The sequence below is a fragment of the Rhamphochromis longiceps genome, linkage group LG15, assembly GCF_057381845.1.
Source record: "Rhamphochromis longiceps isolate RC_006_pf linkage group LG15, R_longiceps_female_GT1.1, whole genome shotgun sequence".
NCBI lineage: Eukaryota > Metazoa > Chordata > Actinopteri > Cichliformes > Cichlidae > Rhamphochromis > Rhamphochromis longiceps.
Window position 1 is genome coordinate 6,800,722 of NC_140571.1, and position 52,314 is coordinate 6,853,035.

At 39.8% G+C, this 52,314-nt stretch overlaps 3 protein-coding genes across 5 annotated transcripts; 1 reads left to right on the forward strand and 2 right to left on the reverse strand.

Moving 5' to 3' along the window:
- Nucleotides 1–322: 322 nt before the first annotated feature.
- Nucleotides 323–19,725, reverse strand: ehd3 (EH-domain containing 3). 2 transcript variants are annotated; one of them, XM_085381260.1, is made up of 9 exons: nucleotides 18,510–19,725; nucleotides 12,946–13,122; nucleotides 12,330–12,427; nucleotides 9,685–9,732; nucleotides 6,234–6,375; nucleotides 5,990–6,089; nucleotides 5,142–5,312; nucleotides 3,615–3,779; nucleotides 323–2,431 (listed from the first exon to the last, which is right to left on the reverse strand). In XM_085381260.1, exons 1-9 carry the CDS (start codon nucleotides 18,734–18,736, stop codon nucleotides 1,904–1,906), a joined length of 1,656 nt encoding a protein of 551 aa, XP_085237386.1. In that variant the 5' UTR covers nucleotides 18,737–19,725; the 3' UTR covers nucleotides 323–1,903. The 2 variants fall into 2 exon arrangements, with proteins under 2 accessions (XP_085237386.1, XP_085237387.1); XM_085381261.1 differs by lacking the exon at nucleotides 9,685–9,732 and having other exon boundaries at nucleotides 18,510–19,724.
- A 6,551-nt stretch (nucleotides 19,726–26,276) lies between these two features.
- On the reverse strand, nucleotides 26,277–32,398 carry il20ra (interleukin 20 receptor, alpha). Of its 2 annotated transcripts, XM_085381259.1 has the most exons (8): nucleotides 31,554–32,398; nucleotides 30,775–30,901; nucleotides 30,299–30,522; nucleotides 30,043–30,218; nucleotides 29,291–29,435; nucleotides 28,887–29,023; nucleotides 28,122–28,592; nucleotides 26,277–27,956 (listed from the first exon to the last, which is right to left on the reverse strand). In XM_085381259.1, the coding sequence occupies exons 1-8, from the start codon at nucleotides 31,600–31,602 to the stop codon at nucleotides 27,756–27,758; spliced, it is 1,530 nt and encodes a 509-aa protein (XP_085237385.1). In that variant the 5' UTR covers nucleotides 31,603–32,398; the 3' UTR covers nucleotides 26,277–27,755. The 2 variants fall into 2 exon arrangements, with proteins under 2 accessions (XP_085237385.1, XP_085237384.1); XM_085381258.1 differs by having other exon boundaries at nucleotides 26,277–28,592; nucleotides 31,554–32,392.
- Nucleotides 32,399–32,740: 342 nt separating this feature from the next.
- On the forward strand, nucleotides 32,741–51,258 carry med23 (mediator complex subunit 23). Its single transcript, XM_085381600.1, has 30 exons — nucleotides 32,741–32,920; nucleotides 33,165–33,196; nucleotides 34,175–34,262; nucleotides 34,345–34,469; nucleotides 34,670–34,781; nucleotides 35,030–35,128; nucleotides 35,224–35,325; nucleotides 35,421–35,490; nucleotides 35,688–35,800; nucleotides 35,883–35,978; nucleotides 40,940–41,146; nucleotides 41,481–41,624; nucleotides 41,795–41,940; nucleotides 42,108–42,353; nucleotides 42,434–42,576; nucleotides 43,238–43,412; nucleotides 43,850–44,013; nucleotides 44,183–44,307; nucleotides 44,430–44,635; nucleotides 45,012–45,192; nucleotides 45,307–45,477; nucleotides 45,599–45,815; nucleotides 46,062–46,171; nucleotides 46,259–46,385; nucleotides 46,749–46,914; nucleotides 47,062–47,134; nucleotides 47,221–47,435; nucleotides 47,514–47,634; nucleotides 47,737–47,868; nucleotides 50,448–51,258. Exons 1-30 carry the CDS (start codon nucleotides 32,870–32,872, stop codon nucleotides 50,673–50,675), a joined length of 4,185 nt encoding a protein of 1,394 aa, XP_085237726.1. The 5' UTR covers nucleotides 32,741–32,869; the 3' UTR covers nucleotides 50,676–51,258.
- Nucleotides 51,259–52,314: the final 1,056 nt, after the last annotated feature.

Consider the following 52,314-nt stretch of genomic DNA (forward strand, 5'->3'; position numbering starts at 1 on the left):
TTTGAAAACAGAGTCAACACTTAGATAGTTGTTACACATGAGTTTTATTACACTGTCGGCCTGTTTACATTGACAGAAAAGCAGTGAAGGACAGACTTAAGTACTGCATCACCAGCATAAAAACAGCCAAAATACCGTAACGCTAGTGTTTCCACTTAATGTGTTTACACAGGGTCTGAAAACAACTTGTGAATTTGACGAGAATCCACATCCAAGTCTTTTTTTTTTTCCCAGTCCAATCTTGCACACCTCCGAAACTTGAGCCGTAACAGGATAACGCCTGTGCGATTTCCCAACTCGAGTTAATGGAATGCAGTAAGTCTTCTTATGTGCATTTGATTCACAGTAAAGCACGAGGGTCAGAAAACGGCCATGAGCTGGAAACATTTCGATGAAGACATGCTTAAGATTTTTGTTGCCATGTGGGAATCCAGTTTTACTTATTTGAGTTGGGTTATCTAATGATACACCCAATAAAACCTCTGTTAACAAACATGAACATGGTCCTAACATGCTATATTTAAGGAGACACACTCACACACACACAGGTACTGGTGTGTCAATAGAGTGATGGATTGGAAACATGGCAAAGAAGAATTACATTTATTACATGTATACAATTTCAATGTGTGACATGGAAAGTTTCCAGCAAAAACACATAGAACAATGTTAAATGTGTCAATTAGTGTCATCACAATAAAAACAAACGGTGCTTTCAGACTATTACTTTTGGTTATACTACATTATTTAGGAAGGTGAAGAATAACTGATCAGTTTTCAGTTGATAACCCACTAACATACTCCACCCTCAGTAGTTTTAATAATGTTTCTCTTATGAATATATACTGTATATACTACAAATAATAACACTGATAACATGTGGTCAGATACCATTGTACATACATACAATAACCAGGATGTGTCCACACAGAACAATAGATGCGTGTCCATTCAAAATTCAAAGTCCGACCAAAGCGGTTATTCAGAGCATGCTGTCGCGCTAGTTTCCAAACAACACCCATAATATGGTCTGTTATTATAATCTCAGTATCAGCACGTGTTAATGAGAATCATACAGGTTCCTTCGTCCAAAGCAAAAGGTCGAGCAGCACGTCACATTTAATACGAAACGCAGGCCTGTTCCTCTTTAGGATGTCGTTTTCATTCTGTTGTCTGTATGTGCGCATTATCTCAAAGTACAAGGAATGTAAAATCTTCTGGTTTACATTTAAAAACACATAATTTAATTTGGATTTACTTCTTAGAGTAAACTGAATACTAATAATCATCATAATAATAAATCGGTTTGACCAAAGGTAAAGTTTTAACAGAAAAAGACTTTATTTTTGTCTTCACATTGTTGCAATATTTCTCCTTTTTCCAGTAGTTTAGTTGAACGTACATATATGTCTTTATATTCCAGTGTTTCTTCTTTTGCACATGTCTAACACCTGTCCTACTCCAACAAGTATTCTGCTTTAATTCTGTAAAGCTGAGAGCCATGGTTTGCATTCTTGAAACACTAATAAAAGCTATTTAATTTTATAAAATTAATCTTATCTGGTTTAATCCTAATGAAGAGGTAAACGCACTTTGTTTTTTATTTTTTTGTTACTCAAAGCTTGCAGCCAGTATGCTAACAGTCTCAGTCGCGTGAAGATACATTTGAATGCATTGGCAGCTTAAATTAGGAAATTAAGACTACAGATCAGACGATAACAGCAACAGAACAGGAAGAAGACTTGAAATGAGCTCTACTTGTGTTAAGTTTTTTGTCTTTGTTCTTGTTGTTGCTACAGGATGACTCCTTTTCTATTAAAGAACATTTTCTCTGGGGAAGGGGGAGGGGGCTACCTATGGGTTCTAGGGCTGAGTAGGTCATTATGGGTAATCTGAATTACATTTATTCAGCTATTTTCCTCTTGGAAGGAGGCACCAGGTGTCCAGGCAGCTCTGATGGTAGTTCATGTCCCTCAAGTTTCACCTTTATCAGATGATTGGCTAAAGCAAACTCCTCATCGTCGAGCATGCCGTCCTTATCGATATCTGCCAGCTTCCAGATCTTGCCCAGCACTGTATTGGGCAGTTTTGACTTGACCATCTCCTTCTTGGCGTTGGCTCCGGTCACCTTCCCATTGACAGGAGATAACGTGTAGAAAATCTCGTCGTAAGCAGGTTTGTCGCGAGCGACGACCCACTCCGCTTCGTCGATGCCTTCGCCGGCTCCTTCGCCGTACCCGTGACCGAATGGGCCGTCCAACGTGCCGTCAAACGCGCCGCCCTTCACTACTGCGTTGGGCCGCTGGGTTTCCTCTTGTCGGACCAGGACCATTAAGCCGGCGATGTCATTGGCTAACATGTCATCGACCGCCTCCAAGAGTTTAGGTTTTAGAGGCTGGAATTTGTTGAGATCCTGAGCTTGGAGTTGGTCCTGGAAAAAACACAAGTTTGTCTCAAGTTAGGTTATAATTTATATATAAACTATACCCTCAGCACAGATAAAGATCATTTTAAAATACACATCTGTAAAGAATGCTGATGTAGTCAATCAAATGTTCCAGAAGTATTCTATAAAATTACTTAAGTCACTGAAGTAACAATAAAATATGCTTCAATAAAAGTTTCACTTTAGTAATATTTACAATTAGGTAAGCATTACACAGTTCAAGTAAACAGCCTGGTACTTATATCACTATAGCACTCAAAGTGCTTTCTACTACAAGCCTCACTCACACAGATTAAACTATACATTTTTGTTTTCTACACTTTTACTTCCTTACTTCCTCCTTCTTCTTTTCAAACATAAAATGGTCAACATTTTATGTTTTTTCCATGTGAATTTGATGGATTTCAATGATTTTGTGTTTATTTATTTTTAGTGCATTGATACTTGTTATTTATGTGTTCAAAACAAAGATTGGATTGACAAACTGATTGATTACATTCAAAAATACTCTGATGGATGTAATATCTTGCCCAAGGATACTTCAGGAGGAGCTGGTGATCAATCTACCGACATACTGCTTGATAGCTGCACAAGTGATGTACATGAGTTAAAGTACTCAGTTAGCACTCTACTTTCAATGGAACTCTGTTTCATCCCATTTGTAGCCACAAAATATCTTAAAGTACACAAAGGAAAATCGAGTATTGTTCCAAAGATCAAAAAAAGAAAATAGAGAAACACAAAATACAGAGTGGTATACAACGTTATGAGAAGCTTATTGAAATGTACAAAATGGCCCACAACATCAGAGGCTGACAGTTCTCTGTGCAGTAAGGATTAAGATCAATCTTATATGACAATAATAATAACAACAACAACAAGTTAATAAAGACCAATTATCAACATTTCCCTCATCAGTTAAAGTCTCTGCTGAGTGTGTTGTACTTCAGTGGTTAGCTCAGGAAACAGTAAAACTCTGTGACTCTCTGACTGTTACTACTCTCTCTATTTCACTTCCTTGTTAGATTTTTAAAAAAACAAGACATCAGCTAAAATTGCAATTAACTAACGCTACTCGTGTAACTTAAAATCAGTGAAGCCCCTGCATTCATTCCAATCATGTCAAAACCTCATTTACTAAACCTTAATCCTTTGCTTCACTGCTTACCTGCATCTTTTTCAGATTCGGAAAATCTCCAGGTGATATCTGGTGTTCTCTTTCGATGCGTTTGTAGATATCTCCAAGGCTGGCGATGAGCTCTTTCTTCTTGTTCTCCTTCCCAAACACAGCGGGCATCTCTTTTTTAAGTGAGCTGATGATATAAGCGTGGACCTGCAGATTAAGAGAGTTATCGATGACTTCACATGGAAAGTATAAGCAACTGTGTTTGAATTCATTAAGCTTTTATTTGTTATTCTTGTTATAGGTGCTAATTGATGTTTATTAATTGATGAGCAGGTACTAGGAGACTAAATTCTTTATAAATTTCAGTTAAAATGATTCAAATGATTCCACTTCAAAATCGTGTCTGTTATAATATTCCACATTATGCTATAAAGCAACATCTAAGTATGCAGAAGTAAAGAGCTATATAAAAAAAAAGAAACTGTGGAAAAACTGAGCTTGGAGTAGGTAAAAACAGGATCAAGTGCAGCAAAGGTAGTTAATTGTTAACTTTTTATGAGTGGGGAAAAAAGTCACCTATTAAATGTCATGAGATTGACTTGTTCTTTTTGTTTGTTCTTCCAAGGGCCACAAGAGACACAAAGAAAAACTGATGCAAAAATGTGTGGAAGGAAAAGAAAAACATCTCTATCTGTGATATTTAACCAGACACACAACTGAAGCACTCTAATAAATCTATGAGCTCATACAAAGTAGATAATCAGATTACTTTAAAATAAAGATTATGTGTTTTATTGTCTCAGGTTCTCCTTGTAATGATTGAATTATATTTGAGCTTCTGACAAGTGGGTAAACTGTAACACAAGCCACTGTGACAACATTAAGCTTGAGGACACTTAATATTGCATAAACCAGATTAGTCATCCACTTTACTGTTACCTTTGTGGGCATTTCTTTTAATAATTAACAAATTCTAATTCACATTTGGAGTTCACTTTTCATTACAAAAAGGGTTTTCCTGGAAAAAGTGTTTAAACAATATTCAGCAGAAACTAAACGTGCAAAAAAAAAAAGAAAAGAAAATTTGTTCAGTCACTGCGGCGATACACGCATCTGGGTCTACCTCATGTCCTTGAAACTCATCACAAAACACACCAACACCCATCAGCTGTCTAACAGGAAAACTGTGCTCGACTCTCAGTGTGATAAACCTGTGCGTGTTTGACTGTGTGCACTTGTGCGTTTCCTCTGCTGTGTTTCCTCGAACTACAACAGGCAGCAGACTGTCGCCTACCTAACTTCCTGTCCATTGAGGAAATGGGAAACAATTCATTGTCATTTATCTAACTCTATTAGTTCTGCGAAACATCTCTTTCTGTCAAGGTTAACAGCTGAACAACACAGCTGAGCACAATAAATAGGAAGCACACAGATAAATCGGTGATACTGACAACTTAAACATGTCAGCATGGTGTAACAGCTCAGCACTAAATGTAGGAAATGTTGCGTAACATCTGCGTTATTTGACGTCAACTGTTTCGAACATCCTGTGTCGCAGGTGCTCCTCACCTTGGCTAGTCTTGCCCTCTTTATCAGATCATTGAGTTTTCTAAGTGCTGCATTTCTCGGTAAGGACTGGATGTCCTTAAATAAGTCCTGTTCCTCGGCCTCGAACAGCTTCCTGTTGTCAGGAATCAACAGCGGGTGGGACCAAAATGAACCGATATAGACGCGAATCACCTGTCAGTAAGGGAGACAGAACAAAAAATAAGTAAATAAAGTCAGAGGCAAACTGGACCATTCTTCACATAATATGCCATTAACAGTCCTTCAAATGGCCACCATTATGGATCATAGCTCCCCAGATATTATTTAAAAACATTAAATATAAAGTCTTTAAATACTCCTACAACCAGTTAACAATTCTGCAACCTGTGAGCCCACAGGCTAGTCTGCAAACTTTGTCTGTGGGAGCCAGCTTACGTGGATATCAGATGACAAATATCTGGTTCAAAGCTCCCAGTTGCATCTGATGGTCTTTATTTTAAGAATCCAGATCAATAAAAAATACATGTACAATTGCCAGTGGTTTTAAAAATTCAATTTTGGCTAACGCAGCCCCTCTTTTAGTCTCCGTATTGATCTGCACCAACTCAACTCAGACTAGAAAAGGAAGTCTATAATCTTGTACCTCAGCCACAGATTTCACACATTTATGTGCAGATATCTATGTGGTTGCAAATATTAACAATCAAGTGCCTAATTTCATTATTTCACTCTAAAATTATTATTTCTTCAAAGCAATCTTTAAAAAAAAAAAAATCATTACAATTCTGTGATTTTGACATAGGTGAAAGGATCAATTACAGGCTTAAAACCGTATGAACGCCATCACAGAAACCCCCAGTTTAGCGTACCTCAGGCGTGTTGACTATTTTCCCCAGTGACCACATCAGAGCACCATACACTCTCATCAGCTGCTGAGTCTCTATCTGGTCGGCCTTGTTAAGCACAACTCTGGAGAAAAAGACAGAAGAGAGCGGTGATGATTCTTATTACAAGCTACTCACATTAATATTGCATGGATGCCCAGGTACCAATGATATGGTATTTTAAAAAAGAAAGAAAATATTTGGTGTGAATTTAAGAATCCCACAGTACCTGATCTTGTCCTCATGGTTCTTTAGGGCCTTTATCACCTCTGAGAACTCATCAGAGATGTCCAGTTTATGAGCATCAAACAGTAAAATGATCCTGTCCACTCGCTCTGCAAACCACTCCAGGACAGCTGCAAAGTCATAGCCTAGAAGCGGGGAGGGGACATCAGAAGGATATCAGATAATTCGATGGGGCACTGAGTGAAGCAGATACCGTAATTGTCGGGCTATAAGCCGCTACTTTTCCCACAAGCTTTGAACCCTGCGGCTTTTAGTCAGGTGCGGCTTTTCTATGGATTGTCCATGATTTTTGTCATATCGTAAGACGATTTGTTTTGTTTGTTCCGCTGTTGTACGGCACTACGTTGCCTGGCGGAAGGGCATGTGATCAGACACACAGTATCGGGGTTCAAGAGTGGTGTGTTGGTCACGTGTCCATCCGCCAGACAACATAGTGCCGTACAAGTAGCGCGAAAAACAATGCGAAAAGCAAGTTATGCTCAACTCCAACGGTGGAATCTGACAGCGTGGAAAAGTGTGAAAACATCAATGATCACCAACGGATTTTGAAGGGCTGAATGCTGCATGATGGAGAGGAGGACACCGCCACGGCCCTTCTGAGGGTGTTCGACTCTGACACTGACAACGAGGATTTCTTTGGTTTTGAAAGTGACAACGAAGGAAAGAAGCTGAGAGTGGATGACGAAGCCATCCTGAGCCTGTTTGTATCCGACACTGGAGAAGAGGACTTTGGTGGTTTTAGTGCGCAGGAAGATGGTGGTGAATGACTGACTTTTCTTCTTGTTAAAGCCGTGTCGCTGCACCTGAGCCTAAAAGGTAGTCCGAATCTATTTTTCTGGTGTGCTGTAGGTTATTGTTATGTACTACATTTGTTACTCATTTATGAAGCACAGTACATGTTTCCTACTTGTAATTACCGCTACTTGTACATATACCTAAAAGGTTATGCAAATATGTACCCATAACTTGTTTTTCAAAATATTAATAAAAGGGGTGTGTCTCCAAACAGCCATCTCTTTCCTGACAATTCCCTTTGTGCATATTCTCTTACATATGATAAGTCAACATTGAAACACCTGCGGCCTTTAGTCAGGTGCGGCTAATGTATGTACAAAACAGGATTTTCCCCTGATTTTAGCTTGTGCGGCTAATATTCGGGTGCGCTTTGTAGTCCGGGAAATACGGTAATTGAACACACATATTTTTACCTCTCAATCCTTTACCCACATCCAGTACCCACATCAAAACCACTTTAGTTATTGGTTATACTGGTAGTCAACACAACTGAAGTTACAGACTGAGAACATGCATGCAACTTTAGAGGTAAAAGTCAGCAGAACAAGTTATGATAGGAACATCATTATGGCCTAAAAATACTCCCAAGACAAATCCAATGGCTGCAGGTCAAAGAGGAGGCATTAAAACTTATGCCCATATTGTAGCATGTTGAGAGAAAAGAATGTCTGTTTCCTGATGAAAACAGTGCTGCCAATGTTCAAACAAGGTGGCTTTTTAAAGTTGAACAATAGGGGGAGAGCCCTCAAACTACAGACTGTTACTTCCATCTGTCATAAGATTGATAATGAATAGTTTACACTAAACAAGTGCATTGTACTCGTGGCATTCTGCAAGAAAGCTATGAATAATGCTTCCTCTGTAAAACATGTAAACATGAATTAATGAATGAGTCCAACAGCAGGTGTACGCCACTGACTTCTTTGACTTTCTACCTCAGTCAAGGACGAAACGCTAGCTTACCTGAAGGAATTCCACAGGATATGAGAGGGAAACAAAGAACAAAGGGTAGATCGAAGGATTAGTAAGCTCTAGTGTTCAAACAACACTGAAGGACACACAACAGACGCAGAGTCAGTCCAGCGCTGCAGTATTTAATTATGAGCGATAACACCCAGGAGAAATCCTACGAGTAAGCAATAGTTTTAGGTTAATTCAGGGATTATCAGATGGATTTTCTTTGTAAAGCTATGCACGTAAAATATGCCTTTACATATTTAAACCTACATTCAGAGGCTGTTTGCTCTGAACATAGCAACATTTGATCTTCTGTACATAGCTGTGATAAGAAGCCCCCATTTCACATACTTGCTGCCCAGTAGTGGAACAGTTTACACTCCACGGTGGCTCTGAGTGTTTAACAAAACGTCCAAATATCTGAGTTCTTGTGTTAATGTTTACATGATGCTTCAATTGTTAACAAAAATGGGTATTTTAAGGAATAAATTAATCTCACTTGGCTAAAATGCATTCCCCAGTAGGACGTGAGAAAAACTTTAGCAGCAGCAAGTATGTAAAGCATTTGTTTCGGACTGCATCTGTATGAACAGAGCCGAGACGAGAAAGAGGTGTTAAAAGAGATATGGATACCTTGATATTTTTAAATTCTACTGGAATATTCTTCACCCAGTGCACTTCTCACGTGTTATGGGATTAAAGCAACACTTCAATTTTAAGCTGTGAAGGGGACGGTGCTCCTAAGCGAAAAGTCAAAGTGAAATAACCTGCCTACAGTGGAGGTAAGATGCTCATGAGGTCTGACAGTGATGCTAGTGTTATGCTCCTGGACTATTAAAATGTGGAGACCAAAAGTGCCCAGGAGATTATCAAAATTACAGGAATTCATAAGAAGGACACAGACTGTACATAAAGGATGGGTGTAGCCAGTGTGGCTTGAGCCCTGGCTATTGTCATAGGGCAGCAGTAATGTTTTTATTTGTTTCCATACGTGTGTGTGTGTGTGTGTGTGTGTGTGTGTGTGTGTGTGTGTGTGTGTGTGTGTGTGTGTGTGTGTGTGTGTGTGTGTGTGTCAAATCATAAAAAGCCCAGTTTTGAAGCTTCACACGTTAGCTGTGGATTTGAGAAACCCATCACCACTTTTACTGTCTGACCCGAATTTAAACAAATAAAAATCATCATATAAAATATGTCTGTGTAGGTTCTCAGTCATCCAGGTCATGGTAGTGTAAGGAGTTTGAGAAGAAAGCAACTGGACTTCTTTAAATGAACTTAAAGTTAGTCAAAGAAGTCCAGTCGCTTTCTTTTTAAGCTCCTCTGACAATTTTGTATTAACAAAAGACTTAAAAGTGTTCTATTTGTAAACAGAGAAGTCGCCCCCTGCTGACCATTACAGAGAAAGCAGATTCAACTCGACATTTTCTTTATTTTCAGACCTGCTGGCTATGTCTATCTTTTATATACAGTTTATGAGTGGCCAAAATAATTGCCATTATAATTTATAAGTCAGCTAACTGCACAGATAATATTAATAATAATTTTATGAAACAAGGTGAACTTTTCCCAAAGCCACGTGACAAGGCTGGTGAAGAATATGTAAAAGCCCACAAATTCTTCAGAGTCAAGGTATCATTTGAAGCCTTCTGCAGCTGGTTGTTGCCAAGATTTATTATCTACAATACCTCCATAAAGACATCTGCGCAGGCTGCTATAGCCTGACAACTCCTCCTCTGGAGACAGACACGCACACACAGTTGAGCACACACAAACACAAACACTCTTAAAAACACTGAAACAGAGTAAAAGAAAAGTGACTAAGAGAAAGAATGTGACACAGAACATGTAAATGAAACATGATGATGATGATGATGATGATGGGGAACTAAATGAAAAGTTAATGAACACACAATAACAAAAAAATTGCACACAGAGTCCCCAGAGAAAACACAGCTGTGCTCACTCAGCAGAGGTTAAGTTTAACTTGTATTTGTTCTTTTGTGTTGGCCACAGAGTATCCGTGTTTCACCTCACTGTGCTGTTTATTTGGTTTAACACCACGTTTTTTGGACACTTGGGCCAAAAAGGAAAAACAAGGTGAAACAGAGCTGGTGCTTGTCTGGTTCCTTTTAACAACTTCCAAACATAAATTTCATATTTGGTTAATGTTGATGAAACACTGATTTACTTCATTTCTTAACAGTAAAGCTGGAGACAACAAAAACCCTCATGACAAGCATTAAAGTTATGAATAATATCCATGCAGACCCAACCTTGGTATGAAGTAATGTCCTGAACTGCGTGACCAGAACTTTTTCGCTTTTAATCAAAAGCTGAATAAGCCTCCTGATACGTCATCTTATAACAGGACTCCAAATGTCACAGTACTGGTCGTGCACAAGAACACAATAAATACTCTCTGGAGCGGGAACGTAGAAAATTATTATATTAAAACACCATTACTACTTTTATTTTTCAAGTATTCATATAATCAGTGATTTGCTATGGTGACAGACAATACTGGATATGCCAAAAGTCAATTAGTTCAGGCTTTACTTGGGATAGCAAACCAAAACAGTGCCTGGGGGAGAAACAGGAAAATAGACAAAAGATGGAAGAAAAGAAAGCATTCGCCTTTGAAAGAAACTCAGAGAGGTGAGTGCAGGACAGAATAAATTAAGACTTACTTTAACAAAAGAACTGGAATGGTTAATGTTAGCGGTTGGTATAGCGATGCCACCATTTAGCTTTGGGAATGCCAGCCATGCCAGACACACATCCTCCTGTGAGACAGCTCGGGAACATTCTTGAAAACTTTCCACGCAAAGTTTCTCTTCACATCATCAGCTTTTTGCATTTTAGCACACATCATAATGGAGATCTGACAACTACCAGTTCGCTCTTTGTTGTAAGGGCAACATTATGGGCGTGAACGAGGTGGTAATTTGGGGCGTTTAATGTTTTCTTTGAACTGTTCCTTTTTCCACAGTGGAATGAATGTGCAGTATATATGTCTAATGACTTTAAAAAACAAGAACTGAGCACAAAGGTTTGTATTTATTTTGGATTTTCTCTCATTTATGGACTACACTGTTACAGCAGCGCTTGAATCCAGGGCTATAGTGCACTGTGATTCCTCCGTTATCTCTTCCTATGCTTCATCCTTCGTGGCGCAATCCTGATAACAGCTGGAGGACAGCTGTTGAAACCCCGTATTCATCTTCACATATTTTTGTTTTCTGTTTATGTTTTTCTTTCCACTCACACACATACACACACAAACGCCAGTGTTGTACTGACCGGCGCATCTTTTCATTGCGAGGTTAGCAGACACAAGTCGCGGAAGCGAACACACTCTGAGATGGTAATCACACACTTCTGACATGTCACAATTTTGTTCCGTCTATCTTTGGTGGGACAGTTATGAAGCTTTCAATATTGCAAGTATGAAATGTAAGACCATGGTTTTAAAGCCATGAATATGTACTGAAGTCTTTAACACTCGTCGTCCTTTATCAGGAATAACTCAAAATTACACACACCTGCTTTACTGTATATGATATTAGATTAGAACAATAGTGTCTTTGTCTAGATTTGACACAGAGGTCAGACGGTTGGGGTTTTGTTTATGTCAATCTTCCCAGAGAAAAGGTATCAAAGCACATTGTACTCTCACCACTGCAAGACTCATACAGTGGTACCTTAAATAGTTTTACACTTCTTTGGCTGCATGCCCTTCCTACTTAGCAAACAGTTCAAGATTGAAATTCCCAATCTAGCATGTCTTGTACAATACCTACAGATGATAAATATTCATAAGCATCCTCAAAATCCAATCAAATGTTTAAAAAGTTTAACCTAAAATGTATTTTATGGCATACTGTGCAACCATTTGGTTACCCACGAGTCCTCTTAAATCTGCACCTTTTTGTTTACACTATATTAAAGTTGATCCAAATGAACCTCATATAATTTTGTTTTTCTCTTTTTCATTTCCATGCGAGACTTAAGAAAACCACAAAGTTAAAAAGTGTTAAAATTCAGGCAGTGTGCACTTATGTGTGCATGTTGGAGAACAAATTCAAAGCTCATCTTTTTGTAACAGCTTCCTGTTCTTTGAAATGAATGAAGCATAATCCTCCTGATAGCAAAAGCTAAAACAAACACACGGGTCCAAAGGAAATGCTGACATTGTAGTTCAGAGTTCAGTGGGACTGGGGGGGGGCTGCAGCTCAATGGATGCAGAGGATAAACACACATGCGCGCGCACATACACACACACACACCATAAACAGAAGAGAATAGAAGTTTGAGCAAATGTGTTTCTTACCTCGACTGATTCTCTGCTTTTCTCCAGACAAAATCCCTGGCGTGTCGATCACGCTGATGCTTTCCAGTACAGGGTTAGGAAGCTGAGCACACACAAACCTACACACACACACACAAAACAGACATGAGATAGAGAGAAAGTTCCAGGACACAAGTTTAAAATCATCCATCAGCATGGCCCTATCTCAGTTACCCTCTCTCCTCCGTCTGTGCTGCTCTCCCTAGTTTTATCCAGCTGAATAAATATGAACAGGTAAGTGGTCGTCTTCAATGCGAACCCTCTAAATCCCCACTGACAGACATCATTTTTTCCTGTCTCCTTTCAACATTGCTTGATCCTCACACTGAGGACACTACCATAAGAGCTTCTGCCAGTGTACTTTTAAGCAGAAGGATGGCTCTACAGAGACTGCTGGCTGTCTCTCACACAGCCATTAACAAAGAAAACCCTGACCAGTGAGCGGGGGGAAATTCAATCACAAAGGAATGTAGAGCTGCGGTGTGGATTCTCACTTGTGCTCCCTCGGTCTTTCCCTCTGTGCTTGAATACTTAACTCACTGTACACACCAATAAAGACCATCATCTGAAAGTGTGAGTGTGGCCATCAATCATCTACCTGTTGAGAAATGCATTTCCAAATGCATTCAGCTTTCTGAAGGGCTTCTTGGGGTCAACCACCAAAGCATTGCCGGGGATGACTCCTTCTGTGTCGCCGTGCATCACTGCGATGAAGGAATCTGTGGTGGGTTCGGGGCCAATCCGCATGCCAGGAAAATCCTGCTCCAACAGGTAGCTGCGGGTGAGATGACAGGAAATAGCAGTTAGCAAAACAAGATGAGAGAGGAGATGTTTTCAATCACCGTGTAAGAATAAGTCAACTGTGCAAAAAGGCTTTCTAAGTATGCTGAAATAATTCCTCGAAGATGAACAAAGAACAATAGTGAAAAAGGATCAACAAGATATTACAAGATTATGATCAGCATTATAAAGTATTATAAAAAGGTTATATATACATTTGTATTAGAATGTTTGATCCAGCATCAATCTTTAGATAAAACCTAAAATACATATTGCATCTGTAGCCTCTAATTTCAAAGTTCTGCTTCATTTTGTATGATTTTTTTTTTATTCTGACTCTGCTGATAAATGAAGTTGGTCAGGATGGTAAGACGCAATTGAGAAAAAAAAACAGAAAACATGTCTGCCTTGAATTAGACGCTGCTGGAACCAAGATTGGGGGAATTTTAGATGATCACAGACTGGATGGCTGCCACTGACCAGATCCAAAACAAGCAAAATTTAGTTTACTGGTAAACACATGGACCAATAAAGGGCTTTTGGAAAAGAGTGTTCTGATTAGGTGAGGTAAGTATGGAGGAATTCTGTCAATAAAGTGGATTTAAATGCAAACAAATATTAAAGTTTCTGTTACTTCCAAGCACAGATTTCTGCATCTTTTCAGTTTTTTTCCCCCTCACTGGTTTTAAGCGACCACAAAGCAAAAAGAGGTGTGCCTGACTGTCAGTCTTGTTACCATACGATCATGGCTTAACCGCAGACACATAGTCCAAAAACAAGGCAAACTCGGGTTTTGAGGCTTTTCAAAGAGTTATCAAAAAAATTATAAAGGAACACTTTTTAATTAGAGCAGAGCATCAAGTCAGTTAAACTTCTAGGATTTTGATATGCTTGCAGAGAGGGTTGCTAATCTGTTTCAGCTGCTTTGATGCACTAAAGAGGGGAATCAATAAGAAAACCTCCGAAACAGGAATTGTTTTCAGATGAAGGCCACTGACATTTTTCCAGAACCATAGAAAGTCCTTAACCCATCAGCAGGAATGTTATCTGCTCCTTTGTGGAAGCAACGTGATGCACACTGATGTAAATGCCTCTTACAAAACAGCCAGCAACAGACTTCATGAGGGCTCTGTGCTCACTGCCCAGCACTACGGAGCCTGATGCCATAGAATATCAGAATTGGCAGGTCGACCACTGGTGCCCTGTGCTTTTTCAGAGATGAGAACAGTTTCACATTAACCACATGTGAAAGACATGAAACGGTCTGGAGAGGCCATGGAGAATGGTAAATGGACTAGTTCTTATATAGCGCTTTTCCACTCTTCTGAGCATTCAAAGCGCTTTACACAACTTGTGCATTCACCCATTCACACCCATTCGCACAAGCACAACTGACATTCACACACATTCATACTCCGATGAATGCATCGGAGAGCAATTTCGGGTTAGTATCTTGCCCAAGGATATTTGGCATGCAGACTAGGGGAAGCCAGGAATCGAACCACCAACCTTCCGATCAGTAGATGACCTGCTCTACCACCTGAGCTACAGCCACCCAATATGTCATACTGCCTTTAATATTATTGAGCATGGCTGGTTTGGTGGAAGGTCAGAGATGGTCTGGTGAAGCATATCCACAAAGGGACACACACACCTCCACAGCCTAGGCAACAGCACCCTGACTGCCATTAGGTATCGGGATGAAATCCTTGGGCCTTCTGTGAGACTCTACACTGACGCAGTGGGACCTGGATTCCTTGTGGTGCACTACAATGTCCAGCCTCATGTGCAAAGAGTATGCAGGCAGTTCCTGGAGGATGAAGGAATTGATACCACTTACTGACCCCCATGCTCACCTGACCTAAATGGGACCTTATGTTTCAGCCCAGCACTGCCAAGTACCACCTCAAACTGCCCAGGAGCTGAGTGATCCCCTGCTCCAGATCTAACAGGAGATCCCCCCAGGACACCAGCCATCAACTCATCAAGAGCATACATTGTCAGGCATACATATAAGCACTTGGGGGCCAAGCAAACTACTGAGTGCCATTTTAAGTTGCTGCAATTACATTTTGGCAAAATGAATGAGACTGACAAATCATTTTTACACTTTATCAGGATGTCTATGAATTCAGACATCCATAAGATGATCGTTGTTTTGTTTTTAAACACATTACCCAGTCTATATCATTATAGAAATCCAGCATGATTTCCCCCCCATTGAGATCTGATCTCTTTTCAAAGAGTTCCCTTTTTTCCATGTTTTTGAACAGTATATTCTCACACTGTTTAGATTAGTGGTACTGCAGTTAGAGGGCGTATATTTCTCAAAAGTGTCAACCGATTCCATTAAAAATTTAAGCCAAGCTTTCAATTTCAATCTGAATCTCTACTCCAGCGCTATTATTTTTTAGAACTGGTTCACTGGAAATGAAAAGAAGAAAGTGGACAAAACCAGAAATTAACATTGAATCAATCTTCTGCTGCACAATCAGCCACTCTTTTTAACCACTGAATATAGTGTTATTGACATTCCCATGATCTAATTCTTGCCAGTTAGTAAGAATTTGGTTAAGAGCTTCCTCTTTGTGGAGGTCAAACAGTTAATATACAGCCTTGCCACAGGCTTGTTTAATCAATGATTATCACAGACTGCTGAAGTGAAAACGGCTTGGGAACAGGAACATTAAATTGGATGCATGGAGTGGTGTGCACAAATGTGTTCTGCTGCAAAAAAGTATCACAACTAACTCACAGCACAACTAAACTGGCCTTGTTGGCATTGCAGCTGACTTCCATATGATATGTTTCAGATGTGAAAGGTTAAATCCTCAGCTGTGGATTCAGTGACAACACACATGTTTCAAATGAAGGCTGGTGTGTTTCTGTTGAGTTTCACACTCCCAAAAATGCAATGTGAGACCACAAAAGGAGATTTAGGCAAAGAGATTTATAGCTATAAGGGTGTGGGATGCGTGCACATTTTAACTGCTTCAAGGTGTAAGGATGGTGCCCTGATATCCACAGACATACATCCACCTTGTCAGAGCTTGTCAAAGGAGCTAGTAGTGCCTGGTGGAGCCATCTCTGTGCACACATGTCTGTACAGTGAGCTCTTCTGTCTATAAAGAGGTTGTGTAATGCATGTGCACAACTACATACATATGCACTAGTATATGTGTCGTATCACACATATAATCCATGTATGTGCACTCCAGATATATACATCTGCTCCCATCATATCAGTTTTCATTTGACTGTAAGATGGGGTTAAGAAAATCCTTAACCTCAATGATGCATCTCTTGAGTTTTAAGGATCAAAGTATATTGAAATTTACCTGTGAATGAACAGATTTAGGCACATGAGGAGGGCCCAGATTTACAGTTTATTATATTCTATATTGAAGGAAATTGTATATCCTGGCATTGGCTTGCTCTATGAAAAGTCCCCTAACAGAAAATGTGAGACCTAGAAGGAAAAATCAATAAATTCAGCCCCAAACGGAGGGAAAGTTGAGACTGCTTAACTCTGAATAACTTCAAAGGCAGTCAGACTGTATTACCCTCCATCAGCTTCTCCTGTCTTTAATCCATTTCCTGTCTCTGTCAGGCAGATATCCTTCTATGACTTTTCTAATTCATGCCGAGACAAATATTATTTTAGTAAACATATTCACTGTAACGTCTCGTTTAAATCCACTGGCTATACAAGTCTGAAAATAAACTTCTAGCAAAGTAGGGAATAACACTGCTGGTAGTTTGTAGCTTGGCAGACCATGCAAGCACATCAAACCCCGAGGGAGACCATGGGGCATGAAATGAAAGAGAAGCAGCAGCTCCATCCAAGTGTTACTCAGCAGTTTGTACATTCTGCATCCTACTGCTACAATGTCAGTGGCGTGGGGGTCAGGCTGCTGACTGGGATGGTGTCGTGAGTGGTGACAGAGGAAGGAGAAAGGAGAGCAGGAATCAGACACAGAGGAGGAAAAAGAGAGAGAAGGCAGAGATTGGAGCAGAGATGGTCCCATCTTACAGAAGGAAGTCACTAACAGCATCCACTCTCAGGCTTTCAAAGGCTTAATTGCCTACTACTCTCCACAAGTGTGTGTGTACGCACAATTGTGTGTCTATGTCAAAGGGGTGAGATGTTAGCAGTAGGACTGCAGCTCAAAAGAGGCTCGACACCCAGCTGCTAACACTTCTCACCGTCACACACTAATTTCACTGATACTCCAGGTCATGTGCTCTGACAGAACAGCAACACATCATTATGAGGTGAAGCACAAAAGGAATGATCCAGTTCAGTAATACCAGTCAAATAGCAACATATGTGCTGGTTGCACTGACTAGGAAATTCTGGGCTGATACCGATGTTTAAACAACAATTTGGTCAATTGTTTCTCAGTTTTGTTTTTTGTGTTTGTTTCTCCACTTTGGTTCCAGGGAATCAAAGAATTCCTGATTTTTAAAGACTTTTATCTCTTTAAACATTAAACCAGCACAAAACTGATGGGAGAAACAGGTTAAAAACTGAGCCAATACCAATAAATGGTTGATAAATCGGTGTATCAATCTCCCTATGTGTAGTTGCAACAACAACAATGTCAAAACCATATTAGGACACTGTGTGTTACATAATATAATAACACAAAATGTCTAGTAAGACATGAAAATGTGGTCAATTAGAGAGTTAAAAAGGTTTAATAAAAGGAAAAAAAAAACACTCAAAGCACATGTTTGTATACTTTTTTTCTCCATGCTGTAAAAAGCAGAAGTTAGGAGCGAGTCAAGACTTCCTGCACCTCAGGGCAAAACAGCTCTGCATGAGTCCTAACAGTGGGTTCCTACAAGGAAGCCTCGCTGCCCACCTCTATCAGTTCACAAACTATATCAGCAACAAATAGCTGCTTATTGTTATTCCACAATAATTAAAATCAGTAATAAACAATTTACCCCTACATTTCCTGAACTTTGCCTCAAGTGAACACATTTATTTGACCAATACTCATGAAGTAATGCTCATCTTTCAGTCTGACTTCATCAGGGAGAGCTCCAGAACAATGCAGTAATGCCTCCAAATGCAACAAGTCTGCCTGTGTAGGAGTCATGCCAAATAAACCCTTTATGAATCCAATAAAGCTTGAGGAGGTGTGCCTCCTCACAATGTTTTGTTATCATTGTTCTGTGTTTTTTTTTTTGGTTGCTTTGTGTGCATAATTATGACCACCTCTTCCTCACGCTTGCTGTCAAACTGCTGGAAAAGTCAGCTTGGGTGTGTCATGCTCTCCCTCTCTCTATCATTCCTTCTTTTTTGGTAGCCTCTCCCTCATTTGTTTGTGCTTGTTTCTAAGGTTTTCTTTGCATGTGTGTGAGCAAACATACCGTATGAAGCTGGTCTTGCCAGTAGAATACTGTCCCACCAGTAAGACCATGGGCTTGTTGTCAAAGTCAGCATCCTCCAGTGCCGGAGAGTGGAACTCATGAAACTTGTAGCTCTCCTCCAGTGGTAGGAGCTTGGTTTTATAGAGTTTCTTCAATCCTTCACTGACTGTCTGAAAGACTTCCGGCTCCTTCTTCCTCCTATCATCGGTTCCAAGCCAGCTGAACATCGCTGCTGGTTACTTATAATTAGACTTAGTTATGCTCCAGATAGGTAATGATAATCAAAAATGCTAATTATTGATCAGCTAGAAATCTATGCCAGCTTACTCTGTTTGTCACTGACCTGAAAGGCTACTAAATGTGTCCTCAATGTAGCTTAAAGTGAAATATTCCAAAACTATTAAATGATCTATAACGAAAAAAAGATCTAAGTTATCAAAACCAAATTTACACTAAAGAAAATGTTTTAATAAGACCTGCATAAATATAGAGATATTTTGTTTGTCCTGAAAATGTATTTTAACACACACAATACAGGACTATTAGTGTCCAATGGTTAACGTTAGTCGCTATCCTACTGCACTAAATGGGTGGTGACACTTTTTTTGATGATATTTTAAGTCAATTTTTATTATTTATGGGCGTTACACTGTGGTGATATGTACAACGTAAAAACAAACAAAACACAAACAATCCTAAAAACAAATCGCTCCGTAAATCAATCAGAATTTAAACCTGATCGTTCAGGTTCATCATCTCAAGTCCATCGGTCCTCCCAGTCCAGTCCAGGCCACCTCTGCTGCAGAGCCTGTTTATGTTTACCCCCAGTCTACCTCAGTAAACAAACGCTGCCGAGAAAAGCCTAAATCATTCTGCTCTGACTCAACATCACATTACCGCTATTCAATTTCGTCCGAGGGCTAGCAAAGGAATCCCAAAAACGATGCACCGACAGGCTGTCAGGAGAGCAAGCCCCGTTATTGTTCCGCCGCTCCCGCTCTTCTGCTCAAAAACAAAAAGGAAAAAACAACACAACAACCAGAGCAAACAATCTTCAGGGACAAAGATTTTTTTTTTTTTGTCGTTTTCGAGTTAGAAATAAGAGCAGACTGTCTTGCTAGCACTACCGGTTATTTTCTATAACAGCACGAGCTGAAAGTAGCAGCAGCTGATGTCCTGCAGTTCCATTTAAATGCCGAGTCGGAGGAAACCCGAGCCCGCCGGAAGTGCCCAACGGCTGGCAGCCCGACCAACCGTGGACCCGCCCAGTGATGAGAGAGCTGGAGAAGCCGGCCCGGACGACGCCATGTTGGATGAGACGAGACAGGGGAGCTACAGTTCAAACACATCGCGCCACCTAAAGGTTAATAAAATAACTTGAAATATTTGAACCTTTTCTTTCTTTCTTTCTTTCTTTCTTTCTTTCTTTCTTTCTTTCTTTCTTTCTTTCTTTCTTTCTTTCTTTCTTTCTTTCAATTATTGTACCAGAGTAACTTGTATCAGAGTAATTATAGTTTTGTATTTTCTAATTAGTTTATTGTTAATATTATTTTGACATTTTGTTGTTAATTTAATTTAATTCAATTTCCGATAGTTTCCACATTGGATTTCCCAGTTTCAGTTTAAGTTCCATTGTTTGAAAATGTTTCGTTTTAGTTATTTTATTCAGTGTAAGCTTAAGTTTGTTTTAGTTATTATTGCATGGAGGACATGTCAGAGGCAAGATATAGGAAAATCAGTATGCCAGTAAGGACACAAACTCTTGGAGGCATCCAAAGTCGAGGATATTTCCTCTATATTTTTATTTTATTTTATTTGGGTTTCTAAATTCACGAAAAGAAAACCTGTAGTTTTTTATGTGTGTGTTTGGGGAGGGTCAACTTTTTTCCACATGTAGTTTTAGTGTTTAGTTCAATTTTAGTTAACTACAATAACCTTGACTCATACACTTACAAATATTTTAAATTCTCTGCTTTGTATTTAACCTGAATACATTCAAATACGTTCTTTTATTCTTCCAATCCAGAATCAGACATTTAATCACGGCCCATTCTTAAAGTAATTAAACGTGTAAAAAATGAACTTTCACAGCCTATAAATTAGGCACAGAAGAAGAATTGACACGATAAAGGTTTTCAAATCATGGCGGGTAGCAAAGGTAAAGCGAATATTTCAACATTTTATTAACATGTGGGGACATACCTGACTGGTAAATGAAAGGTAGACAAAAGTATCAGCTGAGATGAGGATATTTGATATCCCAAAGCAAAACTGGAAGTTTGGATCTTGAATGATAGCGTCTGTATGCATTATATAATATTTAAGAAAGACCTTTTACCCGCTTGTGTGGTTTAAAATAATCTATATAATTAAAATATAGTAATAATTACAGTATTATTAAAGTAAAACATCATTTATCTGTCTCACAAGGGTCCTTCTCTAAATAAGTACTTATCCCAGTTTTGTTTTCAACCTTATGTCATCTACAGTTTAACCAGCAGATGTCGCTATTGTCTCTACTTTCACTTCGGAGAGGCGCTAAGCATGTATTAGGAATAGAAACAAAAGTAAAACAAAAGTATTTGATGTCGTGTCAAAAAAAATGCATATTCATAAGTTGTTGTTGTTGTTGTTGTTGTTGTTGTTGTTTTATATATAGGTTTAGAACGGGCCTGGGAGTTTGAGGGTCCTGCGCAGTATCTTTACATTTCGAATGCGCTCTTCTGGACAGAGAGATCTTGGATGTCAGAGATATTGGATGTTGTGGGATCCAATTAAGCTACTCGTCCAGTTCCCTTGCCTTGCCACTTGTCTTCACCGTCTTCTGTTCCTTCTTCCTGATGTTCCTATCACTTATACAGGAACAACAACAAAGTGCACAAGTGAATGAAAGAACTTAATTTTGTTTCACCAACTTTTCAAATCAGGACATAGAATGATAAATGTTTTAAATGATCAGGGGCGGTAAGTGTAAAGACAATGCACTAGGTACAATCGCCACTTGCTTACTTTATCCTTTACTCTTTTAACAATAATCTTTTTATCTTCTTCAAAGCTACATATTTTGAACATTCATCACATATTGTGACACCTGGAACAAAATTCAAGTTATAAGCATCTTAAATCTAAACCACATTACCATAAAAAAATGTGACTTCAGGGTAAACTTGTAATTACATAAGTTCAGTCTAACTTTGAGTTATTGTTCCTTAGTATTCTTGTCATTTTCCATCAATTGAATATTTCTTTTCTTTCTTCAATAAAGCACACACAGGTGTCAGCAAAACCTAAACACTGAGATACACAATAAGCCAGGTTGTATTTATGTCTTTTGTGAAGTATACAGAGCTTAAAACCTCTGCAATCTCAAAAAGATAAAATGAATTGTAAAAAACAAAACAAAAAAATTAAAACCACGTAAAAACTGTCACAGTGGGTGGAGGAAGATGACTTGAATACGAGGACTCCAAAGAATTTAACAAACAAACTTAGTAATCAAATGACTACCCTTTTATTTAGGCTGGGTGCCAAATTCTGTTGAACAAAGCAAGTATCCAGTGACAGAACACACAAGGGAAGGTAAACAGATATTCAAAGATCTAAAGAAAAGCATATTGTCATGAAATTATACCTGGGTAATCAGAGTGAAGTGCGGAGAAAAAATCAGAATACACTGAATAAACAATTATATAATGACACTATACATCAAAATAATACATTACATATCAAATTTTGTGTTTTTTATTTCTATTTTATTTTATTCCTAAAAACAGTGAAAGTCATGCTGTGTAATAACACAATGGCAGTGCTAAATTTAAAAAAAACTAATTGCTGTACTTTATTCAAACTTTATAATTTTTCTATTGTTTTTAATCAGAACGGCGGCCTTCCTGATTTCATATGCAATGATACAGAAGAGCTGAGTACGTGGTTTTATTCTGTCTGCCAAACTGCTTTAGATTCAGTGGCCCCCTTTAAGCTTAAGCAAGTTAAAGCCAAATCTGAACCCTGGCTGAATGAAGACACCCGGGCTGCCAGAAGAAAGTGCAGGAGAGCTGAACGTAAATGGAAGAAGGATCAACTTCAGGTGTCATACCAAATGTTACAAGATTACTGGAATTCTTACCAGAAAACTGTAAAAGATGCTAAGAGGAAACATTTCGCTACTATTATTCAGGCAAATTGTCGTAAGCCTCATGTCTTATTTAAGACTATTGACATGGTCCTTCATGCTCCACAGACTGTTGGTGTCGAGTCTTCTCAGGAAATTTGTGAAAACTTCCTACACTTTTTTATTGATAAAGTGCTATCTGTCAAAGCACAGACTTCCCAGTCCATTCTCGACCCTTCTACCCCTGTCCCTAGTTCTGCTGTCTTTGACAGGTTCGAGCCAGTTTCCATGCTCTGCCTGCAGGAGTTGGTTGCTCACATGAAGCCCTCAGGTTCCCCTTATGATGCTCTCCCTCCTCGATTTTTCAAAGAGGTTTTTCTCACTATAGCATCAGCTGTACAATCCATTGTAAATAGTAGTCTGTCCTCTGGTGTTGTACCTGTCAATCTCAAACATGCAGTGATTCAGCCTCTACTCAAAAAACCTGCTCTTGATCCTGATATTATTGCGAATTACAGACCTATTTCCAAACTGCCTTTTATCTCAAAGATTCTTGAAAAGGTAGTTTACAAGCAATTAATGTCCTTCCTAGAAGAACACGGTATTTTAGAAGTTTTCCAATCTGGTTTTAAAGCTTTACATAGTACTGAATCTGCCCTTTTAAGAGTTTTTAATGATGTGTTTTTGGCAAATGACTCAGGTGACTGTGTTATTATTGTGCTGTTAGATTTAACTGCTGCTTTTGATACAGTGGATCATAATATTTTAATTTCCCGTTTAGAGCAGTTGGTGGGTATGCGGAGTGCCGCACTGCAGTGGCTCAGATCCTATTTGGCAGAGCGAACTTTCTCTGTGAAACTAGGGGAGTTTGTATCCTCTACTGCTTCTCTTCAATGTGGGGTTCCACAGGGTTCAGTTTTAGGCCCGCTTCTTTTCTCTCTATATCTCCTACCCCTTGGGTCTATTTTCAGGAAACATGGGATTTCTTTCCACTGCTACGCCGATGACTCCCAGATTTATTTCCCACTTAAAAAGATAAATGGCTTCTCAGTAGACCCGCTGCTCAGATGCCTTGATGAAATAAGGACTTGGATGGCTTTGAACTTTTTACATTTTAATGAACAGAAAACAGAAGTGATGGTTTTTGGTGGCGCTTCTGAGGCCACTATTATAGATCTTGGTTCACTGGCACAGTATGTTAAACCAGTCATCACTAATCTGGGAGTTAAAATAGAGGCAAATCTTAAACTTGAAAGCCAGGTCAGAGCTGTTGTAAGATCTAGCTTTTTTCATTTGAGGGAATTAGCCAAAATAAAGCCTATCTTATCGAAACAGCATTTTCAGACAGTAATCCATGCCTTTGTTACTTCTAGGCTGGATTATTGTAACGCACTTTATTTTGGGGTTAGTGATGCGTCCATTAGGCGCCTGCAGGTTGTGCAAAATGCTGCAGCACGTCTTTTAACTGGAACAAAAAAGTTTGAGCACATTACCCCTATTTTAATTTCACTCCACTGGCTACCTGTACATTTTAGGATTGTTTTTAAAATTCTCTTATTTGCTTTTAAATCTCTTAATGGCCTGGCCCCCCCCCCTACCTCTCGGAGCTACTACAACCATATACACCTGCCCGTTCCCTTAGGTCCGCCAATCAGCAACTCCTTAAGGTACCGAAAACTAAGTATAAACTTAAAGGTGATCGTGCTTTTGCTGTAGCTGCTCCAAAGTTGTGGAATGATCTGCCCTTGCATGTTAGGCAGGCCTCTTCTCTCTCTGAATTTAAAAGTCTTCTTAAAACATATTTATTCGCTGAAGCCTTTGGCATTGATTAGAGGGGTTGACTCAATTTGTTTTAACATGTTTCAATTTATTGTATCTATTTATTTTATCGTATCTCATTTTTATTTTCTTTACGTATGCTATTAACATGTACAGCACTTTGTGAAACTCTGGTTTTATGTTAAAGTGCTTTAGAAATAAAGTTGGTATGGTATGGTATGGTAAATATAATTTTGCAAAAGCGCTTTAATGACACTTTAATGACACAAACTTATCCCAGGCTGTTTTTGCAAGGCCTGCAGTGCTTGTTCGCTTGGTTCTTGTATTAAAACAGAGACATCTATGTTAATTTATGAAATCAATCTTTTTATCTACATTTTATCTGATATAATAATTATATATAATCAGATGGTAAAAATGGCTTTCATAAACACCAAGAATAATAAGTAATGAACAATAAATACATGTCTCCTTCTTTGCAAGCTACATATTCATTGCATAGGACAAAGTAATGAATTACAGGTACTATTAGCATTACTTTTTGGGGAACAGTTCTTCACATATTCCCGTGACCCACCCCAAAGTGCCACTGCACTGAAAACTGTTTTTGCAAAATTTACTGACAACAATGTACATGTAAGTTACACGTAAATGGCAGTTTATTCTGAGAACAGCTACTACATAATGAATATAATCAGTAAGGATATGAGTGTTTAAAAATAGTTCCCAAATGCTCTATAGACATTTAGTAAGTTCCTTGCAGACTGTTTAGCGTATCTAGGAGGATTTAGGGAACAGATATCCATACGTACACAAACTTTGAGTGGGCCAGATAGAAACATTTGTCTAACCATACTTCAAAATTGTGTTATATTATGTGCATTTAAGAACAGATACTTTGGTGCCAATTCTGTCTATTTGCATAGATGCAGGCTGAAATAAAAGCTCGCACAAACCTTTTTTCCTGCGTATAAACAAGCTGTCAACAGGAGGATTACAAGCTAAGTACAACAGCTTAGAACAGATGAACAGCGTGCTTGATCTCAGCATCCTTTGATTTCTGGAAGTGTTCCTGAGTCTTTGACAGTATAATGCCTTTTTTAAAAATGTGGTGCTACTACTGGGCCCAGAGATCAAAGTCATCCAATATTGATTTTTGTTCTTCTCCCTTGTGCACAGAGACTTCTCCAGATTCTCAAAAAAGATTGATAATATTGTACTTTATTATGTACTATAGATAAAGTCTTCATAATTACACACTGAGAAACATCATTCTAAAAGTATTCCACTATTTCTAGATGTAGTTTTTTGGGCAAACCCATGCTCACCTTTTGAGAATCTTTGCCTCTGTAAGATGCTCTTTTCACACTCTATCATGTTACTGACTTGTTGTTAATGAACCTAATTAGTTACAAAATGCTCTTCCAAATATTTTTTACTACAACTTACCTTTCTAGCTTTTTGCTGCCCCCCATACCCCCATCCAAACATTGTGATGTGTTGCTGCCATCTAATTTAAAACAACCTAATAGTTTTCATGAAACAGTAAAATGCCTCAGTTTAAATATTTGATATGCTCGCTGTGTTCCATTGTGAGTAAAATATGGGTTTATGACATTTGCATTGTATACAGTGTCCTAATGCCTTCTTAAAATACAAGGGTTTAACTGGACAACAAACTATATAAAGCTATGAAACAACATGGATATCATGGTTTTAAATGAACGGTTAACCAGAGTTCATGCACCAAACTGAGTTCTGTAAATGCATTAACCTGAAACAACCTGTTTTAGATGTTATCAGTGTGCAGAATGGACGTTAGAAGTGGGTGTCAGAAACTAAATGTACCCGTTTCCCCTCTGTGTTGTTTTAGTAACACAAAGGTTAAGCTTCTACAGGAAGAAATAATTTATTCTCAGAAAGTCCCATCGAGCTACAAAGAGATGGTATGAGTCAGATGTTACAAATTAACATATTTTGGGCAGTTACAACTTCATGCAGGAACAGCACGGGCACAGAAAGAGGAACTGTGTTAACACAGACCACACTGATTTCCTTCCAAAAAAGTCAAAACAAAGCATAATTTATGCACAAATGTTCAGAAGTGCCAGTGAAAGCCTTTTGTGTACTTTGTAATGATCACATATTTTAACTGCTATTTTAAGCGTGTTGTTGGTGTTGGAATGCAGGACTCACTGCAGTAAACAAGTCTGACAAGTTCTAAATGACAAAGTGTAAAATATGTTCTGTTCAGCTCAGAACAGAAACAGCAAAAATGGAGAAGAACAAGGTAAAACCATAATGTTGTTAATACTGCAGATGGGAATACATTTGCAAGGTTCAGAAGAAGCGACAAAAGATGATATGATGGCATAATCAGATTTCACAGATTTAACCAGTTTTTTTTTTAACCCAAAGGCACAAAGGTAGTGGACACAAACTGCAGATCATACAACTCATTATTAATCAAAGATGTTGTCATGATCATGTACAGTTACACTTCTCATTCCACTTAACATCAACATTTCCAGTTACCGAACAGATACTGCTGTTACTGGCAGTGAAAACGAGGGATTCGCTTCACAAACACAACAGCGAAAGGTGTATAGTCCACAGTATTTAAATAAAAGCAGGTTGAATGCTTTACTCGGAACAGCATGATGGACAAGCTGATAAAAAAAACCAAAAAACAAACAAACTACCCACTGTAATTCAACCTTTACAAGTAAACACGGACACGTACGGTCATGCAACATCTACAATACACTGCGATCATACCCTTAAAAGAAAACACACGGGTAAAGTTTCCTATATAGGATTTTGCTGTACTTTCTATTTTAAAAAAAAAAACCCAAACAAACATCTGATTATCTTAGAGAGATATGTCAGACACCAGTCCAGAATGAAGTGTAGTTTCTTCGTTATGTTAGGTTATGATCATATGTTGTATTATCTTCTGTCACTATCAGACAGCTACATGAGGATGAATACAGATTCAAAACAAATTACATTAAAATATACAGTGTATCTTGTAATTAAGATAAATACATATCCTTCAAAGTTCACCATAGTATGATTTCTTCATGTGTATATCAGTAGATTTTCAGCTATAAAGGTAACATTATTAAGTGAGTACTAAGTACTAAACGCTGCTTTTATCACGCACTGTATGCATTTGAATAGAGCTGAGAAACTATATACTGGCCATGTTTCCTGGATTATCTTTCAAGAACAGGGTTAGTGGTTTTTACTGATGAATATCATCTACTGATCCATGGGGATCCCAACAAAGTCCCATTTGTTGAAAACCTTCTCCACTTCACTCCCTGTTTCCACCTGTCGTGTTCTAACTCTTTCTATTCCTCTTCGTCACTTGCTTGGCTGACAGAAACATTATCTAGCCTCAACCTAGCTCTCGTCACATACTCCTCTTCACTCCGTCTTCTACCTCTCTCTAAAAGTAGAGGTACATGCAGTCCTCTTTCATGATTGACACTAAAGTCATCTAGCGTGATGTCAGATTGGTCCGAGGAGGAGGCAGACATGTTTGGAATGTTCTGTGGGGCATAAGCAGCGATTAAAGGCACATTTTCACAGTTGTTTCCTTCCTCCACACCTCTGTTTGCCACTCCCTCCCTATGTGTGCTCCAGATCACCTCTCCATGCAGCTCTTCTCCCCTTTTTACTTCCTCCATTGTTTGCAGATTTAACCGAATGCTTACCAGTAAACTTTCAATCTGTCCATCCTTCTTTTTATTGAGCCCACATGTAGCTGATCTTGGAAAAGACTGTAAACCTGCAGATGACTGGCCATGTGTTTGCATGGGGGTTTGTTTGCATGTCCAAGAAGTGTTAGCCTGAGGAGCGTAAGCTCCACCAGAGTTAACGCTCTCAACTCTCCGGTCTCCATCATCTTGATTCCCTCCTCTTGCTTCCTCTTCTCCTTCAACAATGATTTGAGGAGCCATGCTGATACCCCCGTACTCAACGGACAAATCATCCAAGGGAGCCTCATGCCTCTGGGGCGAGTAGCTGGGTGGGGGATTCACAACTTGTAGAGAGTAGATGGGGTGTTCAAGGCCTGACATTGTGAATAAGTTTCCTGGTGGCTCAGGGCTGATGGGGCTGATTGGGATGAGGTTGGAACTCTCAGGAGGGAACAAAATAGGAGACTTGTGAAAAGAAGGTGGGTTCTGGAAATTGGAAGGGAAGGAAAAAGGTATGAAATGTTTGATAATTTACCTTTGAAACACTACTCAAAGATATCTCATTTAGGTGAAATGCAAAGCAGTAGTTTCAGTTTGCAAGTGCAATTATGTCAGTGGTTCCCTAAGGTGAATTGTTAAATTCGTATTTAAAAAACAAACAAACAAACAACAACAACAAAAAAACAACATGCATTGCCCAGTTTAGCGAACCTACATTAATTAAAGTTAAGTGCTGTTTAGGTATTGAATTGCCAGTATGTTTATATGCATTTCTATTACCAGTATATTTGGACTGTGTTGGTCTTTCCCAGACAGGTAGCGATGGAAAAGGTAGGCAGCTGCAATGATCATACCAATGCACAAAGCTGGAACAACAATACCCACAGTCACACTCTGCAGCTGCTCAATCACAGGGTCTAGAGAAGAAAAAAAAAGAAAGAGGGTGAAGTGAGTGAAAATATTTATTCATCCAGGGCTTGTGATGTGAAAAGAAAATAATCTAACATCTGAACCATTTCCTTGACCAACATATTTGGCTCACACAAGGAAGTACAATACACCTGCTGCACAAACACTAATCGCTCTCCAGCTTTGATATCATGTTTATTGACATTTTTTTCTACATTTCAAACAGGGAGCCGAATATTCTCATTTACAGACACGGTCACGCAATGGAGTTGTACCTTGAGGTGTGGTTATGCAGAGCCATGCAGAGGACTGGCAGTGGATTGGCATCGAGGAGAATTTCAACTGTGCAGAAAAGCAGTATTCCATGTTGTACTTCATCAGGCGGTATTTGTACACGCTGCCAACAACTGGGAAATGGTGCTAAAAACCAACAAGTGCACAGATTAGGTAGTGCTAGAGAGTGGGAAAGAATTTTGGAAAGAATTGCTGCACAAAAAACAAAAAGTTTATGCTTTGTGGGCGTAGGTTAGTTTGTCGTCATAGCTACCCATATGGAAAAGATATATATAAATCTTAAAGTTTGTATCCGTCTTGTGTGAAACTTGTATGAAAAGCATATAAGAGTGAAAACAGATATAAGATCCCTTGAAAAATTATATAATGAAACTTGTATGTTTTGGATACTTACGAAAACAATGTATGAAAGTAATGAGAAAGTGGCCACTTTCATGAGTAATCACATATAAGTTTTTACTATTTCTTTTCCATATATAAGCAGTTAAAAAAAAACTAAAAAAAAAATGAAGTTGTAGTAGTTGACTCAGTGCTTTACAAGGAAGTTTTCAATACAATGTCTAGCATGAATGTTTTTATTTGTGCCTGACAATCCTGTTTTTGAAATGAAAGCAATTCAGGGCAGCAACATCAGATAGAGATTGTTTCACCTCTTCCTAGAATTTTAAAACTTTTCTTATATGCGGAGTCAAGCTACAGTAGTCATATATATTTCTACTTGATTTATACCTACCGTTTGGTTCAGATGGGTGTTGCGAACAGAGAGGTTGTAAGTCATCTCGGCGTAGAGAGTCACCATGGAAAGCGCTGGGGTGTGGTTGTTTGATGGATACCTCATCGGTCCCATCATAGTGATGGTGGCACTGTTGTTTTCAATTTCCACAGAAAGCAGTGGGGGCCCCAAAGTAGCTACAAAGTTGGACAAACCTCTATTGTTTAAAGTGTAAACATGTTAAATATGATGTAATGCTTTTGTTTCTTTAACTTACTGTCTGTCTTTGGCTCAAATCTCCTGGGTGTGAAAGCCCATTTGGAAGAAGCCCATTTGGAAGACGCTCCCCTCTCCACAGCACGAACTTTGGCATAGTAACCCTGGTTCTCATCCCACATCTCACTGGTTAGATCACACCACGTCCGGACTATTTTTGTACAGTGCTGCACTGCCTTCCAGTTCACCCGTTTCCCCTTCTTACCTTGAATTCTGTCTCCATAGCTGGAAAAGACAAAGACCCACACATTCAGAGGTGAACTTTTGCACAGGTTGAGCAGAGTTTGCTTAAAGTCACAGTCAATAAAGAAAATTAACTTAAACAAGGCAGACTGATTTTGAGATCGTGTTGCATTTTATTTCTTTTAGCCTTGCTGGAACTTTTTTTTTTGTTGCCAATAAATCCCTTTGGGACTGCATCTAGGCTAGTTCTTGGGAACTATACATTTTTATTTAAATTCTAAAACATTTACTCACATGGCATATTGCACTGTGTAGAGCGTTTCATCTGCGTAATTGCCTTCTCCTGGAAACCACTGCAGCACGTTCCTCAGATTTACAGAAGAGAAGGTGACATTGATGGGGCTGGGAACAGACTGGGAGACTGAGGGGAAAGAGACAAGAGGTGAGGTGCCTGTCATCAGAATATACACTAGCTTCTAGTTGTCCTGACTGACCTTTAAACTTCCCCTGTGTTTAATGGTACTATTCAACTAGTTGTCCACATATGACCATAAGGTGTGAGCTGTCACTATGATTCACTGCCTTTCAAACTTTGTTCCACCTCACACAGTACACTTAGCTCCTTATAAATCATTTCAAGTAGGCAAACACAATAAAAGTGTTTGATTAAAGATTCTCTATGGGAAGATTATCCAGAGTACATTTTGCACACAGATCAAATAATGTGTTTTATGCTTTGATCTCAGGATGAAAAACCTGAGTCTGTAAAGTGAGTTTACACTTAAAGTAGAGCTAGATGGACTAATACATTTTTTTGTTAACAAAACCACACGTGTTTGTAGCTCTAACAGCCGCTTTCTGCACTTAATGTGGAAGAACTAAATTACAATGTGTTAATTTCTTTAATGATCTCATCGTTGGGTGCATTGTTGTAGTATAAAAGTCAGTCCGCTTAAACTGAATAAACGCCATAAAACTAACTGGACAAAATGGAAACAGTGGAAACAAAGAAACCCAGCAGCCACAAAGTAACAACAAAGAAAATAGATATTAGCATTTAAATGCAGACCTACCTGTGGAGTGCAGGCTATAAAAAATGAATAATGTGAATATAGCCAACATCTTTGTACGGAGTCGTCATGTTTTCACAAAAACAAGAAAGCAAATACTTCCAATCCCCTCGGCAGGTTCCCCCCAGTTCCTCCTCATAGTACACCTGCCCGCAGTTCTCTCGATTAAAGGAAATTAAAACCACGCACTCAAGGTTTAAAGTGAAAGAATGTAGCTGAAGTCGGAAGGGTTACGTGAAACTGCCAACCAATAAAACCCCGTGGATTCAGTTAAAGGAATCCCTGCGACCTGACAGGCTTCCTTGTTCCTTTTGGGGAAAGGAATGTGACCTTAGTCGTTTGTGAACAGTTCACCTGTGAGCCGCGCGTGGGCGTGGGCGTGTCGACGTCTATTGAGATAATAGGCTACAAAAATCTAAGCTTAAGTACAAGTACTTAGTAAACAATTAGATCCACTCCAATATGTGGAAAGAAAAAATACATTATACGTGACCCATTTCCAAATAAATAAGTGAACTGTGTTTAGTTTTGCGGTGGTGTGGCGTGTGGAGGCTGTTATGTGGGAACAGGTACAGTTTCCTTAAGATGTTCCTGTGGTGTTTATCCGGATAGCAGCCTGAGTAATAAGGTGCTCCGTGTTATTTCCTTAGTCCGTTTCCCCCCAGCTAATATCCTCTCTCTCTCTCTAAATACACTGTCAAATGAGATTAGATATTAAAAATTAATATTGACCCTACTGAGCTAAACCTGGGTAACCCATTTGCAAAGAGAAAGCTGTTTTGTTTAAAGTGTAAACATTTACTCTTACTCTTCTTCATCACACCACCAATTATTCCACCACGAACCTCACGAAAGCTATAAACAAAACATGGAAAAATCAATTAGCAAATATCGAGAAGAACAGCAGGTGCTCAAACATCGTCCATTGTGACATCTTGTGGCCACAGACCTGTCTTAGTGAAGGGACAGAATTTTTGAATACAGATTTTAAACACTCAAAAATGCAAGCGTTGTGATAAATATTTGGAAAAAAATATTATTAATGTGTAACTTTATTATTTGCAAATTACTGACGTATGAGAATTACAATTTCTAATAATAATAATTAAGCAAAGAAACAATGGGGCGGAACTGTCCCACTTGTGTTTCCGTTGCACGCCCGGATTGTTTTTGCCATCGCGCTTCTCATGCGGCCGCTTTCATTCTGCTTCCTTTTAGCATTTAGCTAGATGGGGTGGTTATCGTCTGTGCTCCCGTAGAGGAGTAACGGGTTTGAATTCTGGGATGGTTCGTTGAATAATTGTCTTTTGGTTGCAAACATGGCGCTTTCGATGGAAACACAGCTTCAGAGCATCTTTGAAGATGTTGTGGTAACTTGCACCTTTGTTTACTGAGTGTCAGCCGAGCTAACATTAGTTAGCATGTCAGATAACTGTAGTAGTATTTTCTATTTACTGAACTTACTTTGGATTGCAAATGAGCAGTCCTAAATATAACCAGATGGTGTTTTTACTTTATGTCCCCAACATGAGAATTAACAGCTATGGGTGCACCGTTAATATCACAAATCTTCACTTACGTTAATGTATTTTTATTTTCTCCTTCTTTTCTTAGAAAACTGAGATGATAGAAGAGGCCTTTGCTGGGTAAGGCTGCTCTGAATTCATGTTAATAACGCCCGATATTTGCAATTGCATTGTTATTAGCTTTAAAAGGTGTAATGTTAAGTTACTGCACACTGGTAGTGCTGCTGGATGTTTCAGCAGTAAGACCATACATACACTCACAGGCCACTTTGTTAGGTGCTGGAAACATTTCTCAGAGATTCTGGTCCACATTGACATGACAGCATCACACAGTTGCTGCAGATTTGTTGGCTGCTCCATCCATGATGTGAATCTCCTGTTTCACCACACCCCAAAAGTGTTCTGCTGGATTGAGATCTGGTGACTGTGGAGATCATTTGAGTACATTGAACTCATTGTCATGTTCGAGAAACTAGTTTGATGTAATTTGAATTTTAAGACATGCTGTGTTATCCTGCTTTGCTTCAGTGGCCTGTTCTTATTTTACATTACCGGCATCCATTATGTTCCTCAGCCGCTGTAGTCCATCTGCCTCGGGGTTTGACATGTTGTGTTCAGAGAGGCTCTTCTGAATAGGGGGATTGTGTTTATCGGAGTTGCTTTTTTGTTCCCAGCACCTCAAAGCAATCTGGCCATTGTCCTGTGACCTCAACAAGGCATTTTCCACCAGAGAACTGCTGCTTGCTGCCTTTTCTCTCTTTTCTGGACCCTTCTCTGAAAACCCTAGAGATGTATATGTGGGGAAATTCCCAGCAGATCATCAGTTTCTGAAATAATCAGACCAACCTGTTTAGCACGTACAACCATGCCATGTTCAAAGTCACTTAAATCACCTTTCTTCCCCATTCTTATGCTTAGTTTGAACTTAACTAGGTCTTCTTGACCATGTCCACATGCCTAAAGGCAGTTAGGTGATGTTGTGTGATCGATTGATTAGATAACTGTATTGAAAAGATGTGGCTAACAGAGTGGCCGGTGTGTGTATATTAAAATGTATGGAGCAAAATTAAATGCTAAAATTAAGAAGTGTGTTTTTAGGATGTTTATGGACACTCCAGAGGATGAGAGGACTAAGCTGATCAGTTGTCTTGGAGCCTTCAGACAGTACTGGGGAACCCTGCCACAGGTTTTTACACACACACATACACTCCCACTTGCTCACACCTACATGGCTGAGATTTCTCAGTTGCTCCAATGTCTTTCTGCAGGAGTCTCATGAACAGTGTGTGCAATGGATTGTGCGCTTTATACACAGTCAGCACAGCCCCAAGAGGATCTCCTTCCTCTACGACTGTCTGGCAATGGCTGTGGAGACCAGTCTTTTACCACCCAGGTACACACATACATATAGTGTGAGATTATTTGACGCCTAAAGAAGTAAAATGGGTTCAAAGAATGATTTATAATATTTCCATATATTAATTTATTATATTTAATTTATCTGTTTTATGACATCCCAATAATGAGTTGTTTTTAACTGTATTTATTATGTTTGATGTTATTTGTCTAAATCATTAATCTTCGTATCTTTAGGATGGTGTGCGTGGCCTTAATAAGCTCAGACAGTTTGGAGTGGGAGAGAACACAGTTGTGGGCATTAACTTTCAAGCTGATCCGCAAGATCATCGGGGGAGTGGACTACAAGGTCTCTGACACGAAACTTCTAGCACACAGACACATCTGGATCGATTCTTCCAATTCGTTTCTTCAATTCTTCGATTGTTTGTGCTTTTTTGTTTTGATTTTCAGTGGTTTTATTTTTGTTGACTGCTGCTAAACAGGGATCTCTGGCTTTTAGAAGAATATCCTACAATGTGTCATACGTTTTAAAGTCGTTTTAAGCTTTCCACGTGAGACACTTGTTCATGAATTCTTTTATACTTGTTGCGTCAGGGTGTTCGGGACCTTTTGAAAGCTGTGCTGGATAAAATTCAAACTATTCCTACCACTGTCAGCTCAGCTATAGTCCAGCAGCTTTTGGCTGCCAGAGAGGTACCCATCTTTATACCTTTAAAATGAATTATATGTCATTTTTGATGGTTTATTTGAATACTTTTTAGGTTTACTTATATTTATGCATGTTGCAGGTGGTAGAATATATCCTGGACAGAAACGCCTGTCTCCTTCCAGCCTACTTTGCTATCACAGAAATTAGAAAACTTTATCCAGAGGGGCAGCTCTCACACTGGGTGAGTGTTTGTGTAGCTATGTGTAACATTATATGTAACACTATATAGTCTGAATTTTTATTTGTGAATTCCTTATCATGTCTGTGCATTTTCAGCTTTTGGGCAGTTTGATATCAGACTTTGTGGATAGTTTTAGACCCACAGCCCGGATCAACTCTATCTGTGGTAAGAGGAACTGGTTGCTTCTCCTTTTATGGATTCCTGGAGATTTAAATATGCCGCTTATCATTTGAAGTGTTATTATTATTAATAGGACAGTCACTAGAAAGTGAATGAAAACTAAAAAGACAGTTTGTAGTTATTTATCTCATGTAGTCAGTCTGGTATGTACAATCATTTGTTGCGTCCGTGTGTCCTCACAGGACGATGCAGTCTGTTGCCAGTGGTGAATAACAGCGGTGCTATCTGTAATTCCTGGAAATTAGACCCCAGCACTCTTCGCTTCCCTCTGAGAGGCATGCTGCCGTTTGACAAGGTAACAAACGCGCTGGACTTATACACCACGCACACCTTTAGACGTACAGAAGTTTGATTGTGATTTGTGTGTTATCATATAGGACCTTTTTGAGCCACAGACAGGGTTGCTACGCTATGTACTAGAACAGCCTTATTCAAGAGAGATGGTGTGCAACATGTTGGGGCTCAACAAGCAGGTAAAACAACCTCATCTTCTTTTGTATTTTTCCCTTTGCCTCCATATCAAGACCTCCAAATGCCCCCACATTTCCTGCCCCCGTTATTTTCATCTTACCATCTTTTATCTGCTCCTGCTCTTGCTGTTTCCCTTATCCTCCATGATCTTTTCTTTGCGTTGTAATTCGGCACGGGTTCTTCACTTTTCTTTGCCACCCTCCTTATATCCTTCTCCCGTCACACCTCTCTTACCTTGTTTCCCTTGTAGTCCTTATAACACACCTATATAAGAACAAATGTAAAGCAACGCTGTGAGCTTGGCCCATAATGCACTGGTGTCAGTTTGCCCTGTTGGGTTCATGCAGTTTCAGCTCAGCCCAGTTCACTTAGCACAAACATCCACACAGTGTGTCAAGCTGTCATTGAATCCAGACAGTTTGGCATTATCACAAATATTTCTGTGTAGGTTCTCAGTTATCCCGGTCATGGCAATATAAGGAGCTTAAAAAGAAAAGCAACTGGACTACTTTAAGTTTCTTGAAGACGAAGCTTCTTCAAGAAACTTAAAGAAGTCCAGTCGCTTTTCTTCCGGGCTCCTTGGATTGTTAACACAAAGCTATAATCAACGCTGTATATGGATATTTCTTTATATTTTGACTTGGAGTAAATAACCCAGAATCTGGTTTATATATCTGAATTGGCTGAGTTGAAACTAACTGTGCTGAACAGACAGTAAACAACCTAGCTACCTTAGTCACCACTTTCTTTTCTGTCTCTCCTTCCCTCGCCCCCCCTCCTCTCTCCGTTTCATCCTCTTTCTTTGTTTCTCTTCCTTTTCTCTCTCTTTTGTCCTCTGGCTGTGTGTTGTATTTGTCTGTCTCTCTGCCATGCGCTCTCTAGACTCTGAACATTGCCCAGGTATGTCCTCTTCCTGGTTGCCTGACCGACCCAACTAACCAGCTCATTGGACGCTTAGCTTTTTTTTTAGGCACACTGACGACCTGAAACTGGAGAAATGAAGAAAACTTGAAGTGGAACAAAAGGGAAACATGACAGAGCTTGAGATGGACACAGCAGGGCTCCATAAATGGTAGACTGGTGTGGTTAAATAAATATTTGACAGGTGCACTGTTAGGGAGATATTAAAGATTACCAGAAAAAGCAGTTAGTTTAATGGGAAGCCAGGGAGACTTTGAGTCATTAACTGCACATGACTTGTTCAATTAACAGGTCGCTGTGTACATTTTTTAATAATGCCTGTTTGCTTTGCATCACACCTGCACACCTTATCTCTACCTTACCTTATCTTTTTTGTATCCTCCTTGATATTTTCTGTTAATATTCAGTATATATGATCTTGGCAAAAAAAAAGAAGCACCTTGATTATAATTATTTAGGCTTAGTTAAATTAATGCTTAATGACAAATAGATGAAAAATAGGTCTGTGATTAGCCATGATTACCACTAAGCCTCTTATATTGGGGGTTGTCAGTCAGCTGAAAGCTTTCAAGCTCCAAGTTTCTCAGTAATGCTTAGTACTTGGATTTGTGCTTAGCATGTTTCTGCATAATTCTATTTACTTATTAATGAGTACTCCTCAACTTTGCCTCATTGTGGCCCAACAGACGCAGTTGATTAACATTTTTAGTTAGCAATCCTAATGTCAGCTGAGCTAACTGACACTGATCATACGGATACAGTCCAGACTAAGAGAGCTGCAGCTCCTCTGAGCCGCAAAAGAGCAAATGTAGTCCCAGCTAACAAGTTGACCTTAATTATTTCTGACTTTAAACCCTGCTGTTGACATTTCAAGTCCTGCTGCACTGCATGTATGGATGTAGTCTGGTGCTTGCCTGTTGTTAGCAAGGTCCTCCCGTGTCGGACCTGCTGCTGCTTTCTGTTGTGCTGACCGGGGGCAACACTGAACTATTTTGACTAAGCGGTGCTCTTGTCTTTGGTGATTAATGCAATTTGTTATTGTTATATTTGTTAGCCAAGAGCAAGCTTGCAAATCAAGCAATAGCTAGCCATGTGGCAGACAGTGACTACAGCAGACTACAGACCCAAACAGAAAGGTTAGTGTGTGCCACAGCAAGCGCAGAAACATTGTGCTGTACCTACAAGTAGACAAGCAAAATATTAGGCACCTCACAGGTTAACTTATCATAACTTTATTACTTTTTACATAAATAAAAGGCAGGCTGGCTATGCTTTGTTTAATTATAGTCCAGTCTGCATTTTAAGTTGATAGCTCTTAAATAATGCTACTGCACTGTGATAGCAAACTGGATTGCATTAGTCAAAAATGATAAAGTGGCTCTAATTTGTATTGCTTACATTCACCTTATTCCTTTCCAGTAAAAGCTGTAAGGTGACTCTGGAAGGTCAAATAAACTGTAACTTTGGAAAACACCAGGTTTAGCACACAAAACACAAGCTAGGTTAAGTAAAACAATGGAAATAGGGAAAAAAACTGGTTAGTGCGATGGCTAGCACAGTTGCCTCAAAGCAAGAAGGTCCTGGGTTTGAACCCCCATCATGCCGGGGCTGTTCTATGTAGGCCTTGCTTGTTCTCCCCGTGTTTGTGTGGGTTATGTCTGGGTTCCTCCCACAGACTTAGTGAGGTTAGGTCAATTACTGTATATAAACGGTCCATAGATGTCAGTGGTTTGTGACCTGTCCTGGGTGTAGGGTCTCTCACCCCATGACCCTGAGTTGGATAAGTGGAAGAAAATGGACGGATGGATGAAAATAGAGAAAAATACTGTAAAAGCACACAAAAAACAACAGAAATAGAACAAAATCTCACAACGCTTTGCAAAAAAAGAAGAAACACAATGAAAGTGTCTTTGGGGGACACGATAATGTGACGGAAGAGCCGTGGAAATGACAAGCTAACAGTAAATGGCTAATAGCAAACATGTATCTACAGTATTATACAAACCACGTTATTAAAACACACATTACCTGCAACTTTTTCTCCTCAGCTTCTTGTAAGTAGGTCTCAGTGCAGTCGTTTGCATGTTTTGGTTTTTGTCTCCCCAAAAAACACTTCTGTGTGTGATTTCTTTTATGTTTGTTTGTTTAGTTTTTTCTCTTTCCATTATGATTTGTGTGCTTCTGCGGCGTACTTTCTTAAGTTGCAATGCGTTTGACCTCTCTGAGCCACCGTAAAGCGGCTCATAAACCAAATAGTTCTTTTCAGGTTTGAGATGGACTGGATTTTTGTTACAGGTCAAAATAATTAAATAAGGGGGTGGCCCGTGAGGACCGCAGTGCTTTATTGCATTTGCATAGTTTGTGGTTATTGTCAGCAGGTCAGTGGAACATTTTAATTACGGGCGTTATGTTAATAAATAAGATGCTACCTGAATATATCTTCCTGAAAATGCAATTTCATTACATTGTGCTGGTGCATGATGGGTTAGAATTTAAAGAAGAAGAAAAAAAGGTTCCCATTAGTCAGGCTGTTGATCAGTTACAGTATAAACTAGCTGCTGGTTATATTGCTGGTTTTTAAATATATCACTGGGTGATCTGTGTACATGATTTATTTGTAGACAACAGATATGCCTGTGGATCTCTCTCTTACTCTTTTTCTTCTATCTGTTTGTTGCCCTTTTCTCTCTCATTCTGTGAGCATGTGTGTGTTTGCCTGCGGTGGAAGAGAAGCTGTGCCGAAGGCCAAAGCAAAGAAAATTCGGATGGTCATTTTCACAGCTACTCTTCTTCCTCCCACTCACACCTTTGTCCCTTCCCAGACCTGTTAGTCTGCATGTGGGAATGTGTTGCAGTGGCTGGTTTGCTGTTTTATGCTGTGCCTTTTAGTGCCGTACCTGACCTGTTCGTGCTGTGCTGTTCAGTCCCTCGTGTCTCAGTGTAAGAAGGGCTCTGTTAAGAGGCCTGACATGAATGTCAATGCCTGCGCTGCAGAGATCCTCACTCCTTCTGCTCTAATTTTGCCTTTTTACATGTAGAAGATGGAACAAATGTGAAGGCCATATGTCAGGAAAGTGTGCAGCTTTTTTTATAAAATCATAGTTCTTTTTAAATTAAATAACAGACCCAGCGACATGAAATATCAGCTACCTCATACAGTAGAACAGGGGCTGTGTGGATTGTAAGTGAAGCCTGTAATATTATTATTATTATTATCATTATTATTATTATTATCATTATTAACCCTTATTAGATGGAAAAATAAAAAGATTTAAAAACCCTCTCATTTCCACTAATCCTCCATTTCTTTTCCTTTTTTTTCTTTTTATCCCACCCGTCTTTTAAATAGATGCATTTTTTTAATTCTTCATGATAGAGCATGGGTTATACTGGATATACTGGAGCCAGTACAGATTTTGAAGTGTTAAAAATTCTAGTATGGATATCCTGGCCAATATTCTTTCTATATGTTTGCTCAGACTATAATATAATTATATTAAAAAGGAAAATTATGGGCTTATTTGGCAAACTAGTTAGCTTTAGCGTCTATCCGTTTCTGAATCTTCTGATATAACAGCTACTTCTGAGCTTGTGAACCTTGTGACTGTTTCACATATGGAATGAAACCCCTTATTTTAAATCTTTTGTATGTATTAGAGCTGTAAAAGATTTCACAGAAGACCAAAACACATCTTCTTTTCTGTATAGTAACACAAGCTGAGGACCAGAATATTAAGGGATATGGGTAAATACTGGAATATGGCTACAGTCCATTGTGACAACACAAGAAGGAGATGCTGTCCTGCACGCAGTGATCTTTTTAACAGTATCTGGAATAACTGTCAACAAAAATGTTTGAATGTGAAGTAATTTATTAAAGATTTTATTTTTATTCTCTCCTATGTCTATCTTTCTGTCTTTCTTCCTTCAATCCGACCTTCCTTTCCTCTCTTCTTAACTCCACTTCTTTTTGTCTCCTTTGGCTTTTTTCCTCCCTTCTTCTCACCGTTTTCTTTATCCTGTAACACACCTCCCCTCCCAGCATAAGCAGCGTTGCCCGGTGCTGGAAGAGCAGCTGGTGGACCTGGTGGTGTACGCCATGGAGCGCTCTGAGACTGAGGAACACTTTGACGCCGATATCGGAGGAACTAGTCAGCTGCTGTGGCAGCACCTCTCCTCCCAGCTCATCTTCTTTGTGTTGTTTCAGTTTGCAAGTTTCCCTCACATGGTGCTGTCGCTACACCAAAAGGTATGAGGAGAGAAAAAGAAAAACATTTACAGCATGTCTACAGTCAGTTAGGGGCATGAGTGTAATACATGTGTTTACAGTGAACTGGGGAAGCCTCTTGGATGAGAGGTGAAACATCTTCCCAAACTTTAAGAAGCTCAGTTGCCTTTTTCAAGCTTTTGAGACGTGTTTAAATGTATGCAATGGAGTGAGTTGTAGCACGTGTCATAACATTTATTAAATATGTTTAACAACATGTTACTAACAAGGAAAAAATTAAATGAAGCAGATTAAATTCTGTGTATATGTGTTTTTAATGATTTATTTTCTCTTTTCCCTTATTTGTTCTCATCAGCTTGCAGGTAGAGGTCTCATTAAAGGGAGAGATCATCTTATGTGGGTCCTGCTTCAGTTCATATCAGGAAGCATTCAGAAGAACGCCTTAGCTGACTTCCTGCCTGTCATGAAGCTTTTTGACCTGCTTTACCCAGAAAAAGAGGTACAAGTTATTGCAACTTGTACTGTCCCATTTTTATCTTGTTTTTGTCTTGTTTTTTTTATTAGATCTATGTTTTAAATATTCATCATTCTAATATTTTACTGGGGTGGTACAATAGACTAATATTGCTTGTGGTATGAGTGTCACCATCGCTTTCTGTTCCTCTTCAGTGCATTCCAGTTCCTGACATTAACAAACCCCAGTCGACCCATTCGTTCGCTATGACCTGCATCTGGATCCATTTGAACCGCAAAGCTCAGAACGACAACTCCAAACTGCAGATACCCATACCGCACTCTCTGAAGCTGCACCATGAGTATGTCTTTCACAAAGATATGCATTTAGCGATAATAAATACTTCAAAAGTCATAATTTTCCCTAAACAGGGCATACCTGGTTAATTGCTAATGTCGCCCAGAATTCATAAAATGACAAACATCCTTTGCGGCTCTCTGTCCACCGCTTTTCCCCTTCTTTCTTTAGATTTCTTCAGCAGTCGCTGCGTAACAAGACCCTGGGCATGTCCGACTATAAGATCGCCCTGCTGTGTAACGCCTATAGCACCAACTCGGAGTGCTTCACTCTGCCAATGGGCGTCCTGGTTGAGACCATCTATGGAAATGGATCCATGAGGATCAACCTTCCCGGCACCAACTGTATGGCTTCGGGATCGGTCACTCCGCTGCCCATGAATCTGCTGGATTCGCTCACTGTGCATGCAAAGATGAGGTAAATGAGTAAAACACAGAGAATGTTTTAATTAATTTCTTCTACTTCAAATCCCTGATAGCCTGCCCTCCGGTCTCCAGTCTGATCCACAGTATTGCCACGCGTGTCATCAAATTGGCCCATGCCAAGTCCAGCATTGCTCTTGCCCCTGCATTGGTAGAGACGTACAGCAGATTGTTGGTCTACATGGAAATTGAGTCCCTGGGCATCAAAGGATTCATCAGTGAGTCTATTTTTAAAACTCACTTAAAGTTTGCACTATGTTGAATTGTAGATGTATGAACTGTTATTTTATTTGAGGAGGAGATCATTTTACTTCTTAACGACTAATAGTTGTTTGGGATTGTCACGTCATACTTCTGTAGAGATAGCTAGATGCTAGATTCTGAAGTACTGCAAACATAGCATATGGACACCTGCACTCCTTTAGGCCAACTTCCAACTCCCAAGTTGAACCGTTGTAAAAATGTAAAGAGAAGAATGTACAGATATTTGTAAAAGTAAAAAGTTGCCTGAAAAATAAATGCTCAGGTAAAGTACAGATACATGAAAATTCTACTTAAGTAAAGTATGAAGTATTTGTACTTCATTACTTCCCAGCTCTGCAAATAGCCGACATAAAGCCGTCTGAATGTGTCAGGCTTCAGAATAGTGTTATTAATCTCTATATTTATAGTATCATGAACATTTTAATGACATTTACTGAGGAAGCAGGTTTATTTACATGATACTGTTTCATTATGGGGTTTTGCAGTACTATCGATATATTGAGCTAGTAAAATTTGCAAGTGTTACAGTTTACTGGGACACAGTTACATTATTATTTATTCTCTTTGGAGCTCCAGAAACGTTTTAAATAATGAGAAACACTCTTGTCTGTCCAGGTCAGTTGTTGCCCAACGTGTTCAAGTCTCACGCGTGGGGAATCCTTCACACATTACTGGAGATGTTCAGTTACAGGATGCATCACATCCAGCCACACTACAGAGTCCAGCTGCTGAGTCACCTGCACAGCTTGGCTGCTGTGCCACAGACCAACCAGAACCAGCTACATCTGTGGTAATGTAGAAGCATGTGTCGCATATAGCTAGTTCCTGCTAATATTAGAAATTTAAAGCAAAATTCCACATTTTGTTGCTTTTTGAAGTCGAAAGATTAAATCAAAACAAATATTAAAATGCAGCGTGAGTGTTGTGTGCTCTTTTAATGCACTTTATTGCCTTTGAACTTGAAATTTGTGATGTTCCTACCATGAAGTGAAAATGATCTGAAACTTGAAAGTTATTCTTTTAAGTCCTTCTGTTTGAAATAGTTATTTGCTTAATTCTAATTATTTACTCAGGTAAACTAACTGTGGAAGACAGAAAAGTCCCACACAACATGTTCTCATGTTGTCCAACTCAACTGAGAAACAAATTAAGCACAAAAAAATGTTCATCAGGATTATGATGTAGTGAAAAAGAGTCATCATTCCTCTTTCTGTCTTTGTCCTGAAGTGTTGAGAGCACAGCTCTGCGCCTGATCACAGCTTTGGGGAGCTCGGAGGTGCAGCCGCAGTTCACCCGCTTCCTCAATGACCCAAAGACAGTTTTGTCAGCCGAATCCGAAGAGCTGAATCGCGCCCTGATTCTCACTCTGGCCAGAGCCACACACGTCACCGGTACTCACTCAGTTTTTGAAGCCTCATTTGCAGGGTTGTTTTGGGTTTGTTTGTTTTTTTGCTGCCCGCTTCATTTTAGCCATTGTTTCGCTTTTTGCTTCACTTCTAATCATCGTGTTTGACTGAAATCCGTCTCGTTTTATTTGTCACCTGCTTCCTGTATGTGCAGATTTCTTCACAGGGTCTGACTCCATCCAGGGCACTTGGTGTAAGGACATCCTGCAGACAATCATGAGTTTTACGCCTCATAACTGGGCCTCACACACGCTATCCTGCTTCCCTGCACCACTACAGGTGCAGATATTATGTTATGCAAAATATTCAAGTAATAATTGTGGTTTATTGTTGTTTTTCTCTGTCAAATAAAACGTCTGAATCTTGCTGTAGTGACTCCTGGACCTCTGTTTTTGCTTCAGGCGTTTTTCAAGCAGAACAACGTTCCTCAGGAGTCGCGCTTCAATCTGAAGAAGAACGTCGAGGAGGAGTACAGGAAGTGGAAGTCGATGGCCAATGAGAATGACATCATCACCCACTTCTCCATGCAGGGCTCACCTCCACTGTTCCTCTGTCTGCTGTGGAAGATGCTGCTGGAGATGGACCATATAAACCAAATAGGCTTTAGGTTTGTTATACATGAGTTAAGCTTCCACATGTATATAAAAAGTAGAGCGCAGCGGGGGAAAAAAGAAATACTTAATTAAATAATCCAAAGCTGTGATCAGCGAGAATATTACTTGTTTATGTTTCCAGGTTACACTCACTATTAAAGACACTGCTGAGTGTATTTTAATGAACCCTGTGTTAATGATGCATCTCATCTCTGTTGTTGAGGCATTTTAAATTTAACATTTTACATCAATTAACCAGGAAGGCGGGGGTGGGTCCTACACAGCATCTGTGACTAATTGATCCCGAGGGAGAAAGCTGCCTTATTGTGGGATGATGAGCTAACTGCTGTTTTTTGTGGGGGGTTTTCCATTTCTTTTTTGGTCCCTCAGGGTCTTGGAACGTATTGGAGCACGTGCACTGGTGGCTCACGTGCGCACATTTGCCGACTTCCTCGTCTATGAGTTCTCAACGTCAGCTGGCGGGCAGCAGCTTAACAAGTGCATTGAAATACTCAATGACATGGTCTGGAAATACAACATAGTCACGCTGGATAGACTCATTCTGTGCCTGGTGAGGACAGACGGAGAACTACAGGATTATATACTGTAACAAAGACATCATTGATTCTACACTTTTTCTTTGCCCATGCTGCAATACGATAAGGGTCCATGTCTCTGCCTTCAGGCGATGCGTAGCCACGAGGGAAACGAGGCTCAGGTTTGCTACTTCATAATCCAGCTGCTGCTGCTGAAGCCCAATGACTTCAGAAACCGAGTCAACGATTTTGTCAAGGAGAATGCTCCCGAGCACTGGCTGCAGAACGACTGGCACAGCAAACACATGAGCTACCACAAGGTATACGTGCGACAGAACACGTTCCATTAAAAGTTAGTTCCACAACTGTGAGACATCTCAAAAAGTCAAGTTAAATGTAGAAATTAAATCAAATCTGTTTTAAAATGACCATTTCTTCCAGAAATACCCAGAGAAGTTGTACTTTGAGGGTCTCGCAGACCAAGTCAACCCTCCCATGCAGCTCCAGCCTCAGTACCTGCCAATCTACTTTGGGAATGTGTGTCTGCGCTTTCTGCCCGTTTTTGACATTGTCATCCACCGCTTCCTGGAGCTCCTTCCTGTCTCCAAGTCTCTGGAGACGCTGCTGGATCATCTGGGAGGGCTGTACAAGTTCCACGGTGAGTAGGGCTACGAGGAGGACTGTGCGGGTCCAAGATGAGGGGAGTTGGATTCACTAGGACGTCTTAACGCATTCTGAAACAGGAAATCCCAGGCAGCTCATTCAGTGGGAGAAATGTTTCATCACTCATCTAAGTAACTTCTCCAGTCATCCACTTATCAGAATCAGCTTTTTGGGATAAAAAAGGGAAGGTGAACTTTGCCATTAATTGGGGATTTGTATTTACCGCTGCGTTTCTTTGCAGATCGCCCTGTGACCTACCTGTACAACACCCTTCACTACTATGAGAGACACCTGAGAGACAGAACCAACCTCAAGAGAAAACTGGTTCATGCCATCATGTCTTCACTGAAGGTAAACAGAGAAGACACATTCATTAATTCATGTATCTGAATAGCTAATGCGCAATTATTGATATCAGTGTAACGTTTTATTTTGCAGGACAACCGCACTCCAGGCTGGTGCCTCAGCGAAACCTATCTGAGGTTTGGCATGAATGCCCGTGAAGAAAACGTGTGGATCCCTGATGACACCTACTACTGCAAGCTGATTGGACGCCTTGTGGACAATATCCTTCATTAATCTATCACTCTTAACAACAAAAGACCAATGTCTGGTCATGGAAAGTCATTGGTCTTTTGGGCTGCTGGAAAGTATATTTACCTTACCGCTGTGAGTTCTTGTCTCCCTTAATAGCTTTAAAGAGGGATTGTATTTATTAATCCATCTAAGCTCATTTTATTGCAGCCTCGGGGGTTGTTAAAGTAGAAAAGAGTTATTAAAAACAAGATAAAATCGGTTGGATGGGGTTCGTGTGCTCCACGAAAACAATATGCGTTTAATTAAAAGTGGAACAAGTAAAACATCCGTGCTTCCATGAAGGCTGTTTTCTCCTCTGGTGATTGTTTATCCTCCTTAGCTTTTACCTCACCCATGGCGGGAAAGTCACCGGGTCCTTTTCCCAACTGTGACTGGAGGTTCAACGAGTTCCCCAACCCTGCGGCCCACGCCCTGCACGTCACCTGTGTGGAGCTGATGGCTTTGGCCGTGCCAGGAAAAGATGTGGGAAACGCTTTGCTTAATGTTGTGTTGAAAAGGTGCAGTAAGCAAGCCATGTGCAATCACTGTAAAGTTTATGGGTCTCATTAGGCTTAAATGGCATCTTTTTGGAATTAATAGTGTTCTGTAGTGTATGCAGAATATTTTAATGATCCCTAAAATCATCTTCTCCTTTCACCTTTTAGTCAGCCTCTGGTCCCCAGAGAGAACATCACTGCCTGGATGAATGCCATTGGACTTGTGATCACTGCACTTCCAGTAAGAAAAATACTCTGACTTTCAGCTTTCACCATAAACTGATGTTCAGATTTTGTCGCCGTGACAACCTGTGATCTCCTCTTCAGGAACCATACTGGATCGTTCTCCACGACCGCATCGTTTCTGTGATCAGCTCTCCGGCATTAACATCGGAGACAGAGTGGACAGGCTATCCCTTTGCCTTGCTTGACTTCACCGCCTGCCACCAGAGCTACAGTGAAATGAACTGCAGCTACGTGCTAGCATTAGCACACGCCGTGTGGCATCACTCATCCATCGGACAGCTGTCTCTGATCCCCAAGTGAGGCGCTCTCCTTGTTTCTATCCTGTAAGACTGTTTCTTTTTGCTCTCCTCATGTCTTTCTGTGTCTTTGCGTAGATTCCTGTCAGAGACTCTGAAGCCAGTCGTCAAGACAGAGTTCCAGCTGCTGTACGTGTATCACCTGGTGGGGCCGTTCCTTCAGCGCTTCCAGCAAGAGAGGACGCGTTGCATGTTGGAGGTACACTTCAGACGTTCTGTTTATCTTACATGAAAGATATCATTTAGTTTTGTCTTTCTCCTGGTGGATTTTTGTACATTTTGCTCTGTGTTGCTATTTCAGATTGGTGTTGCCTTCTATGAGATGCTGCAGGCAGTTGACAAACACTGTCAGCATCTCAGCTACATGGACCCGATCTGCGATTTCCTGTATCACATTAAATACATGTACACTGGAGACAGCGTGAAGGAGCAGGTGAGCTTTTGACGGCTCCTTGGAGCATAGCAGTGTCACAACAACAATCCAATCCAGTTTTATTTATAGGGCATTTTTTATACATGCAAATTTGACAAAGTGCTGTACAAAGCACCAAAACACCACACACAATCAGTGAAACAATAAAAAAACAACAACAATAAAAATAATAATATATTGAAAGTAAGAACACACCACTGTCGTTGTGAGTTAAAAGCCAGTTTGTGTTGAGTTTTTTAAAAATGAGGAGATCATCCTAAAAGATGGGCAGGGAGATCATTCCATAATTAAGAGATGATTACTGAAAAAATGGTCCATGTACCTCAGCGATCTTGAGCGAACATATGCGGTCAGCAGCTCAGACAGTACACGCGTGGTCATCCAGGAAAGGTTTTAAAAGCAAATAATAAAATCTTAAAACAAACAGGGAGCCAGCGGAAGGAGGCCAGGATGGGCGAGCACTGGTTAATACAAGCTGTGGCATTTTGGACCAACTGCATGCGAGCAACGGAAGCTTTGATTTATTGTGAACTCGCTAATAGTGGATACAGGAACAGGAAAGTTCCTGTCATTTAATTGTTTATCTGTTATTGCCAGTGTGGGGAAACAGTCTTTATCAATAGGAAACGCTGTAAAAATGATGAAAATACAGTTGAAAGTTAAAAATCTTTGCACTCCTTCACATTTTCTAAAGTTGTCCAGTGACCGGATTAGCATCATCATCAGGGGATTCTGTCCCCGAGGCCTTATGTTTGATACCACTGCACTAGAACCATATTAATATTATTTATGAGCCCTAAATATTACCCTCTAAATACAGTGCAGTTATCAGCATTGCCTTGTTTAATTGCACTGCGAAGGCGTGCATACAGCATTGTTTGTCTGTAAATATCACGCTTGCTAACGGAAATTTCCCTGCAGGTTTGAATAAGAGGCCTGACTGAGGCAAGGGTTACCCTGTTTTCTGCTTTTTTTTTATCCACCGTATACTACTGCAGCTTAGATTTGTGCACAAAATTGACCTATTATGTTGCAGATGAAAGCTTCCAGAAAACGGAACTGCTGCAGAAATTCAAATAAATCCAAACAGAAAGTCTCTAAATATAATTTGTTTGGAGAAATGATGACATGCCAGTAGGACTGTGTAATTATGTGCACAGAGATTAAAAAGTGTGCTACCCTTTGAATAATAGATACCCTAAAATCTGCAGTAAGAAGATGATGAAACCATCATCATGTAAAACAGGGAAAACCAACTGACAAGAAATCTGTGGCTTTTACACACATTCTGAGTGCATGCTGCTCCTCAAAACACAGTTGCTGTTTTTTTTTTTTATCTCCATTTATCCACTCATTCATTTTTTTTGTTGCTTATTTGGATCTGAGTCACATGGGCACAGATGCCCAGACCTCCCTCTTTTTGCAATGTTTCCAAGCCACCTGTCAGATGTAATCTCTCCTTCATGTCCTGGGTCTTCTTTGGAGCCTCCCTCTGGTGGGACATGCCAGAAATATCTCACCTGATCAGATGCCCGAACCTCAATCTTCCTCCTCTTGATGTGGAGGAGTGGCGGCTCTACTTTGAGTCCCTCGCAATCTCTAAGGCTGAGCTCAGACACCGTTTGGATGGAGTTCATTTCTGGTGCTTATATCTGCAATCTTATTCTTTTGGTCAGTTCTCACAGACATAGGTGAGGGTAGGACCGTAGATGTACAGCTTCACAACAGCAGGTAGCCTTTGCATGGATGTCAACACTGCACAAGTCTGTTCCCCTCTCTCGTGAACAAGACCCATCCATCCAGGGGTTGCAAGGGACCTGGAGCCTATCCTGTGTCAGTGTGAAAGAGAGGATACACTCTGGACAGGTTATCAGTCTGCCACCAGACTAACAGACAGACAACCATTTGAACTCACATTCACCTGTGGGTAATTTAGAAACACCATTTAAGCCAGGCTACCTTGAGAGAAACCTTGCAGATTCCAAGCAGAAAGGCTGTCATGGATTCGAACCCAGTACCTTCTCTCTGTAAACACCAAGATCCCAGAGATACTTAAACGCCTCCATTTGGAGCAACAGCTTACTCCTGATCAGGAGTGGCCACTCCACTCTTGACCAATTGAGAATCCCGGCCTAAGGCTCAGAGGCACTAATTTTCATTTTCAAGTGTTCACTCTCAGCTGCAAACCTCACCAGCGTGACCTGGAGGTTACCGCTTAAAGAAATTCATCATCTTCAAAAAGTAGAGAGGCGATCCTGAGACTTCATCTCTTGGCTGGTTTTCATCACTTTTTTGCCGTTTTAGTTTGAGCTGAGGTGCAATCCCAGAGGCGTGCCCGACTTTATAAGAGCAGGTTTGTTCCAAGCCACCACAGGACACAATATGCTGTGTTTTTGGTGCAGTAATTCTAAAGAAGCAAATGTGATAAATACTGATGTGATGCTTAACTGGTAATTACAAAGCACCTCTCTGACACAACCTAATTGCCTTTCTTGTTTAGTTCCTGCTTTTAGCTCTGTCTACATCACTGTATTCACTTCTCATCCTTTATCCTTCCACCTTTTTTGTGCTTTGTCTAGGTGGAGAAAATCATCATGACTCTGCGTCCTGCCATGAAGCTGCGTCTGCGCTTCATCACGCACAGCAGCAAGATAGAGACGTCATCCTCAGCTGCCAGCGCTGCCTCCGCTTCCTCCGCCTCTTCCTCCTCCGCCACCCCGCAGCCCCCTCCGTCCACACTCTCATCCTCCACCGCTGCCGCCTCGCCCTCCCCCTCCTCCTCACAGCACACACACACACCTATGTAGGTGGCCTTGCCAAACACAAACGCACAGTAGCGATCATAACTATGAACTTAAATTTTGTTCGTTTTATTCTCATTTAGATATTTTGTATCTCGTGTGTTTATAAACAAGGCCTCCTGCAAGAATTTTGTGCAAATTATTTTCAAAATCTCAACTTATGACAAAGTTAAGAAGAAAAAAAATTTGTTTGTTTTATGTTTTTCTGTTCAGGAAACTCCATAGACTGAGTTTGACAAAATATTTAAGCCTTAACATAACAGACAAAATGGGTCACAGGAAAACAGAAGATTTTTTGTGGCGTAATTTTATCGTATTTTTCTTTGTAGACATTTTTTATGTTGTACATTATTACTTCATTAAAAACGGAGGCAAGTTTTTAAAATAATGGGTCTTTGTAACAAAAACTGTGTATTTCTTTATTTAGACTGTATCCTCATAGTCTCAAACCGGTGATCTTTCATGTGTTCATGTGTCAACCACTTCACCTACACATGGATCCACTATGTTACTGTAAATATAATAACCATGCATATTAAGGTTTTTCTAAGAATTATTCAGTCAAACTAAAATTTTGTGTTTTTTGTTGCTCCTCTCATGTTTTTCATTTGTTCCTGGGCAGGCTAGAAATACCAGAGATTCTGACAGGTCAGCTCACCCCTTACTCTTACTGTGGACAAACACCTGTTTAGTAGGTGAGCCCAAAGCAATATACAGGTTCTGTCTGATGCAATATAGTAACAACCAGCAGGGGGAGCCCAGCATTTACAGTTGACATCAGTCACTTTCCTCACAGATGGAATTAATGAAGGATGGAGGGAGTCATACATTAGGAACCTTACCTTACCTTGCCCCATTTGATTGGTTCCCTTTCTCAATGCCAGAGGATATGGAAAAAGCACATAAACAGGTATCCATTAAGTTTGGTAGAAAGTCACACTCTGAGCCAGTAACACTTTGTATTCTGGCAGAGAGCTGAGCTGGGAATTTTGCCATTTGACAGTTGGCAGTAAAGCTAATGGTTAGACATAGACTCCATTCCAAATCCTTGGGGTATATTGTTGGGTCAGTAAATCAAATTATAATTAAATTGGTGCCTTTGGATGTTGGGCAGTGGCGAGGGTAACTACATAGTTTTACCAACTATTTTTACTTCCCACTGGAGAAGCTGAACTACAGCAAAGCTGATCAATGGAAACATGTAGTTTAGATTCCTAAAGCTGCTTAGAGGAAGTAGTTAAATATTAGTTTACATCATTTATTCAAAATATCACAGAAAACTACCAACAAATGATATTTCCTTTTATGTCACATTGTAGTTTTAGTATGTGTTTATGTAAATCATCATGGAAATGTATCCAACTGCAAAATTGAGTCAGAAGTAGTGAAGTCTTATTCTCTAATGTCAGTGTTCATCTCTGATTATTATCCCAAATTTGCTGTTATATGGCACGTGGATAAACTAAACATCGTTCCACTCAAGAACAAACGTAATATACTAAAATAAAAAAGGTCACACTGGTGCTGTAAAGTGTAACATATTACAAAAGCACCTTAAAGGAGTGTGTTACTGCACTTGTGTGTTGAAAGTCATAATGCTCTTTGACCCACAATCTGGAAGGATGTTAATCGTGGTCATCAGCAG

What these genes read in the sequence shown, in the direction of transcription:
- ehd3 (XM_085381260.1), bottom strand. Translation starts at nt 18,736, where the DNA reads ATGTTCAGCTGGCTTGGAACCGATGATAGGAGGAAGAAGGAGCCGGAA. An exon ending in GGCAAGACCAGCTTCATACG is followed by an intron (nt 13,123 to 18,509) that starts GTATGTTTGCTC and finishes TCTCACCCGCAG; the next exon opens with CTACCTGTTGGAGCAGGATT. An exon ending in CGAATCTGAAAAAGATGCAG is followed by an intron (nt 2,432 to 3,614) that starts GTAAGCAGTGAA and finishes TGTTTTTTCCAG; the next exon opens with GACCAACTCCAAGCTCAGGA.
- il20ra (XM_085381258.1), bottom strand. Translation starts at nt 31,602, where the DNA reads ATGTTGGCTATATTCACATTATTCATTTTTTATAGCCTGCACTCCACA. An exon ending in TACACAGTGCAATATGCCAT is followed by an intron (nt 30,523 to 30,774) that starts GTGAGTAAATGT and finishes TGTCTTTTCCAG; the next exon opens with CTATGGAGACAGAATTCAAG. An exon ending in ACACCCATCTGAACCAAACG is followed by an intron (nt 29,436 to 30,042) that starts GTAGGTATAAAT and finishes GTTGGTTTTTAG; the next exon opens with CACCATTTCCCAGTTGTTGG.
- med23 (XM_085381600.1), top strand. Translation starts at nt 32,870, where the DNA reads ATGGCGCTTTCGATGGAAACACAGCTTCAGAGCATCTTTGAAGATGTT. An exon ending in TGCTTTACCCAGAAAAAGAG is followed by an intron (nt 41,625 to 41,794) that starts GTACAAGTTATT and finishes GTTCCTCTTCAG; the next exon opens with TGCATTCCAGTTCCTGACAT. An exon ending in GCTTCCCTGCACCACTACAG is followed by an intron (nt 44,308 to 44,429) that starts GTGCAGATATTA and finishes TTTTTGCTTCAG; the next exon opens with GCGTTTTTCAAGCAGAACAA.